The sequence below is a fragment of the Malania oleifera genome, chromosome 13 (assembly GCF_029873635.1).
Source record: "Malania oleifera isolate guangnan ecotype guangnan chromosome 13, ASM2987363v1, whole genome shotgun sequence".
Taxonomy (NCBI): domain Eukaryota; kingdom Viridiplantae; phylum Streptophyta; class Magnoliopsida; order Santalales; family Ximeniaceae; genus Malania; species Malania oleifera.
The window spans coordinates 12,218,863-12,287,332 of NC_080429.1; the positions used below are offsets into that span (position 1 = coordinate 12,218,863).

General features: G+C 36.5%; 2 protein-coding genes across 6 annotated transcripts; both read left to right on the forward strand.

Annotated features, from left to right (window-relative positions):
• Nucleotides 1–26,310: 26,310 nt before the first annotated feature.
• LOC131146771 (DNA mismatch repair protein MSH3) lies at nt 26,311–52,429 on the forward strand. Of its 2 annotated transcripts, XM_058096549.1 has the most exons (13): nt 26,311–27,512; nt 34,550–34,735; nt 35,100–35,264; nt 39,138–39,236; nt 39,322–39,564; nt 40,292–40,543; nt 40,645–40,776; nt 41,582–41,842; nt 41,927–41,998; nt 49,924–50,073; nt 50,642–51,130; nt 51,503–51,822; nt 52,002–52,429. In XM_058096549.1, exons 1-13 carry the CDS (start codon nt 26,520–26,522, stop codon nt 52,006–52,008), a joined length of 3,369 nt encoding a protein of 1,122 aa, XP_057952532.1. In that variant the 5' UTR covers nt 26,311–26,519; the 3' UTR covers nt 52,009–52,429. The 2 variants fall into 2 exon arrangements, with proteins under 2 accessions (XP_057952532.1, XP_057952533.1); XM_058096550.1 differs by lacking the exon at nt 35,100–35,264.
• Nucleotides 52,430–53,391: 962 nt separating this feature from the next.
• Nucleotides 53,392–58,565, forward strand: LOC131146950 (splicing factor-like protein 1). Of its 4 annotated transcripts, none has more exons than XM_058096814.1 (2): nt 53,392–53,613; nt 55,132–58,565. In XM_058096814.1, exon 2 carries the CDS (start codon nt 55,200–55,202, stop codon nt 58,128–58,130), a length of 2,931 nt encoding a protein of 976 aa, XP_057952797.1. In that variant the 5' UTR covers nt 53,392–53,613; nt 55,132–55,199; the 3' UTR covers nt 58,131–58,565. The 4 variants fall into 4 exon arrangements, with proteins under 4 accessions (XP_057952797.1, XP_057952798.1, XP_057952796.1 ...); XM_058096815.1 differs by having other exon boundaries at nt 55,168–58,565; XM_058096813.1 differs by having other exon boundaries at nt 55,181–58,565.
• The last annotated feature ends 9,905 nt before the right edge of the window (nt 58,566–68,470 follow it).

The window sequence follows — 68,470 nt, forward strand, 5'->3', positions numbered from 1 at the left end:
GCTTCAATCGAGCAAACTGATCAATAGAACCTCCCAGCTCAGCCGTGGGATAGTCCTGCCTCCTAGCATTTCGCGTAACTTTAGCCATAAACTGCTGGGCAAAGTCCCAAAACGCTATTATAGAGTTACTGCCACCCTCATAGGCAACTCCCTTGTTGCTACTGCCTCCAGAGTTGGCAGTATTATCCCTAAACTCCATCCTAAAAAGACAATTGAGAAAATTGTTTAGAATCTTAGTACCTTACATATATGTTACAACTACAATACCATAAGATTTACATTATTAACTTATCGTTCATAATGACACCATACTCTGCCAGCTTAATACTTCAATTCTAACTCAAGTTCCGCCCCTACACTCGAAAACAAAACCGTCAATGAATTGTCGTGATTTTCTGAAACAGACCAACACGTGTCATTTTCAGTGTGTTTTGTTCTCACTCATATACTTCCTGAGAAAACTTCCCAGAAGGTCACCCATTCCAAGATTACTCGAAGTCAAGCACGCTTAACCGTGGAGTTCTTATAGGAAAGTTCCCGAAAAGAAATGTGCACCTTGTTGATGTGGGTAGCAACATCTAATCCTTTGAAGCCTTTCTTCCACGGGGTATCACAGAAATATATTATTTTTATTTTTTTTTCTTTTCTCAAATAAATCCTCATTCAAATGGAACCACAATGGACATGAGATGAAATTCAAACCATGTTCTTAACATTGTTAAAGATTTTTCTTTTCAATTTTATTAGCTTAGACTTCATTAAAACATGTTGGTGGAACACATTCTTCGTTTGTATGAATTATTATGTAATTGCAAAATATATTATAAATTTTGTTTTCCCTTTTTTGGGATATTGAGAAAAGAAAAAAGAAAAATTACTATTTAACAAACATACACCTAATGCATCAAATGTGTTATAAGAAAGATTTATAAGTTAGATGCAAATTCAAATTGGGTCATAATGAGTTTAATCTAATTTCATAAAAAAATTAATACAAAAATTTGCAAATACATGCTTCAATATCAATCTCAAGTACAATAGGGAAGTTTTAAATATTAATAAGGACAATATTAACCTAAACTTTAAGACTCACTGGTTCAATTTCCCCTTGAGGCATTACTTCAGTGAATTACCAGGAGTGCGTCAATAGGTAGGTGGTTTTCACCCCCCAGATTTGGTATCGTATCATAGTGTCCAATGTGTCATGATGATGGGTGGAGTCCCTGAATTATTTTTTTTTAAAAATAACCTAAGCTTTAAGACCCACAACAACCTATTCAAAATTTCTTTGGAGCTTATACACTTTTCAAGCCACATCTCCCACCACCTTAAATACTTAGAAGCCATAAATATGGTTGAAATAGTGTAGGAATATTCTATGAGATAAATAATAATTGAGCATGTGCAACATTAGGTAGCTAAACACAATAATTGAAGTATTAATAATCCTCTCCAATTTAAGTTTGGCTCCTCCACCTTTTCAAACAATAAAATTTAATGAAACATGCCCTAAAGGGGTATATATATATATATATGCAATACACACCTTATTGTAGTGTGGGTGTGCACTAAATGGTTCTTATTATTCCTTGGGATGCATATCTTGTATGTGTGTATACATATTTGAAATTATGTGAGTACATATATAAATATAACTAAGAAAAATTAAGTTATAGTGGTATTTAGGTATATATAAAAAATTCTAAACTACTTTAATTTGTACTCCGTTGTGTTTATTATATTGGATATTAAATTTCTATCATCAAATAATTTCTAAATTTTGTAGGTTCATCCATCTAATAAGGACCAATACTAGCCTTTGCTATAAAGTTTTTGCAGTCTTGTAAATGAGATTGTGAAATTACATGCACAAATGAATTTTCTTTTTGTTAGCAATTCAAGCCTTGCATGCAAAAAAAAAAATGTCAATAAACTATATAGCTCAATAGAAACCGTCAAATGTTGTGTATTAAGAGGGCAACCATCTAAATGTAGAAAGAGGTATAAGCCAACAATCTCTAGACTAGGTTTCAATAAAGTTGGACTCATCCTATGCGAAACAAGTAAAAAAGGCCATGAAAAATTGATTGATATGATAACAATTTATTGAGAATTTCACCTGTAGTCTCACATTGAAAAAATAAAGTGAAAAATATGTATTTATATACATGATTGGGCCCAATATCCAGTAGACTTTTACTTTTAGGTTAAGTTGTTATATACCAACATAGTCAACCCATGGACTCTTCTAGTGTTATCAAGTGGTACCAGAACCGACAATTTGTAACCCTGTGCAAGCAACATGGTGAAGTCGAGGTGTGAAAAGCTAATTTTATTAATGTGTTAACAATTGGAAGACCAAATGTATGATCGAGACTAATAAGAATCATCTAAGTCTGATAGATTAATCTGAATAGGTTCGTAAAGTGGAAGGTAGGATTGGTTTAGAGGCATGTGGAAAGCAATTTGTGTGACATGTAAGGTGCATGGATAAGACCCATTTGAACAATTCTTAGAAAATTGACCTTACTCTCACGAGGGAGATAGTTTTTTGTTGAAAAAATGTCAAATCAGACACCTAGATGATCAAGAATGCTTCCGCACGAAGCGGGTGATTGGAACTCACGAGTGGAATGAGAAGTGATTATGGAGGATTTCACTTGTGAGTTTGTCCTATATTAGAATAATTGTAACGACCTTAAAAAAAATTTTTTTAAATAAAATAGAATATAAATAGACTGATAATCATTTACTCGGACACCCCTGTAATGACTACTGAAACACACTTATGCAGCGAAAAATATAAAATTGTACAACCATATATATAATACCAGAATTCAGTGTCTCCCCAAAATATACATACACAAAACATAACTCTCCATTATCATCTATCAAGACTCCTGTGATCTACCCAAAAATACTTTCCTCTTGAAAACACTTACCCTACAAACAGGGCAGTGCAGATATTCTCTCTATCTCTGAGCTTGACCTGCTCGTCTAGCTGGGTCACCTGAAAAATGTTAAATTACTGGGGTGAGACAACTCTCAGTAAGAATAAATATGCTATTACCTGTGTGTGGCAACTGAGTTTACATATATAATTTATTGATAAATAACTGAATTGAGATATCATGTAAAATATAATATTGCGTAATTCACACCTATGTGGCTTAAAAATACAATTGTATTGTCTGAATTTTCTATTTATTCATATTGCTAATATTATAATATATCTATTGTTATTTTGTAAATTTGTGTATATATATATATATATATATATATATATATATATATATATATATTATAGGGATTGCAGGCTCCCTAGAAATCTGGGTTTAGGAGGCCGGTTTAACGAGGGAGAGATCAGGTACCGAGCCTTTGGAGGGATTGCAGTATGGTCGGCCTGATGATTGATAGAATTTCAGTTGACTTATCCTAGTAGGCCAACCAGAGTTAAATCATGAAAAGTCAACTGGTTGGCCTACTAGGATAAGTCAACTGAAACTCTATCAATCATCAGGCCGACCATACTGCAATCCCTCCAAAGGCTCGGTAACTGATCTCTCCCTCATCAAACCGGCCTCCCAAACCCAGATTTCTAGGGAGCCTGCAATCCCTCCAAGGCATGGTTGATGGAAATCCACACACTATCTGAGATATGTGGTTGCACTCTGATCTAAAATAGCTACGGTACCTGAAATTAGGAATAGCTTCCCAAGAGGGGGGGTGAATTGGCTTTTAAAAATTTCTTTTAATTCCTTTTGAGATACCTTAAACTTCCTTTATTTCTTTTAACCAATTCTTAATTTGTTTGTTTAATTCTTTAATCAATCGAGAACTTAGTTCTTTTATCCAATCAATAACACAATTAAACAATCAATTAATTAAACAATATCTTCAAGCCAAACAATCAATTTATTTGTCAAGTACAAGTTAAACAACAAACAACCAAACCAAGATATAAAGTTTTCAGCACTTTGGTAATATAACAACTCAAGATGGTTGTTTGTTTATATTTACCAAATTTGAACCAAGCCTTGTAGTGAATGAGAATTTATGCTTGTTGATGTAAAGCCCTGTATAGATTAATCAAATCACTCTTTCCAAATATTTAGAACTCAAATAAACTCTTGCTAAATTTATCTTTGGGATGTTAACCAAGTAACGTACTCCCGTAAGGTTTTCACAAGATATGGTATAACCAACGTACTCCCTTTCAGTTTTCGCAACCCAAATCAAAATTAAACCTTAAGTTTGTTTGATTTCCAAATATTACGTAGTATATATCATTATCAAATAAATCATCCATGCAATTTTAAATATGCTGAAAATAAAAAGTAAGGGAAAGAGAGAATGAGACGAAGATTTTTACGAGGTTTGGCTTATACCCAGCCTACGTCCTCGCCTTTGGAAAACCACCAAAAGATTCACTAGTTCAGTTCAGTTGACGGGTGGAACAATACCGATTACAACACTCCTTGGTTAAGGCTAGAGCCCACCTTCTCCAAACGATATTCCCTCGTTTTGTCACTCCTTACATAGGCTACAGCCCGCCTCTCTAAGCAATATTTCCTTACTTAGCCAATGATCCAAACAACCCTTGGAATCTTCAAAGAACTACAAGAAACAAGATATAATCTGCATACAAGTATACTCTCTCAAAGAGCAAGTTAGTACAATTTCAGCACTATATACTTGAATGTAAAATATCAATATGAAATACAATGAAACTCAAGTGTAGAATTCACCAATATCCTTCTTAGAAGAGGATTAGCAGTAGGAACTTAGAGAAAGAAGGATCAGCACTTCAGAATTCTCAGTAAAATAATTTTTCAATGAGTGAACAAGAGAGCTTTGGAAGAATAAGAGTGCTTTCAGCTTTACAAGCAGATTTTTCAATTCTTGGATGAGTTTTGATTTGCAAAACCATGTATTTATAGGCTTTCAAACTTGTTTCCATGTTGCAAAAGTTTCCTTAGAGAATTTCCCAAAATTTTAGAAAATTTGAAGCTCAAATGGCTATATTTTAAAACATTAGAATTTAAAAAATTTTCCCGTTGAACAGTGTTCAGATGACTGAAGGTTCGAGTTCAGTCATCTGAAGTTCCTGAAACCCCTTTAAAATAGAACTAGATACAGGGTCAGATGTCTAAAGTCAGAGTTCAGACGTCTGATGTTGCATGTTCAGTGGTCTGAAGTTGCAAGTTCAGTCGTCTGAACTTGCTACTGAAACTCTCTGCCTGTTTTGTCTTGTTCTCTATCAACAGTGACCCAACTTCAGTGTTTTGGCCATAAATTTTTCTATATAACTCCAAATTAGTTGTTCTTGGTGTAAAATGAAAGTTAAGAGAAAATACTACAACTTTCATGTTGATCACTTTTCAAAATAATGAGTTTTTAATAGTTAAAAATGCACCTGAATACGGCTGTATAAAAAGTGACGGCAAATTGAAAAACTCTTTTTGATGCTTTTCATTCCAAAAAATGAATCTAACCTTTTTAAAATAATTTTTGACCTTATAAAAATATTTTCTAGGTATTTTAAAAAGTATTTAGGTATAAGTTAACCTAAGAGCTTCAAAATATTTCAAACGATATTTTAAACATTAAAAGTACTTACATGAAAGCTTCTAAAACTTTTCTCATTCTAGGTTCTTGAGTCTTCATGTTTTGTTTCTTCAAGCTTCCATTTTTTCTTCAAGCTTTCATATTCTTTGAGCTTTATCACTTTGCTTTCCTTTAGCTCTTTGGACTTTAATATGCCTTGGCTTTCAACAACTCATTCATGTCCTCATATTCTTCAAGGTTTCATATATCATCTTTAAATCCATGCTTTGACTCATTTAAGCTTCATTTGATCCTTGTGAGCACTTTGACCTTGCTTTCATCATATTTGATCCTTGTGGACACTTTAACTTTACTTTCTCATATATGAGCCCTGAAACAACATTACTCACACAAATATGTTAAATTCCACTTGTTTGTTAGCATCAAAACAAGATAAGAAGATTTTAAGCCTTGTAAGGCCAATAGTACCGTGCTCTGTTAACTGAATCTGACTAAAATAATTTATCACGGTCTGATACTATGTAATACTAATATATATATATATATATATATATATATATATATATATATATATATATATCTTACTGTTTTATTATGATTCCAAAATAACCACAACAGTATAAATCTGATATGAAAATATTGTAATATCTGACTGAAATAATTATAATATCCGATCTGTAATATCTGAACTAAATAAACTGAAATATCTGAGTGTTATGGTTTTGAAATTATGGAAATCATGGTATTTTGTAAATACTGTAAAATATCTGTCTATTAAATATCTATCTATATATACACTGTAATTCATAATTCTGTAAAATCTGGTAAAGCATATTTCTGTGCAAAAATACTGTAAATCATGATATTCTGAAAAATTGTATAAATTTTGAATTGTTCTGATATTAACTCATGCCACACTAAATAAATAAAAACCCCTGTACTAAAATCTGTACTTTCTGATAATGAAGATAACTTATACTCTGTAGAATTTACCCTGAAACACACACACACACACACACACACACACATATTATTGATATTATTGAACTTGCCTACCGATTCTAACTCACGCCCATGGCATTCATAATTCCATAATCTTGAAATTATACACATACATATTTCCCCATTAATTAACTGAATTCCTAAAATAATTTTTATACTCACATTTCCTGAATTCATAAACTATTTATCACCTTACTTGGGTTCCTGAAAACATCCACTAAAAATTCTAGCCCGTCTGTCGTGTATACACCAACCCTGAATTTTACAAAATCTCAATTTCTCAATTTAATCTCAAAAATACATTCACATCTAAGCTTATACATTCAATAATTAAATAATCAACCCAAAAACACCGAAATAACACCCTTACCTTAGTTTTGGAATGGTGCCCCAAAACCCCAAATTGAAATTCTACTCCACCTACGTTGTAAAGAATCTTCCTAGGAACCTTGTGGTGGTTCTTGATCGTCAAAATGAGGCCTATTGGAGCAGAAATTGTAGAGAGAAGGGAGTTGGGTCATGGGTTTCTGGAGAGAGAGAGAGAGAGAGAGAGAGAGAGAGAGAGAGAGAGAGAGAGAGAGAGAGAGAGAGAGAGTAATTTGATTTTATTTCTTAAAATCAGCTCTTAGTTCTTTATAAGTCCAGCTCTGTGACAAAAAATCGTCAACAGTTTTCCTGGCTTCTCAGAAAATCGTCGCCGATTTTCTATTAACCAGTCCCAAAAATACCATTTTACCTTTACCCAGCCGCGGTTAAAACCCAAAATCGTCGCCGATTTGCTGGCTCCTTCAGAAAACCGTTGTCGATTTCCTCTTGCCTCAGCCAAAAATTCATTTTTTTTCATTTTCTTTTATTATTATAATTTTCAAGTCTCTACATTCTCCCCTCCTTATGAAATTTTGTCCTCAAAATTTACTATCTGTGCAATACACCATCCTTTGAGGAAAATTTGACTACTTATTTTATTAATTGTCGTCACTTATGGCAGATGAATACCATGGTTACATATACGATTTTAGGAGATTACAAATATATATATATACATATAAAAGAAAATTCTTCCAAAACTCAAAACACTTCTTATCCTATAGTCTAATATACAACTTGTACATACATCGTTCTACTCTGCACAAAATAAAACCAAACTACATAAACTAAATTTACTTTACCTGAATCGCTATTGTTCTTTCTGTCTAATACCGGTCCCTATTGAATAGATGTGGGTATCTCTGTCGTATCTCCTCCTCTAACTCCCACGAGGCCTCTTCCAACGTATGATTTCTCCATAAGACTTTTATTAGTGGAATTCTCTTAGTATGCAACTCTTGTTCTTTTCTAAGATCTACATTGGCGTCTCTTCATATGCTAAGGTATCCCTGAACTCTATCTTCTCGTAGCTGATCACATTAGATGTAATGCCCCAAAAATAATTATTACAAGAGGATGTAGTGGATCCTAAAAGAATAAAATAAAAATAAAAATGGAAATAATAATAATAATAATAATAATAATAATAATAATAATAAAATTAATTAATTATTTTAATTTAATTAAATAAATAATTTAAATAACAATTATTGATTAAATAATATATTAATATTATATAATATAATATATATATATATATATATATGTTAAACCTCCTAAAGGATGAAGAGTACAGAGCCCCCCCTTTTTTTCTTTTCCAGTTCTTCTGCGCAGGAGCTTCTCCTGCATGCACTCTCTCTCTCTCTCTCTCTCTCTCTCTCTCTCTCTCTCTCTCTCTCTCTCTCCTCCTCTCTCTCTCTCTCTCTCTTCTTATTCTCTCTCCCTCTCTCCTCATTTCCTCGACAGATACTCGCCCGATCGAAAATCAGGAAATACCGCTGAACTCCATTTTCCGCTGCCGTCATTTCTACCGAAGCGGATTGGTTGTAGGAACGGCATAGGCGTATCTCCTGTGGTAAGCTAAATTTCCACTTTTATCTCAATTTCTTGTAAACTTTAAGCCCAATTGACGATCAGACACTACCACGAGAATCTAGGGATAATTCTCTACAAGTCTAGCGGAGCGGATTTCTCGTGGAGTCGTCGTAGGCATAACCTCAAAATTGGGATAAAGGGGTTATTAAGGGGCTAATTATTATTTAATTAATGTTGATTTAGAAATGTTAGAATATTGGGCATTCTGAGGTTGAAGTAGGGTTTTTGGAATTCAGGACCCGGGTGAGCACCGTGGGTGTAATTTCGAGACCCTGCAGGCATAGTTCAGAAAATAAAGTAAAGGTGTTAAATATTAGTTTAAATGTTAATTTGGAGTATATGGAGCCTAGGAAAGGTTATATGGGTATTATTTTGGAAAGAAAGATCCTTAGGGTAGCCATGAGTTACAGACTCCAACCTTCACACCAGACCTTTCATCCAACCCTCTGAAATCCAACCAGACGGTTCCAGAAAGCTTCCATCACAAGCTATGCGATGTTGGTACTAGATACCAAGGATACTCATGAGCTAGATAGTGAAATGGAAATGAACAATAAAAGAATGATAAAAAAGGGCTAAAATGAGAAATGAAAGAAATAACGGAAACTGAGAAATAGAGAATGATAAAATTGAGAAATGGATCCGTGTGAGTTAATAATATAAATAATTGAAACGAAGTGAAACTCTCCACCTGAGGGCTTACTGAGTAAGGTGAGTACCCTAATAGGTATCAGATGTGGCCATACCTGGCTACATAACGTGTTAGGACAGAGGGAAGTTACTCATATAAGCGGGTAATCTTCTCTATTCTCAGGAACTTCGCAAGTAAATATGTGATGAAAATGAATGAACTTGAGAAACGGTTTTAAAGCTTATAAAAGCTTGTGTTGTATATCTATATGATTATGAGAATGTGTATATCAGTATATTTTCTCAGATGAAATGATGATTTGAAAAGTAAACTGTGTTATAACTGAACTCATATTGCCACACACTGTAAATAATTTATTCCTTCTTATTGAGATGTGTCTCAACCAAATTATCTAAATTTTTTCAGGGAACAGAGATAGGTCAGGTGATAGAGCTCCGAGACCATAGGGAGCTGAGACCCCGACACACAAGGTGAATTCTTGGACTAGGTGATTACGCACCGAAACTGTGTAATTGGACGTTTAAACCAAGCTTTACGGTTTATATTTTTAATTAAATATCTAAAATTGTCCAATATTTTAATAAAATGTCAAAATCATCATTCTTGAACTTTATTGCACTATTTATGAAGTTTTGGTAATTTTTTGTCGCAGGAAAATTCCAGGAAATCAAAACCAATACCTGTTCGTATTTTATACATAACTTTTCCGTCCGAGCTCCAATCGAGGCGATTCAAATTTCTGGAGAAAGAGGAAAGGATTATCTACAACTTTTGTGTTTTGATTTTTGTGAGATACGGGCTCCAAAAGAGTCAAACTTGTGATGAATAGAGAATGAAAAAAATGAAAAAATATAGCAATTCGGGTTTCCTATTCGGGTCTAGGGCTTTCCCCCTCTATCCTATTTAACCATTCTCTTTCTCTTCTTGCGGAGGTAGCCCCCATGGCTCCCTATTCTCCTCTTCTCCTTCTTCTTCTTCTTCTTCTTCTTCTTCTTCTTCTTCTTCTTCTTCTTCTTCTTCTTCTTCTTCTTCTTCTTCTTCTTTAGTTTGTTTTTTTTTTTCTTTTCAATTTCACTTCTCTCCCCTTGTCTCTCTTCCTTCCCTTTGTCTTTCCTCCCTCACTCTCCCCCTTTCCTCTGTTTCTCTTGGCCTCCTTTGCCCTCTTGCAGTACGGCCAGCCTCCTCCACCATCTTCAGCAGTCCCCAAGCACAGCAGAACACTAGCCGACTCCATAGCAGGACCACCAAAGCGCAGCAGCAACTTCACGGCTCCGTGGATTTGTTTCTCTCTCTCTCTTTTCCTTTCTTTCTTTCTTTTATTTACTTTTCTTTGAATCTTGGAATATTGAAGAAGTTTTATTTTTTTTTTATGTTATTGGAGTTTTCTTTCTTTTTGTTTAAGTTGAGTAATGTTGAGTATTTCATTATTGTTAAATTAATCTCTTTGTTTATCTAATTGATAGTTATTTTAATTTAGCATTCTTAATTAAATTCAGATATTTTTTTTGTCGAAATTTGATTTAGTTAGGGTCTATGATTAGTAAAGATTGTGTTTTTATTGTGTTCCATTATTGTTTACGTTTTTTAAATTTCCGTTGAATTCACGTTTGCATTTAAATTGTGAGTTTTGATTTGATCTCTTAATTGTGCTAAAGGTTTGATTTTTAGTAGGTTCGGTTTTTTTTTTTAGTATGTGTCTAGTTTAGTTTCCATTGTGTGTTTTTAATTCCATGTTCTAGGTTGCCATTTTTAATTAACGCGTGTCCCAGTGTTTCCTTAAGTAGACTAGGGTTTTCATTATTATTATTTTAATTCCATGTTTAAAGTTTCCATTTTTAGTTAGTATGATCTAGTGTTTCCTTAAGTAGACTAGGGTTTTCATTATTGTTATTTAATTCCGTGCGTGATAGTTTTAGGATTTTAATTTGTGTTTTCATTTAAGTCTCCACAATCTTGAAAACCCGAATCTGAACTGAGTTCAGTACCTTTTTAATTTCGATTGGAAGAAAGTAAAATCTGAGATTAAAACGCATTCCCTGAGGAGACGATCTAGCACTTGGGCTTAATATTACACGATAGAACTCCTATACTTGGGATAGCTTCCGAACTGCTCATTTTTCGAGTGAGTCACTAGGGGGGGTGTAATTCCCCTAGGGTTGTGTTATTTTTGGGTATATGGTGGTAATGTATATATATGTATGTATGTATGTTAATACTCTAGGTATTGTATTCTAATTGTTATGTATATACCATCTTCCGCTGTTAGGTTGTATAGATGAAATGACTATTTACCCGGTACCCAATGTAGGTCGGGTCATATGGGTGGTAACCGGGTGGTTGACGTGACTGATTTGTGAATATTGTTGATGATGTGTGAATATTTATTATTGTAAAAAAAGGGAAAAAAAATTGGTACGAAAATCGGGACGTTATAGTTTGGTGTCAGAGCCTACGTTGTTAGGTTCTATAGACTTTAGTAAACAGCAAAATACAATACCAGAGTATAGGAGTGGATTTCAAGGAAAATAGGAGACGGGTAGATTGGAATGTGAGTTAGTGATTGTTAGAGGATGAGGTGAGAATTTAAGGTTCTGTCTTGCAGCCTAGAGACAAGAGTACTGAGGTTGTTTCTATGTTTTTCCTAGGATGACGATTTCAAGAAAACCATGGATATATTGTTTCTAGGTGGTAGGATTGAATCTTAAATTGTGATTAAGGATGTGGAGATAAATGGTCATAGAAGAGTAATTTATGAATCATAGCAGTGTATTGGTTGTGTGATAGTGATTGTATGCTGAGATTAATTACTCTCTTTGCAGGATGGATTCAGGGAATAGTAACATGAGTGTGAGAGGTGATGGAGTAGGACTTTCCAGTATGGGTGGTGGAGACCCTGACGTAGTATTGCGTAGCGTCACCCAGCAGGTGATGGCTGAGATGGCCAGGAGCTTAAGGGAGTGGAGCTTCATGATCAATCTTCCCCTTTTTGATGATGACAAACACATAAGAGCAAAATGAGTACAACCTGAAAAGGCTCCCCCTAACAATATGCATAATGTAAAAGTATAGACAATACAACACAAACATATCACAAAAATAGACATTTACAAAGATCATGCATTTGATTCCGATCTCCATTTTGATGTTGACAAACACAATTGGTTCTTATGTGTGCCTTTAAGTGTGTGAATAGGTATAATTCAGGTCACACATAAAATCAAGAGAACATAGAAGCCAATGGAGGTTTTAAAGCTCAAATCTAGCATATTCCATGGAGTCAAAGAAGAAAGAAGGAAAAGAAGACATATTTCTGTTGTATATGCATTTATTTTTCTATATGGTTTGTAATATATTGCATATGCATGCATGATATGTCTAGATGCTCAGTAATGCTGCAGACAGACCGTAGGTTAATCAAATGACCTTAGGGCTTCGGTCGATCGATGCTAGGTTTTTTAGGATAAATTAAAATGCCTAGACCTTAGAAAAACCCTAGGACCCTGCACTTCACTTAGGAAAATAACGAGGGTTAAACTAGACTTATAGGGTAAAATTATAAGGTTTCGAGCGACTGAATCTTGGCGTTGAAAATGCCTTGGTCAATCGAACCATTGGGAAGTCAAAGTGTTGACTTAACTTTAGGCAACCGAACCAAAAAGGATTTCACCGTCCTCGGTCAACCGAATACACATAGTGACTTTTCCCAACAACTCGGGCGCTCGAACTCCAAGTTCAAAATGCCCTCGGGCGACCAAACATGTAAGTTTGGTAAATCGACCTTTAGATCGGGTGACCAAACCGCGGTTTTTTGAAATCGCCTTCAGTTCAGCCAACCGACCTTGTCCATGGGCACCCGAACTTCAAAAAATGCATTTTCTCTTTGTGAGTGTTTGGGCGACCGAAACTCTCGGGTTGCTCATTTTTAATTGGGGTAATTAGGGTAAAAAATTAATTAAATTTTTTTAATAATACCTAGCGTGTCCCTAACGGTCAAAAAATTTCCTGAGTCTATATATACCCCTTTCATAACTCAAATTAACAACTTTGATTAGCCCATTTTCTCTCTAATTTTTATCCTAATCAAAGTTCCCCCAAAACATATTTTTATTGCAAAATCTCTTTGGGGTTATATTTTATACTCTCCATTCTCTTCCATTAATTATTTTGAAAATCTCTTTGATGAGAACATTTATTTGGGCATTTATTTTCAAGTGTTTTACTCTCTCTTGCTTGCATATTTGAAAAACTTTTTGAGAGTTAAGCCTTGAGATTTCTCTACATATTTCCATGGTAAATATGTTGATTGGAGAAATACATTCTTGCTTTGATTTGCACATTGAATATCAAATGTTTGTATTTTTTTTTGTCCAAAATCATTTTTAGAAAAGCACCATTTACTCTATTGAGCATTATTTTATATCTTTACAGAGTGTATTTATTTGAACTTAAACGTGTACATCTTAGTTTGTATTTTTAGAAGCATTACTTTGTAAAAAAATGGTTTTTATTTTAGTGGTTGGGTTCGGCTCATTAATTGAACTGGGGAGTCTCAGCCCCGTAAGTGAGATCGGTTCAGTTTAGCCCATAAATTGAACTGCGGAGTCTTAGCCCTATAAGTAAGACTAGTTCGGCTCAACCTAGTAATTGAACTGGGGTTTTTCTCGCCCTGTAAGGATAGGATGTAAATAGCTTCTACTCCACCCGTTAAAGTGAGCAGGAATAGTAGAATCTTTGGAGGGGTATGCCCAAGGCGGGAACGTAGGTTGGTTTGGCCGAACCTTAATATCAAATATTGTGTGTCGCTCTCTCTCTCTCTCTTTCTCTCTCTCTCTCATTTAATTTTTGCACTTTAATTTCCATATGTGTATGTCTTTTCATTTACAGTTATAATCATTTGCATACACATTTATTTTAAATGAGATACACATGTATGTCTACACTGATAACTTAATTGTTTTACATACACGCTTTTAATATTGAATGTGATATGAACTGTGGTGAATCGGTGAAATGTTTTAAATTAGCTAAAAAAATTTAAATGTCCAATTTACCCCCCCCCCCCTCTCTTAGCATCACACCAAATTCAACAATTGGTATTAGAGCCTCATTACAAAAAGTTTAACCGCTTATGCTAAAGATTGCAAAGGCTCATTGTTGGTGTATCCCTGTTTTGAGGGTAAACCCTTTGCAAATCCTCTACTATTTTCATTGCGTAGATTTTACTATTTGATTATTGAAAATGCTTTTGTAAAATCAATTGATAGGAGGATTTGGAAAGTATTTGTCAAAGTTATCATATCCCATCCAAAATGGTTTTATAATGTAAAGTTTTCCAAATCTGAAAATAATTTTGGATTTGCATGACATTGTTTTAATGCATATCATTTGAGTGTCATGCATATCTTTATCTTATGCCTTAGCTGCTGATATTTTTGCAAATTTTATGTTGTTTCTTAGTGCTAAGGATTTTGGGAACCGTTAGTGGTATTGAAAAATTGAGAGAGAAAATGACACCACTCCGAGCTTAAATGACTAAGAAGGAGTAGAACACAAATGTATATCTATCCTCCTTCTATTTTATTAAATTCTCAATGCATTGATTCATACTGTTTATGTTGTGTTATATTTTTTTGTAAATCATGATGTATTTTGCAATGCTAGCATGCTGTCTTATGAGTTGCTCAAAAAGAAATTTCATTAATACTCATAAGATTTTAGAAACTGTTGTAAATAGGGTTAGAATGCTTTAAATGCCTAAATAGTGTATAATGCTTAAATTTCTAAATCTTAATATACACTACTGTTTTACTAGGAACCTTATGAAAATCTAGCCAATACGTGAGTTTTAATTGATATATCCAATCTAAGCTTAATCTATGCATATCATCATGATTGGTTAATATATCTTTATATTGGCTATCCCCTTCAAATGGACAAAATGTTTTTAATTGTTATAAGATTATTGATGCTATATACATGCCAAAATTTAAAAACCTTAAATATAGCATACTTTTGTCCATCATATAATTTTGAGTTTTAGGAAATCAATCTTATGGTATGTCATGTATAATCCTAAACTCATCATTGAACTTAAAAGATTTAAATATTTTCAAATGCACCTATAGCTCATCCCCAACTAGATATTATTGATTAGAGCTAAGCATAAAATAATGAAAATTAAGAGCATAAGATAAAAATGCTTAGGTTATTTAATTAAGGGGGAGTTCCTTAAAATTCATCCAATAAACATTTCAAATTTGTGCTTAATACTTGTTGGATGATTTGTTTGAGCTGAATGCAACTGTCCATTGTTTGCAAAATGATTATATCTTCGTATGGATAGTTTATATTTTATTTGATATATTGAACTACTGAACGCATGTCTGTGTTGAATGCCTCCTGCATGACGGATGTAGTGATGTAAATTGCAAGCTGGTAGTGAATATAGGTTCTCGCATGCTTAAACTGAATTTTGAATTGTTTGCTTGAACCTATCAGGTATTAGGTACATAGTTAAAATGGGTAAATGTCCAATTTACAGATGACATGCTGTCAAAATTTTGGTAAAACTTTTCCCAAAAATAAAACCATGTATTAGGATAATAATTTAATGCATGCTAAAATATTTTTGAAAGGATGAGTGAATCATAGAAGAATATTAATTTTTTATCCTTAGTAGAAGATGCATGCACATGAACATATTGGGAAATACTGCACTGGTCATATGATAAAATGTTTTAATTGATAACTAGTGTAGTTACATTAAAAGGAGTGTTTATACTATCCGGTATACTTAGTGAAAATAATTCTTGATTAGTATAAGCAACACATTTCCCTTCCAAGGATGCGCAGTAATTACATAGGTTAATACATGTAAAATCCAAACCGCTATATATATTTTGAAGACATGTACACATTTATTTTGCGTCTTAAGATGAACTTAGTGCATGGACACCATTTGGTCCAATTCTTTGGGTTATGTACTTTCACTCTAGACCCAAATGGTAGAGCATCATCCTTTTAAATTGAAAAATTTTGTTGATGGTCTATTGACTAGGAAATTTGCATGACTTGGGAGGAGTTTTTCATTTTGCACACACTCATTGTGTTTTGAGTTGTGTCGTCCTTTTTGATCCCCTATTGTATTATCTTTGAGTATAGTCTTGGTGGCTATCCAGCATTAAATTGAAATGTAATGTGTCATGTTGTGTGCTAAATGTCTAATATTTGTTGCATGCTGAAATCCCTTGAAAAGGATGAATATTTGATGAGTGTCCTTTAATGACTATCACCCTTGAGTTATAATGCAAGTATGAGTGCACGCAAATATACAGGGGGAGTTTAAGTCCCATTTTTAGGAAAAATAAATAAGAGCTTAATGCCTATAATCTCATACATGCTAAGTAATATTTAGAAGGATGAACATGTGTTGAGTGCGCTTAAATGAAATCCATCCTTGAACGTTAATGTACTTATGTATGCTTGAGACTATACCGAGGAGTTTAAGCTCCATCATTGCGAAAAGGATTAATAACACCTCCCCCATGGACTCATACTTTCATTGTTTCTAATTTTTGAGTCCTAATTTCTTTTGGTACCCTAAACATCATATCCTGTATTTATTAAATCATCTTTGACATGGATTATTTTTGGTATGCACGAACACTGCACATAACTTAATATTTGTATTTTCTGGTGCATGTGTTATCCATAACATCTAAGCACATATTCAAATTGATAGGGGGAGCATCTAAACTAAAATTCTATGTTGTTATGCTCACCAAAATTTTTGGCTTAGATTTGTGTTAAGTCATTGTGGCATATGCTTAATCAAGATGAGCTTATTGAAAGTTTTGATTTAAAATATATTACCTAGCAACGGGTATCTTAGGTTTTGTCATATGATCCCTATTTTAAAATCTAATATCTTTGGATCTATATGGTTGCATTTTTTTGGTCATACTTTGTGTTGTGCTTAAATGTTTAACCAGGAAAATGATGCTTACTTGAGTTTGAATTAAAATTTCTTTTTAGTAAGCATAAGCCCCCAGTATTTATTAAAAATTTTAAAAGGATATATTTTTATACATACATATATTTATATATATACATTTATAAATGCAAGAATTGAACTTATATAGAATATTTCTATATCTTGCTTGTGTGCTTTTTGCTTCGTGACTTGTGCTATCTTACTTTGAAATTATTTGTTATAAAATTTCTTTTAAGGGTGTTGCATAATTGGCTAATGGATTATTCTTAAATTGCATGTGAACTAGTTAGACCGTCTTCATGCTCAAACCTATACCTATTATCATATGTCGTATGCTTTAAACTCAAATCTTTTATGGGTCTTATGATACGATTTAAATTGCTACGGTTTGAGGATATTTCTGGTCTAATCCTGCTAACATGTCATTTTAATATTTTAAATGACCATTTATAATCTTTTAGTGTGCTTCATTGCTATAATATTTAAAACAATTGCAAAACTTTTATGCCCAACTGCTATATCACATAGGGGAGAGTTTTTCAAAAAGAAGGAGTTCTCTTTACTAAGTTTGTTTTTAAATGATCAAACTTTTCTACTTAGCCTTTTTTGCTGATGCCAAAAGGGGAAGAATTTTTTGAGCAAAATGATAATGATCAAAAAGGGGGAAGTTTTTTTTTAGGCCAAAAACATAGGGGCAACTATTATAGGGAGAATTATCTGAGCTTGCGCTTTAATGTAAAGATTTAAATGCATGATCTTTGTAAATGTCTTCTTTTATGATATGCTTGTACTGTATTGTCTATACTTTTACATTATGCATATTGTTAGGGGGAGCCTTTTCAGGCTGTACCCATTTTGCTCTTATATGTTTGTCACCATCAAAACGGAGATCGGAATCAAAAAGCCAACAAACCTTATACCCTCATTCTAACTCAAGCTCCGCCCCTCCACTCATAAACAAAACTGTCAATGGATTGTCGTGATTTTCTGAACCCGTCGACTAATCCAGAAAAAAACAAAAAGTCTGCCAATAGATTTTTGAGTCTATGCTGACGAAGCAAAACTCAAAAATCCTATCATACACATTCCTATCCTTGTCCTACTCTGACACCTACCCTCTGGTAAGATCATCTAATTTAGTCTGCATAACCTAGCAAACTAGGCTCTGATACCACCTGTAGCGTCCCGACCCTCTAGGTGGGCCCGAAGTGCTAATAAACATACATAACATACATCTCTCTAATACCATACATATACAATCCAGCTAAATAAGGGAGAAATGGGTGTTCCATACTGATCTATATAAACATACATAGAGAAAATACATATGTCATCTATTACTTAACAGATTTTCTAATTGTCTCCCATATTCATCCATACATAACTAAAAACATAATATGCTATTACAATTCCCAAAAGAGACAGACACTGCCTAACATCTCACTGACTCTGGCAAGGACTGTCTACTGTCTAAACTCAGCCTGGAAAAATGCTAGGATTGATCCCTCGGAGGACTTGAAACAACATTTGTATGCTAGGGTGAGACACCTCTCAGTAAGATGGATTATATTATCATCAATGTGTAGCTAGCATGAGATTTCGTGTGTACATATACTGCTAATATTTAAATACATTTAATGGAATTTTAAACTTTGTATTGCTCTGTAAATCTGAAAATACATACTACTAGCTCAATATAACCCTTTTTGTAGTAAATATGCCCATATATGCCTAGAAGATACAATCTGATATGTAGTACTAGCATCGTCACACCATCATATACACGTGCGACATGCTTCCCCCCATGACGGGTTGTGCGGCCCGAAGGCTGGACCTACCATATAGCCAATCGGCTATAACTAAGTCAAACATAATAGTAGTATGATGGTGCCTACCCTGTGCCCAAAGGCAGAGTCATTCGAAATTACTGCATCGTATGGACCCCCGGAATTTCTGCATTGGGGAGTACTTTACTCAGGTCACCAATCGCCTTTCCCATATCCACACTCTATCTGAGACGTGTGGTTGCACCCCTACATACATATAGTTACGATACCATGCTCTTACTATGAGATCATAACAACAGGGCTCTACTATCATATATGGCAATTTACATCGTATAAAATTGTAATCATGATTCATTTCATAGAACTGTATAGGACATAAATTATACATAATTCTGTAAAAATATCTGCTAGATACTATCTCAGTAAAAATCAGCGTATCATATCTGTTATAAACTGGCTTTGTAAAAACTGACATTTCATAAACTCGTATTTAGCCGTCATATCTCATCTCTCAGCATATAGTCATCATATTTCATATCTCGGCATATAGCCGTTATATGTTAGTGTTACACAAAACTTGCTCATTTAAGGCCAATTAAAAATTATACTCACGCCACACAATTTTTCATCTAGTAACTCATAAATAAATCATCTACTTGAGAAAGTAAATACTGCTGCTAAAACTGGGGCATAAATATCTCCAGGTTATTGTTTTACTAAATATAGATATATCGCTAAATACGAGAAAAATGAAGATAATCAACCCTACTATCTTTGGTTGATTTTAAAACAAGCCTATGGTTTGAAATAACAATTTTCCAACCAGTGAAAACGTTCAAAAAGTCCAATACTATACTTTAAAAATATCAAATTTAAATTTACACGGCTGGTTTCAGAAATAAAGTCGGTTAACCGAACCCTATGCTCGGGAACCCTAGAAAATTCGTAATTGTATATATATAAAAACCATTTTTACATTTCATTCGATTAGAACTCATAAACATAGCTGACATAATATAATCTCCTTACTTGTTTTCTTGAAAAACGCCCCAAAAGGCCGAAACCCTAGCTTTTGGGAGTGGGGCCCGAAATGCCCGGATCAATAATCCACTCCACTAGATATGTAGGGAACTGCTCCTAGAGCTTAGTGGTAACTTCCGATCGTGGAGTTTGGTGATGATCGGCGAGAAAATCGAGGGGAGAGAGTCTGGTTCGTGGTTCTTAGAGAGAAAGAGAGATTTATTTTTCTAAAATATCAAACCTTGCTTCACCTTTAAGTCTTTGACCTGGCCACATTCGTTGACGGAATGGAGTCTTCGTCGATGAACTGCAAAAGGGTGTTTGTTGGTGACCACCTGACTTCGTCAATAAACCTGAAGCTTGAATTTATTCCAAACTCTCGGGATCTCTTCGTCAACGAGGACTTGAACTTCGTCGACGATCCCCAAAAGGGTACTCATCGACGAAAACTAGGATTCATCAACGAGGCCATGCTGCACCTTTTTCCTAAATTTTCCATCTCTCTTTTTTATTAATTTATTCCTTTATCTCCTGGTTCGGGTTACTACTTGTTCCATTATAAACTAGTGTTTCCTCTTTTATCATTACTCTATTATGGCAATAGAAGAATTTTTCACTCTCACATCTTGGTTAAAGATTTCCTATATCAAGTTAGAAAGATTCAAACATCATTCTTCCTCTTTTTTTTTGAAAGTGATACACCTTATTTTTTACTCACATACTTTCTTGTTTAATATTGTCATAATTAAATTTTGGATCCATCTTATTGCTAAGAAGTGGAGCATGTGTAGTGACCCAAAGAATAATAGCATTTTAATAAAAAGAGGGAGAGAAAATAGATATAGAAATAGAAGGAGGCCGTAGACTTCGTTGACGAACGCAGAAGACATTGCATTTTGGAGATAATATTAAATAATCAAAATTTCAGGAAATTGCCCAGCTTCGTCGACAAACACAGGGTCTCGTCAACGAAGGTCTTCAGAATTTCGTCGATGAGAAAATATCGAGAGACAGTTCAGGCTGCTCTGAATTTCATCGACGAACACAGGGTCTCGTCGACGAATTTTGTGAAGGGCTCGTCGACGAGGTGACGTGTCTCGTTAACGAACCTAGCCCTATAAATAGTGGAAACCCGGGATTTTTTTACCATTTTTCACCGAGCTCTCTCTCTCCTCTCTCTCTCTCTTTACGTCTCCCTCTCCCTTCTCTCTTCGATTTCGGCCCCACCAGTCGCCGGATCGACGATTCGAAGCTACCACGACTCCTGGAGGAGTTCTCTATGAATCTGCCGGGGCGGATCGTCGGGAAAACCGAGTTGGATTTCATCCCAAATTCAAGATAAGACCTTTTAGCTAGTTTTTGGCTTTCTGGCAGTTATAGAAAATGATATAGACAGAAAAATATTGATATTATGTTCTGGCATACGTTGGTTTCAGGGTGTTTTGTATAGGAGGCCCTGCGGGTATCGGGCTAGAGTACAGTAGGAGCTTTTCAGAGTTAAGGTAAGAGAAATATGTTATGTTAGGAAGTTTCTAAATATTATACAGTGTATTTATTTACGAAAATTATGTATTAAAGTATGGCGTGGCTTGTGAATATGTATGTAGTACGGGGATATGTTTTACGAATTGTAGTTTCATGATTTTTATGAATTTCAATACCATGATTTTACGGATTTAAGTACTATGATTATGTGAACTTCAGTACCATGATTTTACGGATTTCACTACCATGATTATACGAATTCCAGTATTACGAATATGTAGTTCCATGTTATGATTATTCAGATTTCAGTACGTTATGCAGCATCATGGTTAATATGATTACTTCAGAATCATGGTAAATCAGATAGATATGTATAGAAAAGTATTATATGATATCAGACCCTGTTGGACTTGCAACTACAGAGCACGGTACCGTTGCTACAGATACTATGTTACTTTATGAGTGCAACCACCTATTCAGATAATACGTGGTACGGTCGACCACCTAGGCCCTGAAAAAGGTTAGGCTCCCCATCTAGATATGGGTTGAGGTGGGCAGGTCGACTAACGAAGTACAGTGATTTATTCCTGGTTGGCCAGCCAGGGTAAATCCAGCCTACGGGCCGCACAATCTCGTCATGAGGGGCATGTCATGACACAGATAACCACAGGGAACAATTTCAGTTACTATTACTTATGTATTAATTTACAGAAACGGGGATCCTACTTATATACATTAGAAGTATTTTGAATTATAACCATAATACTTATATGTCAAGCAATAGGGAAAAAGAGGTAGTGTATTTTATTATTGGTACTATACTTTGTATTCAGCTATTCATGTTTATATGAACACAGATTTCATGATATATATATATAGTAGCTCATTTGCCACACACTAGTAATAACATATTTCTTCTTACTGAGCGTTGGCTCATCCCAGTGTTGAAATATTTTTCAGGTGCAGGCTCGCAAATAGAAGGGCTTCAGTAGTGCCCTAACAAAGAGTGAGTATCATTTTTGGGAGCATTTTTGTATTACCCTAACTAGTTGAGGGTATTTTGGGAAAGTAGATATATGTGTATATTTTGGGAAAAACATGGTAGCACTTTGGTATTGATATTGTATATAATGGTTATGGTTATGCTTGTATGACTTCCGCTTCTTGCTGCTTAGGTTTATGAATGGGTTTTTCCTTAGTATGGTATCAGAGCATGTAGAATATTATTATATGGAAAAAAAAAGAAAAAAAAAACCCAGTTTATTAAGCAGGTCGTTACAGTATGTGAGTGCCAATTATAACATGTTACTTTATAAACAAGATAATTATGATGCGTTCAATCTTTTGATCCTAATCTTATTAGGTTACGTGGTTCATCTCCCCTACATCGTTTGCATAGATGAAATTTTAAGTCTCTTTTATAGGTATTTTTATTAGGCATTTGTGCATTTGTACTATTGTTGTTTGTATTAGGGGTGGTGGATAGGAGCTTAGGGTGGTTGGTTATATGAGTATAATGAATTAAGGCTCTAGAAAATGCTTTTTAACACTACTTTCAGAGGTAGAGGCTAAAACCTTATTAAGAAAAACCCACTATTTATTGACAATATGAATTTTATTAAGATATTATACCAGACATTCAATGATTTTTTTCCTAAATCGATACTATGTAATATCAATAATAGGAAGCTCAAGTTATTTTATCAAGATAAAGTAGTGGCTTTCTATGTCTTCTTGAAAGTTAATGAGTTGTCCTAAGAGAGGAATGAATTGGATTATTAAAATTTCTTTTAATTCCTTTCAATGAATTCTTAACTTCTCGTTGATTTAGCAATCATACAACCAAACCTTATTTGGACAATCAATCAATACTTCAACACAACACAAAATTGGTTTATACAAGTTCAGCGTAAAATTAATTAAGTTATAAACCTTTATAAGTGTAAGTATGGTAACTTGTATACTTAGATGAATAATCAATTCACAAACCAATCAACCAAAATACATTCAATCAAGATATACTTTAAAGTAATCAATCACAAAATATAATCTTCAGCACTTTAGCAATTTTTAGCTTTTGTATGTAGCCCTATGAATTTATGCAAGCCCTGTGGTTAATGGATTTGATTTCTCAATTTGCTGCACAATCAACACTCTTTCCAAAAACTTATACTTTAAATAAACTTTCAGTTAATAAGTCCTGGGCGTTGAATCAATCAAGGTACTCCCTTACGGATTCCGCAAATTATTAATCAACCAACGTACTCCCTTTCAGTTTTCGCAATCTCAAAAATAAATTAAACTTCAGTTTATTTAATTTTTGAACTACGTAGTATTTATGATCATGAAATTTAAAACATTTCACGCAGTTTATAAGTATGCTAGAATTTAAAGAGAATAGGGAAAGAGAGTGACATCACGTTTTTTACAAAGTCCGACTTATCCCCAGCCTACGTCCTCGCCTTTGGCCAATACCACCAAAGGATTCACTAAACCATTCCTTTTCGGGTGGAACAAACCTTACACACTCCTTCAATAGGCTAGAGCAACGCCTCTCCAAGTGATACCCCACACTCGGTCACTCCTTTAATAGGCTAGAGCTACACCTCTCCAAGCGATACCCCACGCTCGGTCACTCTTTCAATAGGTTAGAGCAGTACCTCTCCAAGTGATACCCCACACTCGGCCAACGATCCAACAACCTAGAATCGTCAAGAAACAAGAAACAAAAGATGCATACAAGAACACTCTCACATAGAGCAGATTAGTACAGTTTCAAACACTATGTACTTCAATAATTAAATATCAATATGAAATACAATTGAAGCTCAAGAGAATAATTCACCAAGTTCCTTATAGATAAGAATTAGCAACTCATAACTTAGTAGTGTGATGACCAGCATTTCAAAAATTCAATAATTCAATAATTCGGTTGTGCAAAGAGTTGAGCAAAAGTGATCTTTAGAAGAATTTCCAAGCAGAGTGCTTGAATGCTGATTGTATGCTTGGTGATTTAATTCATTAGGTTAAAGGAGTATTTATAGAGTTTTTAAAGTGAGTTTCCTTGTTTCCCACGTTGCTTGGAGTGTCCCCCAAGTTTTTATAAAGTTTAGATTTGAAAAACTAATTTTTTGAATTTTCCCGTTAAAGTTCAAAATTTAAAAACTTCGTAGGGTCAGTCGGCTGGGTCACTCGACTGGGTCTATTTTGTATAGGGTTAGCCGGCTAGCCAGTTGGCTGAGTTCATTATATCTATAAAAAAATTAAAACATTTAATTGTCAGTCGGCTAAGTGAACACCGTTCATTTTGGTTAGTCGGTTAGACAGTCCAATTTGTTAATTGGCTGAATAAACACAGTTCATTCAGGTCAGTCGGCTGGACAATTCTATCTTTCAAAAACTTTCATTTTTAAGGCATTGAACTTTTGTTGTTTGAAAAACTCAAATTTGACTTTTAAAATCATTTTTCAAGGTTTTCAAAAATTGGTCTCTAAGTCAATATTGCATCTTAAAGAGTTTCAAAGTATTTCATAAGATATTTAAACATGAAGTACGTATATAAAGACTTTTTAAGACTTTGACATTCTAAATACTTAAATCTTTATGTTTGCTTTGTCTTCAAATTTTAATATATTTTGAGCTTTCTCTTTAATATACATGCTCTCATAATCTTCAAGTTTTAATATATCATCTTAGAATCCATACTTTGACTTTTTAAGCTTAATTTGTTTATCTTTTTTTTGAAACATAAGCTTTTAACGGATCCTTATGAGCACTTAACCTTACTTTCTCATAGTTGAGTCCTGAAATGTCATCACTTAATAAAATATGTTAAGTTCCTCTTATTTGTTGTCATCAAAATAAGATTTTAAGTCTTGTAAGACCAACACTTCTTTTCTTTCCTAAGTTGATTAATGTAGTAAGATAGGTAAAGTGGAAGAAGATCTTTTTACTTTTTTCGCTTTGTAAATAGAGGGCTGGAATAAGAACTAGTCCCTCAACAAAAGAATGGATTAAGGTGAGAGTGTTATCATGAGACGCTAGGCTTCGGAATTTGAAAGAGTGCTTTTTTTTTGGTTCGTTAGCAAATTTCGCTCATCAAGTTTTTGTTTGATCTGCAGCTATTAGAACACACAATCTTTATCCCTTGAGCTCTCTTAGTCCTATAGTTTTATGCAACACATTAATATAGCATGTTTAATTGTAAAAATATTATTCTTGAACTATTTACTATTTAAAAATTAAATTATGATGGCCTTTAAATTCATATAACTGTCATTTGCAAGTGTGTCTTCGCCCCAAAACTTTTTGACAAACTTTAATCTTAGAATTAATTGACTAATAACCTAACTAATCTGATGTATTCATTCACACTGCAATATATTAGGTTGCCAAATATCACATGATTACATTAGGTTGCCAAATTAATTCAAATTATTATGTGTGTTTCCATTTTGTTTTATTTAATTTTTAAAAATTATTATTTACAATAATATTACATTTAAGAGTATGAATTTTGAACTTTTGGTTTGAATTTAACGCTATGATTGGATATATGAATTTTGAACTTTGGATTTAAATTTAAATGGCTTTAGACAAATTTAAGTATTATATTCAAGAACTCAAATATGTGCCATGGCTAAGTGGGTTTGGACAAAATTTAATATAACTTTATATTATATTCATTTAAAATTAAGTTCTTTTATGAGTTGATTGATTTGTAGATTTGATTTAAATTATAGTTCACGACACTGTGTTCATGCAGTGATTAAGAATTTATATTCTTTGTTTAATTTAATTAACAAAAAAATTGTTTGAAAATAGAAGAAAGAGCACTGCATCGCAATGAGGAGGGAGGGAGAGATGGAACTCATAATTTCTAGGGTTTTAGGATAGTTTTTGAGAAGTTGAGCGAGATACTCGCAGCTGTGGAGCGTGGAGAAGACAAAGCGCGCCAAATCACCAACCCCTTCCAACCACTCTCTTTTTGAACAGTTGGCTGGAATCATCGAAACCCCAAGGCACTCCAAGAAACACAGAAAACACAGCAATGGGAAAGCAGAAGCAACAGGTCATTTCCCGCTTTTTTGCTCCCAAACCCAATCTCCCTTCTTCTTCCTCATCCTCGGATCCTCCTCTCCCGAAGCCACCAGCCCGTTCCCCAAAAATCACCGCTACTGTCTCTTTCTCTCCCTCCAAACGCCTCTTTTCTTCCCGCCTCGCTTCTCCAAAACCCCCCAAAAACCCTAAACTCTCTCCCCATACCCAGAACCCCATACCCACATCCCTTAACCCCACTCTTCACGAAAAGTTCCTGCAGAAGCTTTTAGAACCTTCTGAGGAGGATCTCGAGCCATCCTCGAAGTTTCCTCCGTCTTCTAATCAGAAGCCCTCCTCGTCGGCCCCTACAAAATGTGCTGTTAAGTACACTCCATTGGAGCAGCAGGTAGTGGACCTAAAGAAGAGGTACCCAGATGTTCTTTTGATGATTGAAGTTGGGTACAAGTACAGATTTTTTGGAGAAGATGCTGAGGTTGCTGCCAGGGTCTTGGGAATATATGCCCATGTAGATCACAATTTCTTGACTGCCAGTGTGCCAACTTTTCGGCTCAATGTGCATGTGAGGAGGCTTGTGGGTGCAGGGTATAAGGTGGGTGTCGTTAAGCAGACCGAGACAGCGGCCATTAAGGCACATGGTTTAAACCGGTTAGGGCCGTTCTGCAGGGGTCTATCAGCCTTGTACACGAAGGCAACACTTGAGGCGGCTGAGGATCTTGGAGGTGGGGAGGAAGGGTGTGGGGGAGATTGCAACTATTTGCTTTGTGTGGTTGAGAAGGGGGTGGTGGTGGAAAATTTGAATTGTGGTGTGGAAAGTCACTTTGACACGAGAATTGGGATTGTTGCAGTTGAGATATCCACAGGGGACATTGTTCATGGGGAATTCAATGACAATTTTATCAGGGCTGGGCTTGAGTCTGTGGTTTTAAGCTTGTCTCCCGCTGAGTTGCTTCTTGGGGAGCCACTTTCCAAACAAACGGAGAAGGTAGTTTTTCTTTTTTGTTAGCAATATGGTTTTGTGTTTTGGGACAAATGTAAAAATAAAATTATAGTTTGTTATGCTTATTTAAGGAATGATTTTCTGCTTGGGCTTCATTTAAGAAAAAAATTATGAACTTTATAATTTGTTATGTTCATTTATGGATAACATTATTTTCCAAAATCGCAGCAAGTTTAAACAAAATTGCAGCCGTACTAGTTTAATAGAGGAAATTACGAGCAGGTGTCGTGAAGATTCTAAATTAGTTTTTTATGGTTCTTATAAATCCTACTTCAGCAGGATTTCTTGCACTTATTTACTGGGGATGCAAAATTGAATTTCTTGGAAAGCATCTTTCCACAAAAGAAGAGAAGTCAGGTTTATATTAGTGAAGAGAAATTTATATTAGCAGCGCATCAGAAGGGATGCCATCCCGAGGTACAAAATTCTAACACTTTGCAGAGTGTCGCAAACATCAAGGATCATTAACAATTTACCCACTAAGCCAACTGGAAACAATAGCAATCTGCTGCTCTTTGCAAATTCAAAGCAGAGTAGCTGTATCTTTGAAGGTTCTCTTATTTCTTTCTTTCCAAGTGCACCAAAAGATGGGGAGAAGGAGAGATTCAAATCCTTTCGCTTCTCCTTGGTGGCTCTGATGCCTTTTGAAGCCCAAATCTTTCCTCCAATGGAAGTGGCAGTAACCCACTGATATCCAGTCAAGGATAGAACCATATTCCACAAGTTCCTTATCCATGGGTAGTGGAGAAGAATGTGGTTGACTGATTTTGCATCAGCGATGCAAAAAAAAAAAAGTCTATTTGTGACTGTAATTTTTTGCAGATTGTCAAGGGTTAAAATATTTCCATATGTGGACTCTCAAACAAAAAGGCAACCTTTGAAGGGGCTTCTGTCCTTCAAATATGAAGCCAGGGAGTTGTTGCAATTTATTCCCATCAAGGAGAGCTTCTTGTAGAAAGAATTAATAGCGAAAACATCATTTTTGTCCAAAGCCCGTTTGGTTCATTGGGGATGTTTTGGCAACGGAAATTATAGAGATTTTTGTAGAAGTCAGAGAGTGCATGAAGTTCCTTATTTGCCACATTCCTAGTAAAGGAATATTCCAGAAAATTCCTTAATCAATATTTTGGAGATGATGATCGATAAGGGCTTTTTTGTCACAAGTTAAGCTATAGATGGAAGGAAAGGCAACTCTAAGATAAATATTCTCACGCCACACATCATGCCAAAAGTAAATGTTGGCCCTATTTCCCACTTGAATTGTCACAAATTGGAAAAAATAATCCCATCCTTTCCTAATGAATTTCCAAACTCCCACTCCATAGGGTCCCTTATCATTATGTGTTATCCAACCAACATTAGTTCGAACCCATATTTAGAAACAATATTATCCCACCAAAAGTGGTCTTCTCCTTCATGAATCTTCATAACCACTTGACGAGGTGGGCTTTATTGAAAATGAGGAGGGATTTCAGCCCCAAACCTCCCAAAAATATGGGCTGTTTAATCACTTCCCATCTAACATGGTGATATTTAATCTCCTTCACTAAGCTTCCCCAAAGAAATCTTCTTTTTAGTCCCTCTATCTCCTAATAACTGAGGTCGGTATTGGAAGGAGGGATATGACATAGACTGGAAGATTAATAGAGTGCTTCTAATAAGGGTGAGTCTGCCTCCTTTGATAAGAAATTTCTTTTCCATCCTATCAGTCTCCTTTCAAACTTCTCTATAATGGGGTCCAAGACTCCTTTTCTTAGAATTTGGCTCCAAGGGGGAGACTGAGGTAATTGATATGAAAGGGTCCCATCTTGCGACCGAAAAGACTAGCAAGGAAGGTCCCTCCTGTGTTCTCTCCTATTGGAATAAGCCCACTTTTACCAAGGTTCACTCCCAAGCTTGAGATAGTCTCAGACCTTAAAAAATTGCATTGGAGGTTGAGGATATGAAGGGGATCATCTTTGCAAAAAATGATAGTATCATCAGGGAAAAGGAGATGAGAAACTTTTGTAAGCCTTCCACTTTTGCCTACCTTGAGACCTCTAAATACCCCTCCTTCAATAGATTTTGTTAGAGGCTTAGCACCTCATAACCAAAATAAAGAGAAAGGGGGACAAGGGATCCCTTTTTTTCAAGCTTCTCGAGGGGTGAAAGAAATTAGAAGGGCTACCATTTATCAGCATTGAGAAGCTTGGAGTTTTGATGCATTGAGCAATCTAACTACACCAAAGCTCCCCAAAGCCCATTTTCTTGAGGAGATAAAGAAGGAAGTTCCAGTCGACATGATCAAATGCTTTCTCCATATCCAACTTGCACGCTACGCCCCTTTTTCCCTCCTCCAAATAGGCATCCACCACCTCATTAGCAATAAGGACGACATCCATAATCTATCTTTCAACCACAAAGCATGCTGATATTTACCATTGACTTCCAGGATTGAATTTTTAATCCACTTGGCTAGGGCTTTGGCAACGATTTTATAAATTCTCGCCATTGAGCTAATAGGGCGAACATCCTTTATATTAGCAACCCCAACTTTCTTCGGAACAAGAGTGACAATGGTGTATTGATGCAACTAACAAATTTTCCTAATTTTTGAAACTCCTCTTAACACATTTAAAATGTTGCGCGTGAGAAGGCTCCAGTTAGGCTAAAAGAAAGCCAAGGAGATTCCATTTGGTTTAGGTGCTTTATACCCATTGCAATTTTTAATAGCTTGGAGGACTTCTGCTTCATCGAAGGGTCTCTCAAGCCACCCCACAGTGTAGGAATTGAGATATCTAAAATTGATACCATCCACTATAGGTATCCAAATCTCAAGTTTAGTGTAAAGGTCTTTATAAAAATCACAAATACCTTTTTTAGAATCCTCTTCCTTGGTCAGGGTGATTCCCTCAATTTCAATGCTAGATAAGGTGTTACATCTTCGAGAGCATTTGCTGTCCAGTGAAAGAATTTGTATTGAGGTCCACCTCGTTGAGCCATAAGGCTCTGGATTTCCACCTCCATGATATTTTTTCACGATTAATAATTTCGTTCAATTCCTTTTTAAGCAGAGTTCTTTTGGCCCTCTATTCATCATCAAGACCCTGGATTATCTCTTGCTCATCAAGTTATTTGATGCCACGAGGATAACGGTATTTTTTTTTTTTTTTGGAAATTTCCGAAGATGTTTATATACCATATCTTTAGCTTTTATTATAATCCTTTCAATTTTGAGGCAAGCACAAAATTAACTTTCCTTGTGACATGAATAGAGGACCACCAACTTTTCACCAACTCCCCAAAACCATCATGCTTTAATCACATATTCTCAAAATAGAATTGGGTTGGCCGCTGTTTAACTCCCTCAGTGTCAAGGGTGATAGTGAAGTGATCTGCAATGGGCCTTGGAAGTAGATCTGAATCATGTGGTGAAAGTGAAGTTCCAAGTCTACTGAAATTAGGAACCTATCATTCCTTGAAAAGGAAGGCAGCTCCCAGGAGTTGGACCAAGTGAAATTGCCACCTATGAGAGGGAGATCAATGTGGGCATTCATGCTGATAAAGTTAAGGAATTATCTCATGCAACTGGTCTCATGGCTGCCCCCACCTCTTTTGTGCAGATAAACAATCATGTTCAAGATTGCTAGGCTGAAAAAAATCCCTGTATTTGTAGCTCCAAGGCTCAAGTTAAGGTCCACTCTGACATCCTCAAAGGAGTCAAAAGCTTTGGGCCTCCCTTTATCCTGCTTAGGGAAAGCTTTGGGCCTGCCTTTATCCTGCTTAGGGAAATCAAATAAACAGTTTGTAGCGCTGCACTTCTTTCCACAACACTTGTGAAGGAGCGCGTGAGACTTCTTGTCTTTCCCCACCCCCAATTAGTTGGGTCATGTCACCACTCAACAAAAGACTCGAACACTTGCCACAAGAGGGCAAGGGCACAAAGGAGCTGATCTGTTGATGAATGTGTTCATTTCCAATGGGGAGGATGTAGGCTTTTTCTCCAATTGTTGAACGATTGAAGATATCATACCTTTCTTGTTGGAAGGAAAAAGTCGGCAGCGCAGTTTGGCTGCCAATGAGGAGATCCTCATCCTGCCCTTGGATATACTCCTCATAAATGCAAGGCTTCAACCACCACTGTTGGTCTCCATAAGGGCGAGGTAGTTCCCACCACGCTGCCAAGTAAGGGTTTTGTCCTTGTACCTTGTTCGACGCAACCATGAAGTTGCCTGGGGTATGGCTTTTTTCAATGCCCAAAAGTCCTCCCTAGAATCAAGGAACCATCTGAACTCCTCCATCTCCAAAAAGATGGAGATCCTTTTCCCCTGCAGTATTCAGTGATTCCGAGGAATTCAGAACTTCCTCCTTCAATGATCAGGTCGAAGGACTTCCCTTCAACCACCACAGTATGCTTTGCACCTGTCGAAATCTCGTCAGAGGCAGTCAGCAGTTGGTGGAGTGTCCACGAGAGAAGAATATCAGAGCAATCCTTTGAGAGAGTGGATTTGGCCTTACAGCCAACAAACGGAGGTCAGCTTTGAACTGGACGAAGACTGCAAAAACCAAAAAATAAAGAGAAAAGTCGAGAAAACTGCAAGAGAAGGTGGCCCAGAATGTGACAAACGTTGACGAAGGTATGGAACGAGAAGAGGGCTTTGGAAGAGAGAAGAAGAAGAAGGGTTGAGCAAGAGAAAGAAAGAGAGGGGATGCGAACTAGGGCTTACGGCAAGAAGACAAGGAGAGGACACTACCTATGGAAATGAGTGTCCTACAAACTTCATTTTCTTTCTTTTTATGTGGGAATAGTTGGCCTTTTTGCTATTCCAATGATGGGATTTGATCATTACCTAAATTATGGCAGTTTGTTATTTTTCTTTTTATATGAGAACTTTTTCTCTTCAATAACCACGTAAATGATGGTTTTTGGGATAAATAATTTGCTACGTGGCTATACACGTTGTACAGCTTTCTCTTCTTATTTTGACTTGCATTAGATGGATGATGTCCTTGCCCTGTGGGATATAAGAAATGCATTTGCGGTGATGTTGGACATTTTTCAGTTATTAGTGATGTTTTTTTTTTTTGGGGGGGGGGGGTGTTGGGGTTGGGGAATATGTGTAGGCTTTTAATATGCTTTGAGCAGACATGCAGTTATTTGCCAAAGCAGATAATCACAGCCATCAATCAAGGGAGGAAAATATGAGGAATTTTTGAAGGGAATAAACTAAATTAAAAGTTAAAATCTTATTTGTGGCTGACTGTCATGTGGGTAAACTAAAGTGATCTGCATCTGCGCAAGTTACTTGAAGTTCTAGATGTATTGGATCAGTGGTGGATGTAATTGAAATCTAGCAAGTATTTAATGGTATTTTAAACTTCAAAGTAGTATAAAAACCTAGCAAGTATTTAATATTACTTCAGACTTCAAAGTAGTATTATACACAATCTGTGAGGTTTAGCTTTCTGTGTTCTCCTTGTTTCTATTTTATTTTATAATGTCATTTTTGGGGAATAAGGCTTCCTCTATGTCACTTGGAGGGAACTATTACCTAGAAATTAGGTTAAATTTCTGTACTAATAAATATGCTAAATAATTGTTTCATATGTGCATAATTGATTGTTTATATTTATTATCTATTTATATGTAATTTCCAGGTAATTTAGTTCATTTTTTGTGGTTGCTATTTTCATGTGATGGGTTTTCCAAGCCGATAATTATTATCTCCATCTCATTTGAAAACATGATTCTAGATTTTCTAATTCAAATCAATACCAGAACGTAACTTTTTCATGTGGGTGTTCTGTTTAAATGTTTCATCTGGTATTGCTAAAATTCTCAAAAGTGTTCCCTATTATTGGAAATAAAAGTTGACTAGTAATACGTACCAAGCACATATTGCTTTACAAATCCTCTTACTACAATACTACCACTGGGAAATTGAATGGGTCTTGCGCAGATTCATTAGTTATTGCTTTTTGGAAGACCTACCTGAATGTAACTTTGCCTGGTTTATACTTGCAAGCAATATAAGCTAGTCCATGATCTGGTGTGAAGAATCAAGAGGAGGCTGGGTTGGTCATTTATTGGTTTACGTTATCAATGATGGGGTAGGGATTGCATTGCGAATTTGCATCTTGTATGATAAGTATCTTACTTAAAATAATGTTTGTTGGGACTTCAATCATGACTATATAGAGGTGAGACTTGAATTATTGACTCTAGGCTTATGGCTTATTACAACATTTTTAAGAAGGCTAAAGGGGGTTTTAGTCAAATAAGAATAAAAAAAACGTAAGGTAGCCTTCAAAAATTCCATTCCTCTGAAGTCAGAGCAATTGAATAAAAGGTTCTGCATATTTATCGAATTGAAAAATTTGACTTTCACTTGATTACATGACATGAAACAATTTTTTTATTATCAACTCTGCTCCTTTACTCCCATACAAGACCTAATTTCCTGACTAGTTTGATGGGCATCTAATATGCTGACCAGAATGTAAGATATGCAATATATTTGTTGGCTGCGCTTTATGTAAAAGAGATTATTTAAAAGGGTTACATTGAAGTCTGTCGTTTCCCTTTTTATCAACTATACTAATTTTCCTTGTGAATATTTATACCATAATCAATTTGATGTACAAATGAGATATATAAAATTTCCAACTGAAAGAAGATAGTTATCATAATTTCAACCATCCATTTATGAGTGTGTCTTCATTTATTTTTTTGGGTGGGGAGAGGGAGGGGTGGTTTGGAGGCAGTGGATTGGAGGTGGTAGATTGGGGAGGTCGTTTAACAGAGCTTGTCTCTGCCTCAATTTCTACAAACCTTGCTTCTCTAATAATGGTTCAAATATTATCTGTCATTTGGGTGCATCAATAGATATTGGAATCAGTTTATCTTCTTTTATTTTTTTGGATTGTTATAAAAGCTACTAAAAATGCTGGCAGGAAAAAAATTTTCGCATGCACAAAGATTAGTTGATTTTCCAATATATATTTCCTGTTGGTATAAATTTTCTGATTTTCTTTGTTTTTAGATGCTGTTGGCATTTTCTGGACCTGCCTCAAACGTCCGTGTAGAGCGTGCATCACGAGATTGCTTCAAGGACGGAGGGGCGCTTGCCGAAGTGATGTCTCTGTTTGAAAATATTAGTGAAGATAATGTAGCAACTCATCAGAAAGCTGGTGAGACAGAACAGGCAAATCACCGCTTGGCTATTGATGTATGATATTTATTGACATTGTTGCTTCATGTGCGAATTTTCAGAAGTAGGACATATTTTTCTGCTCATGAATTTTCTATTTTTATTTGGTATTTGCATTTTTTGTTGATAGCAGTTGCTATGATCAGGCCTACCATACTCTCAAAAAATATTTTAATTTTTACTTGATTAAATTGTGGCAAAAACTTTTTGCTGCTTGATTGTTACGTCTCCAGAATCCAAATTATCATCTTATACTTTAGTTGGCATCTCCAAATTACTGCTTTAATATAGTTACAATTTTCATGTCATTTTGAATTTTGTTTGAATTTTTTATCTGTAATTAACAGTTTTTTTATTGTTTATTTTTTGGGGTGATTTAAAGGGAATTATGGCCATGCCTGCTTTGGCTGTTCAAGCATTGGCATTAACCATTCGTCATTTAAAACAATTTGGTTTTGAAAGAATCCTGTGCTTGGGAGCTTCATTTCGGGCCTTCTCAACCAACATGGAGATGACTCTGTCAGGCAATGCACTTCAGCAGCTAGAGGTAGTTAATATTAACCCCGAAACATTATGTGCTTGGATGTATTTTGATTATAGATTGCAACCGAGTTTCTGTACCATTTTTCACCGTCCATCACCAATGTTGTCACCCTTATATTTGGAGTCAGCGACAGCATTCTGTTCTGTCTTACCAGTCGTTCTTTTATTAGCAATATCTTTCCTAAAGTTTAAGCTTGAACCTGTAGAACCTCTGAAATAAGGATTTAGGAAAGATCTATCCATGTTGCCATATTGATGTAGCATTCGTCATTTCTTTGGACTTTGAACTAGCACTAGATTGGAATGCATGTGGGTGAGAATCAAGTCACATTTGGTTTGCAGAATCAGCCCTGGAATAGAATGAAACTTCGGGAATGGAATCCTGTGTTTGGTTTGCCAAATGAAGGGCGGAATGCGATTCCACCCGGAATGGTCATTCCATCATTTGAGGGAATGGTGATTCCTCCTTAAACTCATGGGAATCACCATTCCATTCCTACTTCAATTTTTATATGACTAGTATGACCTTTAATAATCACTATTATGAAAAAAATAAAAAATGATAAAAAAAAAAAGAAAAAGTAATACTAATTGTTATTATTATTATAAAAAAAATAACAACTAATAATAGTTACATAAGAACAAGAAAAAATATTTATACTCTAAAATAGTAATAACAAAGAGGAAAATAATAATAAAAAGTGAAAAAATAATAATTATGGAAAATAATAATAAAAAGTGCAAAAATAATAATTATTACTATTTTAAGGACAATAATTATTACACATAATGGCAATAATAATTATTACTATAAAATAATAATAAAAAAAATAACCATGATAATAATAATAGAAAGGAAAAATAATAATAATAATTTTAAGGATAACAATCAGTATAAAATAAAAAATAACAATAACAACAATAAATTTTTTTTAAAAGTAATAAAAATCACTATTATAAAATAAAATAATAATAAAAAAGTAAATAATTATGTATTAAGGATTTTTAATAAAAAAAAATGACTTATTTTTTATTCCATTATAGAAGTCATTGAAGAATATTAAATGTTGGAAAGAAATTGAAACTAGATTCCTACAGTCATTAATTGTATTCCAAAAGCAATTCCATTCCTCCCTTGATTCCTTTCTTAGCTTCAATTTCATTCCACAAACCAAATTTTTTTTTTGGGGGGGGGGGGGGTAAGAGTTTTCTAAGAAATATTTGTTTGGCAAATTGATGGATATCATTGTGGAAATTGTTCACAATCTTATAAAAAAGATCCATGAGCTTTGTTTTTTAACTTTAGTGCAGAGATGGTACTTCCACTTTCTTTCAGCATGATGTTTCACATGGAATAGACACCTTTCTCATGGAGCGACTTTTAGTTGGCTTTGAATGGAATAAGACAGACATTGACTGTTTGGAAGTGAATGGTCCGGAAACTAATTTTAGAAGCGAATTATTTGACGAGGATGTAGAAGCTGTCTTGGGTGCTTTCAATTAATGGAGAGCTTTATGTTTAGTTTATCACGATAAAATGATGGACAGAAAGTAAGGGACCCTCTTATTTGGAGGCTTTCTTGATGGTTGATTCTAGAGGTTTTAGAAGATGTAAAACCGTAAGGATTTTGTGGTGATGTTCTATTTTTTCTGTTATTTGGGTTATTTGGCTGGAAAGAATGCCCAGATTTTTTGAGATCATGGGTCTTTTATGGAGTTGATTTTGGACATGATTATTTTTCTAGCACGTTCCCTAGAGGGTGTTTTGGGAATACAGATTTTTTTCTGATATTCAACATGATTGGCTGGCTGTTTTAGTCTTGGGGTTTCTTCTTTTATTCTCCTTTTTCTTTCTAATGCATTTCTTTATCTATCCTAAAAAAGGGAAATTTGTAAAACGGGAAACCCTTCCTATATCCATTTTCGCCTGAGAGGCATGCAGTAAGAAATCTGAACTGATGATAATATGATGAAGGGGGTAATTGTTTAATTAATTGGTGTTTCCTTTGCAAGAATCAGAGGAATTGGTCAACTACTTCTCTGCCCAATTGTGAGATAACATTTTAGAGTTTAGTTTATGCAAAACCATGGATTCAATGGGCCATTCAGATAAAGTGGAGAAGGAGCTGATTGCATGAGGGTTCTCATTGGAAAGGCAGGAAAAGGAAGAGTGGATGCCTGTCCTTGTGTCATTTTGTGCAGTATGGAGAGGAAGGGGACTACTATGGCTCTTAAGAGTAAAAAATACTTTGGAAAGGATAAAGAAAATGGTTTTTACTCTATATTCCTGGTTGCATGGAGATTATTGTATAGATCATTACTCGTTTCTTTTTTTTTTAAATTTGGTTAACCTTAAGTTTGGGAGCTTGGATTTGGATTTGTCTAGATTTGGAGAAACAGTAGTGCACAATTATATTGAGTTTCATTCGAATCCACACAAATCCAAATCGAAGGGTCGAAATCCATGCTTTCAAACACTAGCTAATAATATTTGCATCTGAATTGCCATGCCTACCTGGATTACTTGGATCCCTTGTGCTTCATGCCTTTGTTAATAAATAAGTACTTTGCCTATAAAAAAAATACAACAAGAAGAAGCCTCAAGTCCCACTAGGTGGGTTTGACCACATGAATTCTTTTCTGCCAATTCACTCGATCCATAGCATTTTCCTCTATGTAGGTCAGTAAAGACCATATGCAAGTCCTTCTTTTTCCTAAACTTTTCCATTAAACTTCTTAAAAGATAAATAGCTTCTGTTATCGATCTCCCAAGAATATAACCAAATTGGTTTTCTAAAATCTTCGTTTCCGATTTTATTCTATGGTCAATTACCCATAATATCATTGTATGACTCATAATCTTAATTCTGCGATAGTTATTACAGTTTTGAATATCATCTTTGTTTTTGTACGAAGGCACTAATGTACTTTTCCTCCATTCTTCTGACTTTTTCTTGGTTTTTGTAATAGTGTTGAATAAATTAGTTAACCAAATAATTTCTTTTTCCCCTAAACATTTCCGAACTTCAATTGGTATTTTATTTGATCCTATAAATTTCTCACATTTCATCTTTTTTAATGCCATCTTAACTTTAAGGACTCTAATTTTGGGAATAGTTCTCCAATTTTTAGTCTTCTCCTTTGGCACTTCCAAGTTAATTTTTCATTTTGGTTTTCATTAAACAACTTATCAAAGTATCACCGCCATCTTTCTTTTATGCCTTCTTCTCTAATTAATACATTATCATTCTTGTCCTTTATGCATTTTTACATCACCTAAATCTTTGCATTTTCTTTCTCTATATCTAGCTAGTTTATCAATGTCTTTTTCTCCTTCTTCTACATGTAGTTTAGTATATAAAGTATCATAAGATCACTGTTTAGCTTCACTAACAGTTTTTTTTTTTTTTTTAAATTTTTAGTTTTTCAAGATTTTCTATATTTATGCAATTTTTCCATATTTAATACCATTTTTTTTTTGTCTTGACAGATTTTTGGACTTATTGATCCCACCATCGACTTTCTTTACTACCCAAGTATCTTCCTTTGGACTCCCCTAAAACTTGCTATCCTTACGATAGAATTTGCCATTTTATTCCATACAGTATTTGCCTATAAAAATTGTGCTTTTTAATTAATACTGGAAGCTAGAATTGCATGCATTTACCTATTAACAAAGACCTGAAGCATGAGGGGTCCAAGGATTAGAATTTAGAACTGTGCGAGGGATCCAAGTACGATAAAAGGATGTTCTTTTTAATTTATTACTGGAATCTAGAACTGCATACATTTACATAGTTTTATTCAATGTAATCCTCATTTATAGCTTCTAGACATTGATCTGGTTTTACTCTAAATACGGTTTAAATGCTTCTAGGTGTTGAAGAATAATGCCGATGGGACTGAATCTGGCTCCTTGCTGCAGTCTATGAACCACACTCTTACCATATTTGGGTCAAGGCTTCTAAGGCACTGGGTATGGGGTACACTTATCTCATTTTATCATGCATTTGATTTATTTTTTTTCAATTTGATTTTTTGTGTTATACTGCATGGTACAGGTGAGTCACCCTTTATGTGATAGAAACATGATATATGCCCGCCTTGATGCTGTTTCTGAGATTGCAGAATCAATGGGGTCTTCACAGAATTTTGGTGGAGTCAATGAGAAGGAAACTGATGCAGCATTTGTACGACCTGAGATTTATCATTTGCTTTCTTCAGTTTTGACAACTTTAGGAAGATCAACTGACATTCAACGCGGAATAACCAGAATCTTCCACCGGACAGCTACTGCAACTGAAGTAAGTTGTTGCTTGCCTTTGACTATCTGTGTGTGGGACTACCGCAATATATGTCACCTAGGCGGTACATTGGTACAATCATCTAACTTTTTTGCATTAAAGCACCTCAATTTTTATTGCGACTGTTGGCTTTGTTATCCATAAAAGTTCAAACATATGATATGGCAAGTCTCATTATCCGCCTTTGCCAATGTAACATTCTAGATGTGCTCTAGCTCAGTGGAGGGTTAGACTTCCATACTGAGCAGAAGTCAGAAGGGTGCTGACAGAATGAATTGAGTCCAAGCATGCTATAGCATAAGATATTGATCATCTGTTCAGACAGATTTGCAACCTAGTCTAGGTTGGTTTACCTTGGCCTGCAACCAAACCAACTCAAGTTGGTTCGCATTTTCTCAACCTAGAACCAGTCCATAAACTGGTGCGAGCAATCCAGATCAATCAATGCAAAATTTGAGTTGGTCCAGGTTAGTTTGGTTCGGGGGGAGATTCTGTACAATATGTTATGTTTTCCTAACTGGAAGCCAATCCACTTTCGCCAAACCCACATGTACCCCGCAATTCAGTGGTCTGAATGGCCTAGAGTTCTTGAATTTCCTGGACAGGAATGTTTAATTGTGGATATATGAAGCAATTCATATTGAATGGTCAATTGCAATTGATTGTCGCTAGCAATTTAATATGCCTTTTTACAAGCTGACGGTTTCTGAATGACTGGATACTGTAGTTTATTGCAGTCATTCAAGCTATATTGTTTGCTGGAAAACAGCTTCGGCAACTTAGAATTGAAGAAGAGAACAATGTGAAAATGCAAGAAAAGACTATAAGCTCTGTTTTGTTAAGGAAGTTGATTTTGACAGCTTCATCATCCAGTGTAATTGGCAATGCTGCAAGACTTTTGTCTAGTTTAAAGAAAGAAGCAGCTGATCAAGGGGATCTACTGAACTTGTTTATTATTTCAGACGGCCAATTCACAGAGGTTTTTCTAAGAGCATAATCTCCTAAATTCACTTTCTACAACTTCTGATGCCTGCTGCTTTCTTCACATAATTGCCTAATATCTGTCAAGCAATATGATAGGTTGCTAGAGCCCGAACAGTGGTTCAGTTGGCTATTGAGAAATTGGATTTGCTGATTGGTTTGTACCGCAAGCAGCTTGGAATGTGCAAGTTGGAATTCATGAGTGTCTCTGGAGTCACACATCTGATAGAGGTAGTGTAGCTGAACTTAAATATATATATTTCACATTTAACTTCACGCGCACATGTATATTCACATAGTTTTCAGTTACCTCAACTTACATTTCAAGAAGTGTTGGAGGTGCTAATCTGGAGAGACCAAAATGAGCAATTCTGATATTTAAAGATGAAATCAACGAGGTGTGGCAATCACTGATTTTTATGAAAACAAAAACTTGGGTTTACTTTTGAATTTTAGGATGTTCTATTTTTATTGTCCTTCTGATTGATTTTTGGTATTGTTTTGATTTGTTTTATTGGGCTAGGATGATGATTTGAAGCCTTCAAGTAGAACATTGTTCTACCTTTGGTTTAATGTGTATATTGGAATATTGTAATGCTTAATTGTGAATCTATGATGCTCCAGTTTCAGTTCCATATTGGTTGTTGAGGCCCTGGATGGAATAGTTGTGTGGTTTATAAGATTGGGCAAACCTACTACCAAGTAACTTGGCTTAAGCATTTTGGAATGGTTGGCCAACACAAACGATCTTAGGCTTGTGGCTTTGGCTCTCTGTTATAATAGTTTTCAAAATTATCATAAACTGTCTGATATAAGATCCAACTCTATTACTTTGAAATATCTTATTTGCTTGTAGAAAATATCATTGCCCTGGGGCTTATTATCTTGCAAGTCTTCAGGTTGGGCAAACATGCTCTACCCAAGTTTCAGGATTGTGGGTCATTTTCCAAAATTTTCTTTAAGGTTGTTATCTCTAATATTTTTCATGGAACTAGCTATATTTGTGGAACTAATTTTGATGCAACTTTGGCTGCAGTTACCCTTAGATGTAAAGGTACCCTCAAACTGGGTGAAGGTAAATAGTACCAAGAAAACAATCCGTTATCACCCACCTGAAGTATTGACTGCTTTAGACCAGTTATCACTAGCAAATGAGGAGCTTACTGTTGTCTGCCGAGCTGCTTGGGATAGTTTTCTAAGGGAATTTGGCAAATATTATGCTGAATTTCAATCAGCTGTTCAAGCACTAGCTGCTCTTGATTGTTTAATTTCACTTGCTGTTCTCGCAAGAAATAAGGTATGGTCCTGGAGGATATATAGAACTTGCATTATTCCTGTATTTAATTGATGTTATATGATTTTTAAAGGTTATTTATTGCAGAATTATGTCCGCCCTGTTTTTGTGGATGATAGTGAGCCTGTTCAGATACATATTTGTTCTGGTCGTCATCCGGTATGTATATTCAATGCTCATGTAGCTCCATATGAAATCTTTTGTACTGGCCATTTCTATTGTTAAAGTTGTCTGTGCCTATTCTGGTTTGATAATTCCTACTTCTTCAAATAGTTTCAAGTGTTATGTAACTTGTATGGCATGATGCCATCTCCAATGTGACACCATGCTTACGACTTTGGATATTATTGTTTCCTTAAAAAGATATTATTCTGGTTTTCATTTGTCACATGAAAAACTTAGATATAGAGTGTTTGACTATTATTCTTATTTATTATGAAGAATCATTAATGTGCATTAAATTTATTATTATTATTATTATTATTGCGTGCATCTTGATCCTATGGAGGAATGGTCCATTAAAAATTTTGAGTGGCACAAGCAGTGGGGCTGTTTTTCATTAGTTAACAGGATGATTTGATATTTTGTGAAAAGAGATGTTCCTTTGTTTCATTGAGGAGTGTATCCTAATTAGAGGATCAGAACAGTAGTGTAGGCAGGAAGCATCCCAAATGTGAAAAATATGGGAAAATAATAAACATTCTTTGAGCTCCAGCCATATCTCAAATGCCATTAGAGTTACAAATAGGGGTTATTCTGATATGATTTTACTAGCTGAAAATAAAGTTTGAAACTAGTCCATTGTTGCTGAAATTTATTTTGTATATACATTGGGTGGATTTAAAAAGAGAGTTACTGTGGTTGGATACATAGACAAGAAGATCCAATAACTCTTGAGAAATACTGATATGCTCTAAAGGGTCTGATGGAGTAAGCAAGAAACATAAAGCAAGAGAGAGCTAATAAGCTATGCTACCATAATTCTTTATGAATTGTGACTAATAATGGTTGACTTTGGGACATCCTGTTGGAGGTCTCAATTTTGAAGCTAGGAAGTGTAGGAAGAGATATGGAATGGACGGTGAGCTACCTCCCATTTTGTAGTGCAGGCCTAGTATGCCTCCTATCGACACCCCAATTTTAACCAGGGTACCCCAAGAAGACCCGGCACAATAAAAGTTGGCTTCGTGTCCTGGAAATTGGAGGATCTTTTTGAGAAACCCGACCGAGTCTCGGTATGTTTTCAATGAGTCCCGGTGTTTGTATTGAGTCTCGGTGTTTTGGTTGAGTCTCGGTTTGTGTTCGATTGAGTCCCGATGTTTTTGCCGAGTCTCGGTTTGTGTTCAATTGAGTCCTGATGTTTTTACTGAGTCCCGGTACGTTTTCACCAAATTCCGGGCATTTTGGAAAAATGGAGTCCGGATCCTTCTATTTTCGGGAAATTAAGTTTAATTTTCGACCGAGTTTCTTTTTTCGAAAAGATAAGGGTCGATAATAAAAATATAAAAAATATACAAAAAGGAAGAAAAAATATGAAAAAGCCTATAATTATTAGTTTATTATTATTACTATTATTAGTAGTGTATTATTATTACTTTTATTTTTAGTACTATTATTATTATCATCACTACAAAACAAAAAAGCACAAAAAGAAGAAAACAAAAAGAGCCTATAAAGGCCGACATTGTTCACGCAGGAAAAGAGGGGGTGGCCGCACTGTTCATGATTCATCCTTTCTCCCTCTTTTAGACTCTCCAGCTTTTCTTCAAGCTCACCGAACCATCCTTCATCATCTCCCTCAACCTCCACACCAGACTACACCTAGGAGAACCACCACCATCGCCGCCACCATACACCACATCCAGCCATCGCAGCAACCTTTGAGCACCCCACCATCTTCACGGCCGCTGGGCTTCACTTGTTACGTCCGGATCTCCCAGTTTCCTCAGATTCTCCCCTCTCTCCTTCGTCTCTCTTCCATCCTCGTTCTCTACCCCTCTCTTCATTTTTGCCTCTCTCCTTCTCACCGTCTTGCTGTCTCAGTCCTCTCGTAACCGCCCCCACAGAACCACCAGCAGCTCTTGGTATCTCGCCCCTGTTTCTATCTCACCATTGTTGTAGCCACCCTCGGCTGTGAGCTCTACTACCACCACTGTGCATCACCACAGCAGGGCCACGGCTAGACCAGAGCCACCTAGACCAGAGCCACCCGAACCACCCTCCGTCTTCGGCCTCACCCTCTACCAGATCTCAGGCCGTACCTCCACAGCTGCGTCGAAGCTCTCCTTCACCATACGTCCTTCGTTCTTCCTTTGCCAACCCGACCACTTCTATTTCAACCAGCTCCAATCCAGAATCCTCTGGTACCAAACCCTCATCAAGGAACTCGTCCCATAACCGCCATCATCATCAATATCCCCATCCTCCCATCTCTCTCCGACCCACGGCGTCACCTCCATTCCCTGGCCGTGAACCCTCGGCAGATCCCCACTCTCATCCTCACCAACTTGCCCGAGCACAGCCAGCCTTGTCGGCCATCCCCCACTCCTCTCTCTCTCTCTTGCGTGTTCTAGGCCATAACAACCACCTCACAGCTCTCCCTCTCTCATTCTCGGTCTCTCCCAGCAGCTCATGACACTAACCACTGAGACCAGAGCCGCAGCCCGACTACCTCTCTCTGCCCTCCTTGGCAAGCCACCTCCGTAGCCTCCTCTTGCAGCCATCCCGAGCCACCACACCAGCCACCATCTCCGACAACCGATTGCCACCCCTCGCCAACCCGAGGCTATCCTCTCCGCCCTGGTTCTATTGTGTTCTGAAAACTTTTTTTCGACTAGGTAAGTTCAGCTTGTTGATAATCAGAGTTGGGAGTTGTTGTTTCGGATCACTGGGTCTTGGTTATTTCAAAATATTTTTTTTGCTCCTATGCTATGCCTCAGCAACCCTACCAATTGTTTGATAAAATGCCAGAGAGAAATTAGGTTTCATGGGAATTTAGTTTCTTGCAAAAGTTGGGTTGTGTTGGCAGGGCTGTGAGGTGTTTGTGAAAATGCCAGAGTGAAGGCACACACCCATCCACACACCAACACACACTGCACACCTTCTCACACACACACTTGGACACCCACATACACACATTGTTTGAACACTTCCACATACATTGCTAACATGCATTTACACACACACTACACATGATTTCATACACCTATGCACAACATTCATACGCTACTCTCATTGGGTTATGTTGGCATGGCTGTGAGGTGTTTGTGAAAATGCCCGAGTGAACACCATTACACACACTGCTCACACACCATTTCACACACTACACACACTCATCTACACACTGTTCACCTACTATTACACATACTTTTACACATTAACTTACTAACTAATTTATATACTAACTCTAACTAACTTACTAATTTACATATTAACTTGTACTAACTTTTACTAACATTTTTATTTTTTTGCTTGCATTCATACTAACCCTAACTCATGCATTTACTAACTCATACTAACATTTATATTTCCTGTATACTAACATTTACTTTCCTGCACTCTAACTTTTAATTTCTTGTATACTAACTTTTAACTTCCTATATACTAACATTTACTTTCCTGCACTTAACTTTTAATTTCCTGTATACTAACATTTACTTTCCTGTACTCAACCTTTATTTATTTGCTTGCTAACCCTTTTAACTACTTGTGTACTTGTATATGGTCTTCTTAGGCCTGGCAAAACGGGTCATAACCTGTTGGGTCACCTGGACCCACCTATTTAAAACGGGTTCAGATTTAAAGAAGTAGACCCGTTTAATAATTGGGCGAGTCACGGATTGACTCGTTTATAAACGGGTTAATCGGGTGACCCGCCGGGCATGGTTTTAAATAAAGGCCGCGACCGTTACGTAAAGGTTTTTTGGGTTACCGATACCGTTACACACCGTGAAATCGGTGGGAAGAAAAATCACGGCCGTAGCGGCTGTTACGGACCGCGACCGTTACGTAAAGGCCGCTACGGCCGTTACATAACCACTATAGGACTGTAACACCAAAAAAATATTTTATTTTTTACTCTTTCTTCTCACTTTCTCTCTCTTTCATATATCATTCTCAATATTCCAAGTGGCAAGAGGGGGAAAAGATTATAATGAGGATGACAATGATACAAAATTTACTTTTTCTTTAAATACTCACAATAGATGCATTAATTAACAATTTCAAAATACTAACTTGATAGGAATTGTTTTTTTTAATAATATTAGTAATGTGATATTTATGTTCTTTATTTTTCAACTTCAACCTTCTTTCTTTTCTAGCTATTTTATATTTATATTATTCGAATGTCTTAAGTGTCTAATAGATTAATGGAGTGTATAATGTATTTTATTTTATTAATTCATTTAGCACACATAAGAATTTATCACAGATAAGAACAATGAGAAGTATAAATACGTGCACACACGTAATTTTCTTTCAATGATGGTTTAAAACAAATGTAAACTTGTTGCCCTTACCAAATAACTTAGTTACTCGAACTAAAGGGTCCAAAATACACTACAACTCTTTCTAAGAATGGCCAAAAGCTTAAAACATGCAAGTACGCTAATATGCACAAGGTTGTGCGTGCTTCAAAAAAATTCACGGCCATTACACCCGCTTCCCATTATGTAACATCCGCTACTTCTGCTTCCCGTTACACCTGTTACCGTTACGTTACGCTACCCATTACCGCGATTTAAAACCATGCCGCCGGGTGACCCGTTAATTTGGATCATTTATATTATATGCATTCGTCATCACTCACTCTGTCCAATCCTAACAAAAAAACCCTAATCTCTTCTAGCCTTCAAGCTTCGCTCGCTCTCCTCTGGCGGCCTTCGGTGCTTCAATTTCCTCTGGCTTTTAGCATTTGGTGCTTCGCTCTCCTTTGGCTCCTAGCCTCCCGGCTTTCAGCCTCTTACTCTCTCAGCCTCTCATCTCGGTCCTCTCCTCTCGGTTCTAGTAGCCCAGTCACACACCATCGCCGTCGCCCACACCGCACGCCATCGCCGTCACCTACGCTGCACGCCGTCGCCGTTGCCCACGCTGCACGCCATCGCCGTTGCCCACACCGCACGCTGTCTGCCTGTCCCGCCCATCCCCCTGCCTCTCACTCTCAGTCTTCCTGGTTCCTAAGTCCCTCTCAGCTCAGACCTCAATGAGCTCACGATCTCGATTCTCCCTCTCACTCTGAGTTCCGCATGACGACATCAACGGTCAATCTCCCTCTTTCAGTTCTCTCAGGCAATCAGACCCCGACGATCTGCGATTCTACGTCTTTCCTTTCACATTTCACCTTTTTTTTTTAGATTCAATAAATAAAATAAGTATTTTTAAAAATAAAAAAATAAAATTTAAAATTAAAATATATAATTATTTATTAAACGGTTGACCCGTGACCCGCCCGTTTATTAAACGGGCGGGTTAGGGTTGGCATGTGTATGATCCATTTAACATTAACCCGTTTATGACCCAGCCCGTTTATGACTCGGCCTGTTGACGACCCGCCCAAACCCGGCCCGCCCGCCCGCCCGCCCGTTTTGTCACCCCTAGGTCTTCTTTACCCACATTTATACACCCACATACACATGCGTGCATGCATTCATATACACTCACATTCACATGCACATGCATATGCATGCGTGCAATTTCACATATACACATGCATACACATACACATGCATTCACATATACATGCATGCAACTTCACACATACACACACATTCCCATTTATGCATGCACATGCATGCAATCGTACACATACACCCATATCCACATACATGCATATACATGCATGCAATTTCACACATACATATGCATGCATGCATACATACACATACACCCACATCCACATACATGCATATGCATCCTTGCAATTTCACACATACACATGCGTGCATGCACTCATATACACTCACATGCACATACATATACATGCATGCAATTTCAAACATACACATGCATACACATACACCCATATCCACATACATGCATATACATGCATGCAATTTCACACATATACATGCATGCATGCATTCATATACACCCACACTCATATATATGCATGCAATTTCATACATACACATACATGCATGCATTCATATACACTCACATGCACATGCATATACATGCATGCAATTTCACACATACACATGCAAACACATACACACATTCCCATTCATGCATTCACATGTATACAATCATGCACATACCCACACATTCACATTCATGCAATTCCACTCATATGCACCCATTCATATACCCATGCATGCCTGCATGCAGTCACACATACACACACATTTATGCATGTACCCAATCATGCATGCACACACATTCATGCACGTGCACATCCATGCATGTACACACATTCATACACGTACACATTCATGCACGTGCTCATTAATGCGTGCACACACATCTACGCACATACTCACCCATGCACACGCATGCTCATTCTCACTCATGCTAACACATCCTTCATGCATCACTTGCACACTCTAACATACACCTGAACACACACACAACTCATGCGGAAGGCAACGCATGTTGACTAATGGTCTCGATCAAAACCTTAAACTGGTTTTTCCCTGGACTGGCCAGTGCTTAACCGGCTCATCCCCCGAACCAATTCACGCCAGTTCTCTCCATTTCACTTATTTATTATTATTATTATTATTATTTAAATATCCAGAAAATTCACAGAAAATCCATAGAAATTCAAAAAACTTAGAAAATTTCTAAAAAAAATGTTCTTTGACTTCCATGGTTTTTGTCTTAAATTTTATTTATACTATTTTGAAGTTTGAGAAAAATATTGAAAAATTACAAAAAATGTTTTCACACTTAGAAAAATTACAAAAATATTTTTAGGCCTAAAAAATCATTTTCATCCCGAACAAATTCCAAAAACTTCCCGGAATATTATTTTTCATTTAGAAAATTCTATAAAGATTTTAAAACCCCGGGAGTGTATTTTTGTAAACTATTTTCTCGATTTTATATCCCGCTGATTGTAACAAAGGGCATGGACTCCTCGGAGTATTGGATTGTCCCGATTCTGAGGGAATATCTATATAGTATTCATTTTGTGCATTTTCTTTGATTTTCGTGAGGGAGTAATCTTCTAAGACTTATTAAATTTATTTTGGGATAATTTTCAATTAATCTGGTGTCGTTCGTAAGAATGAGTGGGTAGGGGGTGCTAATACCTTCCCCTCGCATAACCGTACTCTCGAGCTCGACTCTGGTGATGCAGACCGATTCGACTCCTAAAGGAGTAGTAATCAAGTGTTCTAACCGCAGTCCAAAAGGTTAGTGGCGACTCCATCACACATTATTTTTCCACGAAAAATATTTTTCAAAATTCACATATATTTTTCCCAGTTCGCAATCGCACCCATTTGCCAGTGGTTTCTGGCAGGTCCGGAACATCGCGACACCTCCAATGAATCAGAATAATTTGAGAAGTACAAAAGAGGTAAAGGTGACATAGTATACAATTTCTGTGCTGGATACTTTTTTTAAATAGCTCATCTCAATGGAGGCCAGTGATATCACCCTACACCCTCCATATCCTACGCCACTCTCTTCTCAACATGAAATGAAGCAAGCATTCAAGAAGTGTCTCAGTTTTCTAGTTGTCTTACACCTGCATTGATAGTTGGTCTGATGCGACCTCTTGACATGACCACTTATTGGGAACAAAGGGAGAGGCAAAGGGGATTTTATTTAATAGTTTTAACTATAACTGGAAATAGCTATCTATTTTTGCTAAGTTGGAAATAACTATCTTGTTAACATTTGGCAAATGGTAGCGATTCATTTTCTGATGTTGAGCTAAGCTGAGACTGCGGTTTTTCCTGGTTTTCTTCTGATACACAAACGTAATAAATATCAGTATGTTATTAACACCGACTTCGTGAAGTTGGGATCTGAAAGTGCATTTTATAGTTCATGCCAAGATCTGTACTTGTTGTTTGTCGTGCATCATATATCCTCGGGGGCTAGTTGCTTGCTGTTCGCTAAATTATTTATGACAGGTTCTGGAGACAATATTACAGGACAATTTTGTCCCAAATGACACAAGTTTGCATGCGAATGCGGAATACTGTCAGATTGTTACTGGACCTAACATGGGTGGAAAGAGTTGCTACATTCGCCAAGTTGCCCTCATCACCATTATGGCTCAGGTATATTTTGTGTCAAAAGCATTATTGATTTATGATTACTTGTTACCTCGTGGGGTCTGAGCACTGGTCAACATCTATTTTTGACTTTTCTTTTATCTTAGTAGTTTCTTTTTATTTGATCTGAATAATGAAGCAGATCTAAAATATTTGCGTATGTTTATCCCATTCCATTAAATCCTGATTTATTGTAATTTCTGCAATGAAAATTTTAATTGTCATGTTTTTATTTCTTTTCAAGTGTTTGTATTCTTACTATGCTGTATTAGCCAAGGCACTCATTTTAATATTGTAGGCATTGATAAGAGGGGGAAATTATTCAGTCAAATGCAGCATTGTTTTACTTTCTATCTGATATTGGGCTGGGTTCTCTTGTTTCATTTGTTTCATTTCTTTTTTCTTAATACGTACGTCTTTAGTTATGCTTTGTAATTGATGGCTTTTCAATCACTTTTCTGGCTAGATTGTGGTGCCAAATTATGTTCCCGAGATTTTGAAAGTTGCATTCTTATTTCCTTGAATTGAGATCCTTCGTGTCCATTGTTAAAAAAAATTCTTCTGATTCCTCTAGGTTGGTTCCTTTGTACCAGCATCATCAGCAACACTGCATGTTCTAGATGATGTCCACACCCGAATGGGTGCTTCTGACAGTATCCAGCAAGGAAGGAGCACCTTTTTGGAAGAGCTAAGTGAGACTTCTCTGATACTGCACAAGTGTACAGCACGCTCTTTGGTCATCATTGATGAGCTTGGAAGAGGCACAAGCACGCATGATGGTGTAGCAATTGCTTATGCTACATTGCATTATCTCCTAGAACAGAAGAGATGCATGATCCTCTTTGTTACGCACTACCCTAAAATTGTTGATATCAAGAATGAATTTCCAGGCTCTGTGGGGGCATACCATGTATCATATCTGACATCACAAAAACATATGGAGGACTCAAATTCTGATAAAAATGTTGATGATATAGATCATGATGATGTCACATACCTTTATAAGCTTGTGCCTGGCATTTCAGAGAGGAGTTTTGGATTTAAGGTTGCTCAGCTTGCACAGGTTAGTTGATCTCTGCATACGAAGGGTGCTCATGAGCTGCATTGAAATGAGTTGTGACATTTATTTTGAAATCTGAAACAAAATGAAATAAAAAAATGCAGAAGCTGGTTCTTTTGTAATGTTGTAAACCACATGACAAACTGAAAAAGTAATTGAACAAGCGAAGATAAAATAAAAAATAAAAAATTGTTGGAGAGCTATCTTATTGAAGAGCTTCTCAATTTTGTAGTCCCACAATTGAGAGGAATTTTCGCTGATATTTGGTTTGCATTGATGCGTGGCTTTGCATTTGCTTGAGATTTTCAGAATTTGGAAGTTTGGTTATGTTTTTTACTGTTTATAGCTATCTGGGCACTACTTGTTTCATTGTAGCTACCCCTTTCATGCATTCATAGAGCCACTGTCATGGCTGCAAAGCTGGAATCAGCGGTTGGCAGTAGGGTAAAAAACAGGATGCCTGTAAAGCTGCTGTTGGAGACTTCATCAATTTGTGAGGAGCAAGATGAATCGGATAACTTCTTGAAACCTCCTAACTGTACTGGGGCTGGAGGGATTGATGGCTCAGAATGTCCGACTAATGCTTACAAAGATTTCTTCTTCAACTTGAAGTCTGCATCAGGGGATGATGACCCGGCTAAAAGCTTCCTAATTTTGAAACATGCCAGAAGCCTTGCGAATAACTTAATCAGTCGGTATGTCGATACTACTTTGCCGTCATTATATATAAATATAAATTCGATAAGACGGTCTTGGGTTGTGTTGGTGTGGAATATATTTTTCTGGGAACAGAGATAGGTACATATTTAGTTGCATTTTTTTTTTGGGTGCTTCTATTAGGTAATTGTGCACCCTATGCTTTCATTTTTTGCAGGGTTTAGTTTCAGGTAATTGAGAGTGAGAGGCTTACCAATCATGGGAAGAGCAGACATCTTTTGAAACATATGCGTCTCCCAGCCATCGACTGGTTTGCTTGCTTGCATTTGACTCCCACATTCTGCTCTATTAGATCGCTTGCAGATTTTGGACTTCTACCATGCTACCACACTAGTTCATCAATTTTGTTCTTTCCATGTAAATGAAATTCAGTGAGACACTGATAGAAAGGATGGCTTGAGCGATAAAAATCCTTTTGTAATTAATATCATTATGTTGAAAAACTTATATATATGTTTGTATGAGTTGCTCTTCGGCGATGTGAATGATTATTTGTTTCCACTGCACTTAAGCAATGGAAATGACGAGTTATAAGTTGTGCGAGGATATCATCTAGTGTTCTTTAATTGCTTTATTTATTTATTTATTATTATTATTATTCCATTTTCCTTTCTTGAACTTAATTTTTTTTTAATTTTTTTATCTTTTAAATTTAAATTTGCAGAATTCAATCCCACTTCGTTCCTAAATGCCTGGTGACTCCTTAGTGAGGATGAAATGGTAAAATAGAAAATATTAAGGATTTCATAATTAATTCTAGCAAATAATTATTAAAATTAACGATAGAAAATGTATTGTTAGTAAAATTAACAATACATTTTGTGATCAGTTTTCCATAACCCAGAAAAGAGAGGTGACCCACATAACATTAGGATTGTATTAATTAATGCTAAATGTCTATCAACATTTTCCTATTGTAATTGGTGAGCTTTAAACTTCAATGTGAAAAAAATTGTTCTTTTAACCGGAAAAAATATTGAGAAAAAGAAAAAACAAAATATATAAAGATTTCACTTTTTCATATTTGATTATCAAGAAAAATGAGAAAAAAAAAAGAAGAAGAAAGAAGAAACATATGAAATTAGTGAAGAAAAATTTAATTTTTAACATTATGATTTTTATTAATTTTTTATCATATTAGAATAATTCTTCGCTTTTAATAGTATATGATATGAACAGAAAATATAATAACAAATAAATTTTTCTTATTTTGTTTTCTACAAATAAAATCCTTCATCAAAATGAGCCATAAGGCTGCTTTGGATAAAAAAATTTGTTTGAAAAAAACAAGAAAACTTATTTTTTATTATATATTATCTCGACATTAAATACAATTGAAATAAAATTTATTCTATTATTTAGTTTTTTTTTAAATCAAATTGTACAAAATTGAAAAATTTTATTCATTAATTTCTTAAATATTTTTCTTTAATAAACATTTGATGACTTGAAGTTTCCATTTTTTATTTGGGGTGTCCAAAAATAGAGAAAGGAGCTTTAATAGGACAAAAAAATCTGGTAGGGTCCGTACTCAGTCCCATGCAATGGGTGCAGGGAATCTGTGCAGGTAGCATGCTTCGCGCCCATCCTACTGCCATGCCCAATAGATCCAACGGCTGCGATCCTTCTCTTCTTCTACGTCCGTAGCTGCGGGCAACTATAAATCAGGCAAACCATGGAGAGGGAGATGAATAGGGTTGTTGGAGCTCCAATGGCGGACGCGCTCGAAGCAAGTGTTTCGTCTCATCGTTTCGAGTAGCTTGAAGCAGGTTGCTTTCTCATGAATTTTCCGTACACTTTCATTTGCGATAACTGTTGATTCTATGTTTGTGAATCTTGAAATGGTTTGAATGCGCACGAAATATAGTCCCGATTAAATGCATTTATTCAAGACAGGTATGAAACTAAACTTCTTTGTTTAAGTTTAAAGGCAAACCTGACTGTTTAGCTTGGTTTGGAGTGCTGATCAATGATCGGCTTTACCGTGAAACTTGAAAGAAGAAGATGACTCGTTTTGAGAAAATGAGGACGCGTAATGTAACCAAAAGAACTGTTTCATTCAGTATGTATAGTATATCTTTGATCATTTTTGCAAATTTGTGTGGTCATTTTGTTTGGATGATGATTCAATGTGCGAATCGTAGGCCAATTTCTGTTTTTCCTTGAATTGGCTTACACTGATGGTAAATTAAGGTCTTTTGCGAACTAATCTGTATGCCAGAAGCCCTGAGACTGATGAAATGTATCCAGTTGAAAGGCCATTGCCAAGTGCTAATCATGGGAGCCGTGGTCTGAGATGCGTCAAATTTGCAGCCTTTTTTACTATTTGGTATTGTTTTTCAAGGTCGTGAGAAGGGGAATATCAATTTAAAGTGCAGCTAATACGTTTGGTCTATGGAATGGATTATGGTAGGAATGGGGCAGTGATTGGGTATGGTTATAAACCAAAAGAAAAAGAAAGGGTAGTCTAATGACAAAAGAAATTGGTATTATTCCAATGAAGAGGAATAATTGTTCCCAAATTTCACCACAGGAGTATCGATTCTTGAGCTATTACATGCTTATTGGAATATCACTAATCTAATTGTGGTGATTTGTTTAGGATAAAAACCCAAATATTTTTTGTAAAGAAGTTATTTTCATGTAGATTTTCTATTTCATTCCCTGAACAAACCTTAAGAGAGTTACTTTTTCAGTTATGAGTCTTTCCCTTGTAGACTAGTTCTGTGGTGCATATTTGCTTGTACATATTGCCATACTTTTAGAAAGTGGATTGATGTTCCTTTGAGTGCTTTCCTTTATATTGAAATTAAAATTGATGTACACATGCTGATTTATTTTGTACTTCATGGATTTCAAAGTTTGGTAAGTTTTACTTCTGGTTTTCATGTCTGATATAAGAGAAGTTTTGGGCGTACCTTGTACTGATATCATGACTTTGTCCCCCATCTTCAATTTCTGGTATTCCTTTCCTGTTGTATGTCTGCTTGTGGTTTCTTTATATTAATTGCTTTCAAGGTTTTTCTGTTTCAAATGCTAATAAATGCTTTCTGTAGTAATTTGAATCATAAATTGCATTCTTTAGGCTAAAGGATCTTCCACAAATATGTTTGATCTATTACTGCTAGTAATAAGCAGGACCATTTGTCTCTCTGTATTGATGTGGATATTCTGTTATCCTCTGTTCAAAATTATATTTTGTGCTTATGAGCTAAATTACTGTTGCATTAAATTGTTCCTTTTTCCTCTTCAATATTTGCCCATGCATAATTGGTTCTTTGATGCAGTTGTAGCATATTTCTAAGCTCCTTCTTAATGGATAGCATTCATTTGTAGTAATAGTGATCCTGGTACAATGAGGAAATATGAAGCTTCTTCTATTTCAAGGATCACAAAGAATTATGACAACAAAGTTGATGAGTCAGATAAATTCAGGAAGAAATCTGAGGAGGAACCTTCAGGAAAATCTCCTCCTCGGTTACTGTTGGATGGGGAAAACGACGAGTTTGGGGAAATAGAAGAATTGCTACTAGAAGAGGAACCAGAGGAAGCAGAAGAGGAACCAGGAGTAAGGGCTGTAGAAGATTCAGAAGAGGAACCAGAAGAATGGCCAGTAGAAGAAGCAGAAGAACGACCAGAAGAGTGGCAGGCAGAAGAACTGTATACAAAACTGGAAGATGACCCAGAGGAGGAACCAGAAGAATGGCCAGTTGAAGAAGAAGAAGAAGAATCAGAGGAATGGCAGGCAGAAGAACCATATAAGAAACTGGAAGATGACCCAGAGGAGGAGCCAGAAGAATGGTCATCAGAAGAAGCAGAAGATGAACCAGAAGAATGGCAGGCAGAAGAACCATATAAGAAACTGGGAGATGACCCCGAGGAGGAACCAGAAGAATGGGCCATAGAAGAAGCAGAAGAAGAAGCAGAAGAATGGGAGACAGAAGGACCACATAAGAAACTGGAAGATGACCCAGAGGAGGAACCAGAAGAATGGGCCATAGAAGAAGCAGAAGAAGAACCAGAAGAATGGGAGACAGAAGGACCACATATGAAACTGGAAGATGACCCAGAGGAGGAACCAGAAGAATGGCTGGTAGAAGAAGCACAAGAAGAACCAGAAGAATGGGAGGCAGAAGAACCATACAAGAAACTGGAAGATGGCCAAGGGGAGAAACCAAAAGAATTTTCAGTAGAGGCAGAAAAGGATCCGGAAGATTTTGGTTTTTTGACACTTCCAGGCCACAATTCCGATGAGATTAAACAGCCAATGAACGATCTGGGTGAGGATCCATCAGAAGAATTTGCGCCGAAGTCATCTTCTAGGAATGACTTCATTGAAAGTGAACAGCGGCTAAAATCTGTTCCTAAAAATTCTAGTGGAAAAAAGAGGTCATTGGATGTTACACCAGATGAATTAGCTATTCCACCAGTTCATCTGTCACTAAAGAAGCTCAGACAAGGGGACTACTCAAAATCAAAATCAGATGTTGGTTCTGCTGATGGAAATCTCCAAAGCAAATCTATAGTTCCCAAGGAAGCTGTTAGCAATGCAAAAGCTTCTGAACAAGAAGAGCATGCAGGAAGTTCTGGAAAACGAAGGCGTCCAAATTGGGATACTCAGCCTGAAGATGGTGCTATAAGGGAAGGTGATGTGACCGGTAAAAAAAGGAAAACAGTTGGGGATGGTGATGATTCTCAATTTAAAATGCTTGGTCCAATTCAGCTGCCTGACTTCAAGAAAGAGTTCGTTTATGAATCTAAGCTGGAAATAGAAATTGCAGAGTTGAAAGAAAACCTAATTGCTATAAACAGCTTGCTGCGAAGATCAGAGCTTCATGTTGACAGACCTGAGAACGAGAGATCTCCTTCTCCTGAGCCAGTGTATAACCACCTCGGCATCAGAATGAATACGCGGGAAGTCAGGCTTCGTCAGAAACTCATCGAAGAGCGTCAAGCTATCATTTCAAGCTTGATTAAGAAGAACCCTGCATTCAAACCTCCCTCTGATGACAACCCCCCAAAGCTCTTTAAGAAACTCTATATACCAGCGAAAGAGTATCCTGAGTATAATTTTATTGGTCCTATAATTGGCCCGCGGGGAAACACACAAAAGAAAATGCAAAAGGAAACTGGGGCGAAGATTCAAGTAAGGGGTAAAGGTGCCTCAAGAACAGAGCTGGAACCCAATAACTCTGATGCAGAAGACTTACATGTCTATATAGAGGCAGATAACCAAAATTCACTGGATGCAGCAGTGGCAATGGTTGGGAAGCTATTAATTCCATTCCATGAGGGAGTAAATGAACACAAATTAGCTCAACTAAAGGAGCTTGCCGAACTTAGTGGAACAGATAGAAGCAAAAATTTTGGATGCAGCGAGGAAGGACATGAACATTATGCCTGCCCTCGCCTGCCTTCTACATTTAGTAACGCCAAGTCATGCAATACTTGTGGTAACAACAACCATCCCACAGCCTCTTGCCACATCAAAGTTTTGTCTCAGGAGTGCAGCGAACTGCCAGGTTCTTCCAGATTGGACCTTGGTCCAACTCCGGTTCCACAATGCAAACCCAACAAAGAAACCAATGGTACCAGTCTCTACGTTGCCAATCTTCCTCATGGTATGGACGATGCGAGATTAAAAGAGCTGTTTTCTTCATTTGGTAAGATCATATCAGTAAGAGTGATTAAGGACCGAGTTACTGGATTCAGCAGGGGCTATGGCTTTGTTAATTTTGAAAGTTCTAGTGATGCTGCCATGGCTGTCATGAGAATGCAAGGATATATACTGTCTGGGAAGATGTTGGTGGTAAGGGTTGCTGGGCGGCCACCAATCGCAGGACCCTTTCTCGCAAACCCTGTTCAGAACCGCCCTTGGGGTGCAGCTGTTTACCCAGGTGGCCCTAGTCCTACAACTTGGTTCTGCTCATCAGGGTCAACGTTGCTGGAACCTCAAGCCTACTTTCCTAAAGTTGCAGGAATGGGTTTGTGTTCTTCCCCCATCTGTTTGGGGCATGGGGAATTCCCTCCCAATATTGTGTCCTATCCTGTGTCCAATGTCTCAAGCCTAACTGACTTAGATGGCACAGGCAGCTTGCATTCATCTTATGCAGTACTGAACCAAATCCCATTTTCATCACCCACTTCACTTGCACATATTCCAGGCTATTCATATTGCCCTGATTTTCAGTGTCAGACATATGTTGCCCCGCCAACATTTGAACCATCTTCAGCATTGCATCCCATTCAGCCACCGGTGGAAACTTGTCCCATGCCCAACAACTGATCTGCAGGAACCATCATTGCTGATCAGTTACTCCCAAGAGAGTGAACCAAAACCTGTTTCCTATGCAATCCCTGATTTGCAGGAACCACCATTGCATCTCATCCATTCATCGGGAGGAAGCTGTACCCTGTCCAGTCACTGATCTTTCACTGCAGGAGCTACGTACCATTGCAACTAGGTCGATCAGTCACCCGAGTGTGAAAGCAGGAACAGATTTCCAGTTTTCCAGCAACCCGTCTGCCGCAGTAGGATGCTTAAAAGCGTGGAGTCCTATTGTCCTTTTCGCTAAAGAAGTATGCCTTTCTTGACCTAATTTGTGACACTTCCTCTTGGAACTAGTTGTTAACTGTTCGTACCTCATTTCTGACTTTTGTAGTAGCTACTTTAGCTAAAAAACAAATATTAATATGTTAGTTATGTAGTAATAGTTTTACATTTTCAACATTTCTATGGGGTCGGGCGGCTAAGGAAAATGAAAGTAGGTATGAATAAAATGCTATTGGTTGGACACACATCACGCATGTAATCTGTATTAATTTCTTTAAAAAAATATTGATTTGCAGTCATAAAATGAATTATTGTAAGTTGTTGACAAGATATGGTCAAATAATTTTTTTTTTGAAATTTTAAATTCATTAAAATATCAAAATAGAGACAAAAGAAAGAATTATGGTTTATGAATTAGTTATTAGTTAGTTATGACAAATTTATGTGTCGGCTCCAATTAGCTATGGCTGCTTAATATTTCTTTTTATACTACACCTTCTTTATTATTCATCCTTTTTTTTTTTTGAAAAAAAAAAAATTAAAAAGTACATCAAAGTGGGGGAACTACTTTTATGTGTGTATGCATGGTTGTATATATGTATGTTATAGTGACTGGACACGTGTGAATATGTGATGCATTTGTGATATGCTTTTGTTTTTGTTTTTTTTTTTTGTTTTTGTTTTTTTAATATAATTCAATATCTATTTTCATATTTTACATTTTCTATTTCTGAAAGTTAATTAAATTCTTTTTCGATGTCTTTAACAATTACTTCTTGTCATAATATGAATTAATTGTAACTTTAGAACAAAGTATGATCTAATAATTTTTTTTATGAAAACTAAAAATTATTGAAATATTTTAAAATATTGTAATCATTGATAACTTATTAGTTAGTATACCATATTTATGTGCTTGTTCTAATTAGTTATGACTTCTAATCACTTTTTATATTTCATTGCTTTAAATTCACTATTCAATTTATATCTACTCAGAGCTGCTTTAGAAATATGAAAATTGAAAAATGTTTGGAAGCATGTATTTTGAGGTTTAGATTTGTGCGGATTTGGTGGAAATTCAATTAAATTTTTATATTATGTTTTTTGTAAGTCCACACAAATTCAAATCCAAGATTCGAATACCGTGTAACGTAGGTGTGTATACTATGTCATATATATTCATTTAATTTGTATAGAGAAGAGAATAAAGTGACAGATGCTTTGACTCGATAAGGTGCTATGAGGAGGAATAATTTGTTTACAAATAATAGTCAACGTCCTAGAGTTATCAATGATTTGTGTAAATTGGATAAGATGAGTACGACTTATATGAGGTATGTTTAGTTGGTTTCCTTTTGATATTGGTATGTTTGTTTTTTTTCTTTTGTTTGGTTTGATGCGTGGAGTGTTTTATTGGTTAGTAGGTTCTTATTTAGATTTGTTTGGATTTGTAGTCCTGTCTTAGTTGGATGTTTGTGTTATTTTTGGGAGGCTTTTAAATTTTTTTCTATATGTAATCTCCCATTGCTTGTCTTGTAGCCACGGTATTTCTCTGCCAAAAGTGAGGGTATATCAATAAATAAATGGAGGTACCGTCATCCTTTTAAAAAATAAAAAAATAAAAAATATTCACTTAATTTGCTTTTAATTAATTTTATTTAGTTAGTTTTTTACTCTTTTTTCTTTGATCTTGTAATTTAAGATCAATTTTTTTTTTATAAAAAAAAATTTTATGTCAATAGGCGCCAAGTAATAGGAACTAGAGTTAGTATCATGATATAATTATGACTTAAGTGTTTATATTTATACAATTATATATTAATTATGACTTAAGGATACATATATACAACCACCACCCTTGCAAAATCATCACTAGCAATCCTTGTGTCATTGCTAACCTCCGTAGAGAAACTATGGTTAGAGGCCATGGCGGAGAGCTTTGCACAAGCCTTCATACAATAACAACAATAACAAGCAAGTCTATGTCCCATTAGAGGGATCGACTATATGAATCTTTTGCATAAACGTGATTTATTATGAATGTTTGTATTAAGGAAATTGCGTTGTTTTTGAATTCAAAGAATCAAAGATTCAAACAATTTAATTGAGACAAGGAAGAGAGGAACATATAGTTCACGCGTTTTATTATTGGTTGGGACTCTTGCCAGTTGTTTCTACCCTTGGTGCCCAAGTTTTTCTCCATTGGAATGTTTATCCGATTGACAATCAGATATGCAATGGCAAAAGAGTGGGATATTGCCTTTTGGGAAAGGGACAATTTAGCAACGATTGGACATCTCAATGGCTTGAGTTGATGGGAGTTAAAATTAGGGCTGCAAATGAGCCGAACCGAGCTCTAGTGAGCTTCTCAGCTTGTTTATTTATAAACGAGCTCGAGCTCGACTCGAACTTAAAATTTTTTGTTCGAGCTTAGCCCATTTAAAATATATATAACTCAAGCTCGACTCGAGCTTAACTTGGCTAAAGCTCATTTCACATATAAATGAGCCGAACACGAGCTCAATTTTAAAATCAAACTTGAATCAACTAAAACTTGTTTCAAACTAATAAATAAACCAAGCCACTAACTAATTAAATTAATTAATAATTAATAAATATAAATTGAAAAATATATATCTTAAAGTAAAAAATTAAAATCAAATATTTAATGTGATTTATATTGAGCTTGTTCATGAGCCTAATATCAAACTAGTTCAAGAGCTCAATATTAAGTTAGTTTATGAATTACTAAACGAGCTAACAAATAAGCCGGCTTGCGAGCCTAACAAGCCGAGTACAAGCCAGCCTAAGCTTGGCTCGTTTAGTTGATGAGCTCGAGATTAGAGCTTGGCTCGTTTAACTTGATAAACGAGTCTAAGTGAGTTATTATCGAATCGAGTACTGAGTAACTCACGAGTAATTCGGCTTCATTTGTAGCACTAGCTAAAATGCTAATGCAGAGAGTGGGGCTGAAATTGTGAAATTGAAAGAGGCAAACTATGCATCAATTATTAATCAATAATTCCATTTGAATCACAGATGAATGAACAGAGAACGAAGATCATATCATTCCACGGTTTCCACTCTATAAATAAGTTAATAAATTTACTGCCAGTTAAGGAAATCATCATCCATGGTAATGAACAAGAGATTTTATTTCTTCGCTGGGTTTCTCTTTAATCATAAACATTCATGATTTTGACTTGTCTAGCTGCAGTACAGGTTTAATAAGCTTTAAGTCCAATGTGGGACAATGCATTGTGTTAAGCAAATATGGAAATGGAGATTAAATGGAAATGAAAAATTTAATGGTCTTGATGATGATGAGCTACAAATGAGAATGAGAGTTGCAGAGGAGCCAGCTTTCATGCGCTGGAATAATAATACTGCGTGACAAATTCATCCCATTAAATCACAATTAATCCCTTCCTTTTACTATCATCCTTTGTATCTATATAATAATAAGAGCATTTGTATGTGAATATGTAAGCGAGTGAGCGAGGAGTGTGAGAGTGTTGAAGATGAGAGAGAAAAAAGTGTGAAAAGAGTTGAGTTGAGTGTGTCTCCTCATCTTGTTTTTCTCTCAGATTATAGTATATTTTGTGAGTTCTGTGGACGTAGGTCAGATTAGACCGAAACACGTAAATTTGGTGTTCTTATTTTGTGTACTTGTTTTGTTTGTGTGTGTGATTATTGTTCCTAGATCCCTAACACATTGAAAGTGAGAGACAAGTGTTAGGGTTTTGAATTAGAGTCGGCAGCCGCACCACCCAACCGCAATAGTTGACGCTAGAAACCAACAGCCACCAAACAACTGCCTACTATGTTGAATTGCAGCCAACTTTGTTTGACTTTTACCCTCAATTCATGAATATATATATATATATATATATGTGTGTGTGTGTGTGTGTGTGTGTGTGTGTGTGTGTGATGTATGTGTGTGGAGTCTGTGCGTTGTGTGGCAAGGTTGTGAGTTGCACGGTGGTGTGTGTGCAGAGAGAGGGATTTGCAGAGTGCGGTGTGGTGGCGTGCAGAGTAGTGTGAGGCAGAGTGTGTGTTGTAGAGAGAGAAAGAGAGAGAGAGAGTGGAGTTGAGGGTAGTAGCCTCCTCCTCCTCCTTATAATTCTCTCGGGTTATAGTGGATTGTGTGTTTTCCCGTGGACGTAGGTCATAGTGGACCAAACCACGTAAATTTGGTATTGTCTTGTGGTTGTGTATTTTGCTTGTGCAATTGTTGCTCGTAGATCATTTCCCAACAAATGGTATCAGAGCGAGTTTGGAGCAAAATCGCCAGATCGGAGCAAAATGCCCAGATTGGAGCCTTTGCCAAGTAGCTCAAAACTCGTTTTTGAGACCAGCACAACGTTATTCTCTTTGAGACGAAGCCAACAACGGCAATCGGAGCTTAGACGAGGCCGCACGCGCTCACACGTGCCAACGACGGAAAGACCGTGTCACCACGCATCCACACGTGCCGCCACACACTGGTTGGTGATTGGCAGGTGCGCTCATGCGCCGACAAAGGAACAAAAGGTGGGTTTATGCGCTCCCACGCGCCGGCGCACGTACGACTAGCATCTAGAGGTTGAAGACACTGACGTCAGCGCTGAGTCAGCAGACACATTAGCGGGTCCACGGCCACGTAGCACCATGTCAGCGCTGAGTCAGTTGCACAGTCAGCAGCCACGTTAGCGGGGGACCTACGCCACCTCAGCAGTAGGGACCGTGCCAGGACAGCTACCACATCAGTAGGTGGGCCCTGGTGCCACATCAACACATAGGCCCCATAGGAGGTGGGCCACGTTAGCAGACGGCGTCAAGTAACGACGTCAGTGACGGTTAACGACATCAAGAATATTCCGTTAAAATTGACGGATAGTTGACTGTGCTTGACCGCTTTGGCCTAAAGTTTGATTGGACTTTTCAGAGCCATTTTGGGCCGATTTTTCGAATGGCTAGAACCATTTTTAAGGTTTTCGGCCATTCTAGAGCCATTGGTTGTGTCCGTTTTGTGAGATTCATAGTAGAATGGTAGGTGTTGGCACTTCAAAATTTGAGGTGGAGAAGTTTGATGGGCGAAACAACTTCAGTTTGTTACAAAGTACGGTGAAGGATATTTTGGTTCAACAAGGTTTGATCAAGCCGTTGATCAGGAAGAAGCCAAATGATGTTAAAGATGATGATTGGACCAAATTAGAGACGAAGACGGTCAACACAATCTGATTGTGTCTGGAAAATGAAGTCAAATATTCAGTGCTAGACGAAACTTCACCAATGGAGCTCTGGAAGAAATTGGAGCAAAGATATATGTTGAAGTCTCTTACCAATAAGTTGTTTCTGAAGAAGAAACTTTATCAAATCTGAATGAACGAGGGAAGTAGTTTTTTTTTATCACATAAATGATTACAATAAGATTTTGACCTAGTTGTTGAGTCTCGACATAAAAATTGACAAAGAGGATAAGGCGCTTCTACTTTTGTCGTCTTTACCAGCTTCATTTGATGGTCTGGTAACTGCTTTACTTGTGGGGAAGGATACCTTGAAGTTGGATGATGTGATGACATCACTTCAAGATTATGAGACGTTAAGAAAGCCGATTTTGACTTCTCATGAGCAAGCTTTGGTGGCTAATAGTGAGAGACAAGGAAGAAGCAAAGATCGAAAGCTCGGAGGTAAACAATGATTTTCAAAATCAAGAGGACGAGATATGAGTGAGGTCATATGCTATTGGTGTGATAAAAAAGGGGCACTTCAAGAGGGACTGTGAAGATCGAAAATGATATGAAGAAGAAAAGAAGACACGAGATGGTGTCAATGTATCGGAGCATGCGATGATGGATGGGTTTTGAACTCTGGGAGTTCAGTTCATGTTTGTTTTAAGAAAGAATTTTTTATTCTTTCAAAGAAGTTCACAGTACGGTATCACTCGGTGATCGGTCTTCATGTGATGTCAGAGGGATTGGATCTGTGAAGCTGAAAAAATTTGTTGGCGCGATTCGTATTATGGATGACGTAAATTTCGTTCCAAGGATGCGAAGAAATTTGATCTCCCTTAGTCGATTGGATTCTAAGGGTTGCCAAATCTCTATCATAGGTGGAGTTATGGAGGTGACCCGATGTGACTCAATGATATTTACTGGGAAGGAGTCTCATGGGCTGTATCAGTTGATGGGAACCACAGTGGTTGGTGGTTTGACCTCGGATGAGGATAGCTGCACGTTGTCAGAAACAAACAAGTGAATTCGGTTTGCCGATGAAGAAGGCAGTACTCTTTGCATGGTTCAGATGTTTGAACCAAGTTATGAAGATTTGCCTTGATTGAGTTCATATTAAGGTGGAGCTGTGGACTTGGGAGTTGATACTCGTCAAGGTGGAGATTGTTAGGGCGTGGCTCGTATTGGAGTCGGCAGCCGCAACAGTTGACGCTAAAAATCGACGGCCACCAAACAGCTGCCTACCATGTTGAATTGCAGCTGCCTCTGTTTGACTTTTACCCCCTATTCAAGTATATATATATGTGATGTATGTGTGTAATCTGTGCATTGTGTGGCAAGGTTGTGAGTTGCACGGTGGTGTGTGTGCAGAGAAAGGGAGTTGCAGAGCTAGTGAACCTTCAAAAGACACCTGACCATTGGAACTGGCACTTCAATACTATAAGATTAATGGTCTCATTTCTAACATACACGTGGCTGTATAGTTGCTGTACTCACCTCAAGTCCCTGAACCTTGAGAACAACAATTGCAAGGCAAAATCTCAAATACCCTAGGACAACTTGGGAATTAGGAGATCATAGATTTTTCTGGTAATTCATTGAGTGGGTTATATCTTAATCTCACTTTGCCATTCTCACAAGGTTAAAGTTCTTGTACTTGTCTGACAACCAGTTCATTCTCAAAGTGAATGCTGATTGGGTTCCTCCCTCCCAACTGCATGAGGTGTCCTTCAGATCATTCAATTTGGTTCTAATGGTCTCAAGGGGTCGTTACCCCTTCTCACCTCTAACGCGGCTTTTCTAAACCTCACAAATAACTCATTTTTTTGGATCTATTTCACACTTTCTATGCCATATAATGGAAGAACCAAAGAGCTTAAAATTTCTTTAGCTCGACGATAATTTTCTATGTGGAGTTATTTCTGACTGTAGGACCAATGGGACGCATGCAGTTGCTTACTGTAAGCATGAATAATAACAAGATAATTGGATACATATTTGGTTCCTTGGGTTCCTTATATCAACTCCATCATTATGCCTGCCGAACAACCAACTTTCTGGAGAATTACCTTTCTCTCTACAAAATTGTACAAAGTTGGTAAATGTGGACATCAGTGAAATGAAACGCATGGAAACACACCAAAGTGGTTTGGAAAAAAAATATCGAATTTTGAAGATTGTTGACCTTCATTCAAATAAAATTGAAGGTGGTATACTACGTGAACTTTGTCTCCTTGCTTCTCTTCATTCTTGAACCTAGCAGATAATAATCTTTTAGGATCCATTCCATCATGTTTCAAAAGTTAGTGCTATGGCTTCAAAGCAAGATGAAATACGATTAGATGCAATATTTTTTCAAGCATATTTGTATTAGAAGATGCATTATTGTTCATGAAAGGAAGAGAGAGACGAATATAATCAAATCTTGGACTGATCGCAAGCATAGATCTCTCAAACAACTATTTTTTTGGGGAAGATACTGTACGAATTGGCTTATCTGATGGGTCTATTACAACTTAATCCGTTGAAAAATCTACTATCTGTAACAATCCCTAAGAAGATAGGTGACATGAAAAATCTCGAGTCTTTGAATTTATCCTCAAATTAACTTGTTAGAGATATTCCTCCAAGTATGTCAACTTTGACTTTTTTAAATAACTTAAACCAATCTCACTACAACTTGATAGGAAGAATAACATCAAGCACCCAACTGCAAAGCTTGGGTGAATCTAACTTCATTGGTAACAATCTTTGAGGAGTACCTTTGATCAAGAGTTGCAGTGTAAATGGAGCAACACCTAGCATCGAAAATGGAGGAAAGAATCAAGGATATGGTTCTAAAGTAGATCAATATTGGTTCTATTTGAGCTTAGTTGTTGGATTTATGACGAGGTTTTGGGGTTGTAATGGGTCCTTTGCTATTCAAGAAGAGATGGAGATTTATTTGTTTCCAATTCTTGAATAAAGTCGGGACACAAACTTTATGACCTTATCCATATTTAGTTTATGTTGCTAGATTTGTACTTCATAATTTGTTTGGGTGTGCTAGTTTTAAATTTATAAGCTCGATTCGGCTTTCTATATTTCAACAATTTTCTTCCCATTTTGACTCTAGATATATTTTAAGCAATTTCCTTTCCTTTTTTTATTTTATTTAAATACTAAGTTTTTTATTTTAAGCAATTACAAAGGAAATGGATGCAAAACCACCATGAGTTTTTAGAGACCTAGAGGATCATTATTTGTACTTTTTCCTTGTGAATTTTTATAGTGTGTGACAAGCAAACAATAAATTAAAATGACTAATAAATTAATAATTAATTTCCTTCCCCATCTAATTAACTATAATTAATTGCTTGAGCTTTTATAATCGCTGCAACAATTAAAGAATTTAAAGGATTAAAGTACACATATATACTTGGTAAATTATGTTACGATTTGCAAAATGACTATTTTTAGCTTGTTAGGGACATTAGCATATGACATTTAGGTGTTGAGAAGGGATCTTCGAGCAACAATCGCACACAAGAAAAAATACACAAACAGGAATGGAACACCAGATTTACGTGGTTCTATCCACTGTGACCTACATCCGTGCGAGAGCACAAATCTACTATAACCATTGGGAGAAATATACAAGAAGAAGGAGGAGGCTACTGCCCTCAACTCCTCTCTTACTCTTTCTTCACTCTGCCTCACACAACACAGCACCACACACTCTCCAACTCACAGCTCTTTGCACTTACACAACACAGCACCACAACTCACACAATCTGCTGCAACTCTCCACACAGTGCACACACAATTACAAACACATATATATACACATGGGAGGAGGAAGAAGTCAAATTAGGAAGCTGTAATGTCAACGTGGTAGGCAGATTGTTGGTGGCCATCCATCTCCAGCTTCAACATTTTCTTCTGGGTGGTGCGGCTTCTGACACTCATACGAGCCACACATCCTAACAATCTCCACCTTGGCGAGTATTAACTCCCAAAAAACCACAGCTCCACTTTGATACGAACTTGATCAAGGCAAGTCCTCATAACTTGGTTCAAATGTCTGAACCATGCAAAGAGTACCGCCTTCTTCATCGGCAAACCGAACTCGTCTGTTTGTTTCTGACGACGTACCGCTATCATCATCTGAGGTCGAACCACCAACTACTGTGGTTCCAATCAACTGATACAACCCACGGGACTCCTTCCTAGTAAATATCATTGAGTCACGTCGGGTCACCTCCATAGCTCCACCTGCGACAGAGATTTGGCAACCCTTAGAATCTAACCGACTAAGGGAGATCAAATTTCTTCGCATCCTTGGAATGAAGTTAACGTCATCTAAAATACAGACCGCTCCAACAGGCGTCTACAGCTTCACAAATCCAATCCCTCTGACATCGCATTAAGACCCATCACTGAGTGATACCGTACCACGAACTTCTTTGAAAGAACGAAAAAATTCTTTTTTAAAGCAAACATGAACTGAACTTCCAGAGTCCAAAACCCATCAATCATCATTTGGACTGGCATGAGCATTCATGTTCTTCATCAATTTCCGGTACTCTCTCTTCATATGGCCGTGCTTCTTACAGTATTGACACTACACATTTCTTCGACTAATTTGTCAATGTGAGCTACTCACCATTACAAGGGCCTCGTCATTATCATGCCATGTGGCATGCTCCAATACATTGACACCATCCCATGTCTTCTTTTCTTCTTCGTATCTTTTTCGATCTTCACAGTCCCTCTTGAAGTGCCCCTTTTTATCACACTAGTAACATACGACCTTGCTCGTATCTCATCCTCTTGACTTTGAATATCATTGCTTACCTCCGAGCTTTTGATCTTTGCTTA

Excerpts from the sequence above, each read along its gene's own strand:
- LOC131146771 (XM_058096549.1), top strand. The coding sequence starts at position 26,520 with ATGGGAAAGCAGAAGCAACAGGTCATTTCCCGCTTTTTTGCTCCCAAA. Across the intron at positions 39,237-39,321 it reads CAAGGCTTCTAAGGCACTGG|GTGAGTCACCCTTTATGTGA; the intron begins GTATGGGGTACA and ends TGCATGGTACAG. Across the intron at positions 50,074-50,641 it reads TCATCACCATTATGGCTCAG|GTTGGTTCCTTTGTACCAGC; the intron begins GTATATTTTGTG and ends TGATTCCTCTAG.
- LOC131146950 (XM_058096814.1), top strand. The coding sequence starts at position 55,200 with ATGAGGAAATATGAAGCTTCTTCTATTTCAAGGATCACAAAGAATTAT.